The sequence below is a fragment of the Nipponia nippon genome, unplaced genomic scaffold, assembly GCF_047370975.1.
Source record: "Nipponia nippon isolate SJK-2023a ecotype South Korea unplaced genomic scaffold, ASM4737097v1 scaffold_5, whole genome shotgun sequence".
Classification (NCBI taxonomy): domain Eukaryota; kingdom Metazoa; phylum Chordata; class Aves; order Pelecaniformes; family Threskiornithidae; genus Nipponia; species Nipponia nippon.
This window is the reverse complement of record NW_028262369.1, coordinates 30,183,161-30,252,428: the sequence shown is the minus strand read 5'-3', so window position 1 is coordinate 30,252,428 and position 69,268 is coordinate 30,183,161. Positions and strand designations below refer to the sequence as shown.

The window sequence follows — 69,268 nt, the reverse complement described above, 5'->3', positions numbered from 1 at the left end:
CTTCACATTTTGCATAAAGGTTTGTCACAACATGGGTTGTTTATTCATGTGTAGGTTTCCAGTGAACAACATGTTGAAACCTTACTCTGGAAAGATTTGCAGAGCTGGCCTGAAAGGGATGAGAAAAGCAGGGGATTTTCCAGCAGTGGTAGGTATCTTTCTGCTGGTAAAACTACATAGACCAAACTGTTTTGATGAAACTTTACCCTGAGGTTGTAGCATCTGCCTGGGGTCTGACCAGCAGGGGCAAGGCTCTGTTACGTTGCCCCAAAGCAAGCTTCCCACTCCCACAAGTGGGAGACTTGAACAGAAAATCCCTGTCCAAAAGGTGCCAATTTGATGGAGTGGGGGCAGGCGGAGAAGACCATAAGCATGCAGTTGAGGATTGCCTCAGTGCAAGATATTCCCCGCTAGCAACATTTGTCCTCAATAAGAAGAGATGGTTCATGAGGCAGTTCCAAGGTCTTGTGCAAAATGCTGTGTCTTACAACAGTGGGGACATCTGTGTGCCGCTGCCCAGGCTGAACCGGGGAGAATGGGAGAGTTAAATGGAAAAAAGACTCGGTTCAGACTGGAGCTGCCAACTGTTGTTACCGGTTGGCAGTTTCTAGCTGCCAGCATTTAGGAAAAGTTGCAGTTTAGGGGATTATTTTTCTGCTTAGTTTGGAGTTCAAGATCAGTTTGGTCCCTGTTGTGATACAGATGTCTCTGAAAGCTATGATCTGTGACTACTCGGCTGGCCTTCTGCTCGGGGCAGGGGGGGTAAGACTTGGTCCCTTGGCACAATCAAGCCATTCCTTCAAGGCATGGTGCAGCAGGACTTGGAGACGGGGCACCTGGGGCTGTGCGCTTGCTACAGTCCAAAGATCCCAGGGTTAACAGCTAATAATGAAAACTGCAAGATGATGCAAAGAGGATTCAGCTAATCAGGTAATAAAGGAGACAGTAACAAAAATATTAAAGCTCATGGTTTTTACAGCAGCAGTTCTCACACTCTTTTGATCTGTAGGCATTTATAAATCTTCCAGTGGAGATAGGGGGGCATAGATGAATTTAATCTTGCTGCTTTCTGCTATTTTTCATGGATTGCTTAGTTTAAGATGGTGGTTTTCAGCCTGTGGTCTGTAGAGTATTTCTGTTGGTAACAATAGGCATCATTACTGAGTCTTCTAATCTGCTCAGCTGATGTATTCTCTATCCTCTTTGCTTTCTGCCTTCTCATGTCTTTTCCTTACCTTTCTGAATTGCAGATGCTCTTTGGGACACAAAAGGGGGTGCTCTTACCAATCTCTATGTGCCTTGCAAAAGAAACAAAATCTTCAAATACCTTCAGCTGGAGCAATCAGAACCTGTTTCTGCCAATGAACTTGGTGCATAATCTGTTACAAAACTGACATAAAGCACATTGTGCTTGTTTTTTCAACTACAGAAAATCTCAGTGTAGTACCTCTGCTCTTTTCTCCTGTATGAGTGAGATCAGATGTGTCTGTCTTGCTTCAGCACAGTGCTTAGCAGCAGTTGTGTGAAAAAAACTCCTCGGTCACTAGATGTTAAACTAGCAATGACCTGTTATGCTTCAATGGAAGCAAGTGAGATGATTGAGGAGGGGAGGAAAGAAGCTCAGTCAATTCTGCTTCACTAGTCAGACTTCAGGTTTAGATACAGATCAGTTCCGCATGGCAGCGATGCTTGTATTTAAGTCTAGCTATTTCATCATTATGCTGTATAGAAATTCATGCAAAAGCACTCTCTGCCTCGAAGTCGCCTGTCTCCCCTCATCGACTGTGCCACCTTGAATTCCAGGGGTTGTGGAAACAGTAATTTGTCTTCAGGGTAAAGCTGTAAAAGCTAAACTGGGCAGGATGAAGACAAATTGAGCTGTGCTTGTGAAGAGCAAGATGTACAGCTTATTTCACTGTGGGCAGCAATGCCAGGCTATTTTGTGATCCTGGTTTATAACTGCATTCAGACAGCAAAGCAGAAATTTTCTCTTCCCCCTCAAATGTTTGGCAGAAAGCTTGCTTTTGTCTAAAATGCTTCTTAAGCACTGTGCGAACCATGCAGTCCTAAACCAAATACCAGTTTGAGTTGTGCTTTTTCTTTCTAATTTACAAATAGGAGGGTTTGGTTTAGTTTCTTGTAATAGCTGCTGCAGTGGGACAAGTCTTGGAAAATACAAGGCGCTATCCCAAAAGATATTATCTGCTTTATTCTGGAGGGCTTTTTAGCACAGTGCAGTTTCTTCGTGGTAAGAAATGGCAAAGATATTGCTGTGCAACTATCAACATGTAATGATATGTGGATGGTATGTGGAAATGGTATCTTGTACAACTTTTGTGCTCAGCATGCACTGCTATTTAGTGCCATGAGATGTGAAAAGAGATTTTAGGATGGATTCTCAATTGGATCAAGTCTTAGGAGTGAAGCTTAATCTATCGTGGAGGTCTTCAGGGACTATCAGGATCTATCAAGATACTTGGAGGATGTAATATGTGGTGGTCCTCGTTCCTGACTGAGCATAGAGCTACCTCTCTCGGTTGCTGTTTGGGGCATTACTACTGTTGTCGTCTTAAACCAGAACCCGCTGAAGTCCCCAGCTGTGGTCACCAGGTATCCTGAGGTCCATGTTATGTTCTAGCCCAAATACCTCTGTCCTTCTCTGAATACCTCCTCTGCTTTCATTTGGATATGATGGAAATCATCAGTGCCTTTATTTCAGGGGGAGGACTGACACAGTCCTAAGTTAAGCTGCTGCCCCACCTCATACTCGGCACACAGAAATTTCTGCAAGAGGGAGGTGCTCTCTGGGAGCTGCAGTGGCTTCCTTACTTCCATTTTCCTTTCCAGGTGATGCATCCTGGACAGACAAGATTTCACAAGGCATAATAGTATCTCCCTACCCCAAGAGGGGAGATGGTAGCCAGACCATGGGCTAAGCCCTTGGGCATAGAAGACAACAATGGTGTGAAACATCCTGGATGCATTTTTCAAATGAAAGTATAATCAGCAGCCACATTTTTGCTGGGTAATCAAAATGTCCGTGGAAAATAGAAACAGGGATAATTTTACCATGTTCTTTCTAATTTAAAATTTTCTGCGGGCAGAAAGTGCATTTGACCGCTTCCTTGCGACAGAGCTCAGGATTCTAAGTGCTGGTCCTGAAGCAAGCATTGCATTTGGCTTACCATGTGTGACTTCTTGTAAAGCTTCCCTGGGCTCTTGGATGCTGTTCTTGCCAGCGAGAGCAGATTGCTTCCAGCAATAAACATCCCACAAAATTATGTATGTTCCTTAAGAAAAGTACCAAGATTTTCTGCTAATTGCAAAAATACATAATGGATGCCTTCAGCATCTGTTATTTATTCTCTAACCAGCTTTCATCCAAAAGTAACCTTTAAACAAACATTAAGATTGGGTAGTGTAGCAGTTCCAATGTGTCACACAGATCTACACCCTCTGGTTTAATGATGTTTGAAACACATGCTTACAGTTGACTTCTAGTGAGAGGGAGAAGTTGTTTGTATCTCTAGCTCGGAGACCTTCACAACCTGGAGAAGATGCTGCTCGGTGCCAGCGCTGAAAGCGTGTCTTGGGCATTTAGTTGTGCTCTTTTTGGAAGCCAAAGCCCAGCAGAGAGAGGATTTTGCTCGCACGACCATTGCTTCAATCTACCACAAGGAGGGGTGCAAGGCTCGCAGAGAGGAGGATGCAGCTTGAAAGTGTCATTCATAGGCTGTACAGTATTTCCCGTATATTGAAAGACCTGATTTTTAATTAAAAAAAAGCCTGCCTTTTTTTTAATGGTGTAACTTTAAAAAAAAAAATCCCCATGAAGAAACAGATATTTTTGGATGGATTTTTTGTTGCACTGAGATCTGCTATATTGGTAACTTGGCAACAGCGACTGTTGTGCTTTTTTTTGTCAGTTTATCTAATTGCATCTAATGAGAACAACTTGATGGGGCCAACAATTATTGTGGCTGTTCTATACCACTATACTTGTGATAGGTTTCTCATTCCCATCCTGAGCCAACTAGGCAACTTTCCGAGATTGGTTTGGGTGAGAGAGTCGGTGACATCTGGGTCTTGTGCCGCTTCACTGGCAGACAGCAGAGCAGCACTGTTGAGGACTGAGCACTAAGGACTTTGCAGCCCCTTTGCAGTAGATCTCCTATTCCTCTATGCTTAAATACGTTCCCATTTTCTAAGCAACCTGTATTACATAGCGGGAGATTAATGTTCAAAGAGACTCTGAAACTCAGCAGAAGCACAGCCCAAATGAGTGGCAAGAGGAGAAATAACCTTTGCTTGCAAAGACCAGCTGCTCAGATTTGACCAAACTGGCTCCTAACTCAGTGCAGTTAACAGGACAATGTCCCTTAGGAAGGACAGGCTTACTGTGGTTTAGGAGAATCCACTGCATCAGTTCAAGAAGTCGAGAGTCATTTACCCCCAAAGTTACTCCAGGTGTTTAGGTCAGGATGTTAAACAAGTTCTGCTGTTTGTCCATAGTATTGAGAGGAGGTATTTTTTTCAGGGAAATTCATCAGTGCAATTTTTTAGGGCACCTGCCCATGCTGGTAGAGAAGTGCCTTAAGAACAAGTTAACATAGTTGCGGGCAGAGTCTGAGAACCAAAACCAGTTTAGGAGTTCAGTCCTCCTTGAATGATGTGGCATCTCTCAGCAGTCGCGTCCAGCCTGCTAATGTCCATCTCCGCTGCAGAATAAAAGACTAGATAATTGTGCTTCAGATAACATGTGTTTTTAAAAGTTAAGAAGAACTTCAGTTAATTAAAATGATAAAGCACGAGTGACCTTAATAATAATAATAATAATAATAATAATAATAATAATAATAATAATAATAATAATAATAATAATAAGTGATAACCTTTATTTTGAAAATCAGTGAAAAAATGACTCATCCATTAACTGACACTGTGATAGGGATTACTCTGGAGAAGGAAGATTTTGAGTCCCTTTGGGAGAGCATGTAGTCTTCTGCTGTCCAAGTAGGCACAGGGTCACCACAGCACCTAAGGACAGTAGACAGGAGGCATATGAAGAGCCTTAATTAGTTTGGTTGTTATTCTTCCATCATGAGCAATTCATTAACTCCTGCCTTATCTACCCTGTTGTCCCTTCTCTGAACTGCATAGTCCCATAAAAATATGAGCTCTGGGGGAAAAGGATAAAAGCAGGGAGACAAGAGCCCCCCCAAACAGCCAAGGAGATGCTGAAGGGTGCAGCAATGGGTGAGGTGGCAAATACCCACATGTGACAGTCCTTGGTACAAATGCAGAGTAACCCTGATGTGTTGCTAATTGGTCTAATTGGTTCCAGCAGGGAGCCCAGCCCAGGCGGCTGAGGACAGGCACTTGCTAACTGGGCTCCTGCTGGTCCCCAGAAGTTAGTGCAGGACTGCCGACTGGAGCCCAGGACCTCATGCCCAGCCCCTGCTTTGGGATCCAGGGAAGGAGCAGAGGTGAGAGCTCTGCGTTTAGTTATTACTGCGTTGGTTTGCTTAGGGACAAAGTTGCTGGCTTCTTTGGACTGTCTGAGAGGGGCTGGGGGTGTTTTTGAGCAGTGCCAAGGACATATGGCTGAGTAGCTTTGTTTTTCATCGGGTGTTGCTGGAGGCAGAGTGGGGACTTGAGCACAAAACCTTGGGATCCCTTGGGCAGAGGTCTCCTGGTCTTTCTGGCGCTGCTGGTCCCTTTCCCCACCAGTAAATGCCCCAAAGCTTCCAAGTTGCTGAGGAGTTTGATGTTACTCCAGGGGACTTTGGTGCCCTAAAGCCTGCGTGACTGGAAAGCCTGCCAGGCACTCAGAGAGCATGAAATTCGGTTAGAAATCATCTAAAGCTTGGTTTTTTTTTTTCTTTGCTTTCTGATTTCCCTTTGTTTGGTTTATTTGTTTCTGTCCCATAACCACAAGGAGTAGGAAAGTTTGTTTTCCTTTTTAAAGCAGACTCAGACTTTAGTATCATCTCTTGGAGCTTCATTTAAAGGAAAAAAAAAAAAATCCTACCCAAGTCCCTCTAACTCCAGTATTGCAAGCCTTAAGGAAGCATTGCTAACAAAACTTAGACTGAGAAAATGAGCAAAGGATAAGAGGTGAAAGAGAAATGCTGAAGGTTAAATGAATTGCCAGACACCTGCAGCAAGTCAGTGAACCCCACTTGCTGGAGGAGCTGCCCTGGTTTATCAGGCTCAGCCCTGCTCCCATAGCAGCACATGTCCTGCTGAGGAGCTGAGATACTTGGTCTTTTTTTGGCTCAGTATTATGTCAGAGCAAGCTCGAAGTAATGGGCAAGTGAGCTGCAGGAGTAAACCCTGCCCCCTCCTCTACAGGGCACACACGATGGAGGTGAGACAGAAAGACCATGACCCCATATTGTCCCCTGCCTGCAGCAGCACCAGCCCTGCTCTCTGTCTTGTGTAGGTGATGCCATTATGGTTTTTTTGCCTCAAAAAGGTGTTTTTAACACCTGAGAGTGGTGACAAAAATGAGAACTCTTTGCCATGGTGCTGAGCTGCTGCTGTGGACCTGCTGGGTCCCTGCTCTGCTGCTGCTGTGCCCAACCATGGGGACAGACTGTCCATTCCCCAGCAAACTTACAATCCCAGGACTGATCCTTGGTACTTTTAAACCTGTGATGGTGTCAGCAGAGGAAATGGGCTGTTTGTGTGCTTAAAATTGGTTGTCCACGGGTACATGGAGGTGGAAAGGAGGGGTTGTGCTGCTGTGGGAGGAGAGGCTGCATCAGCCTGACCCCCCTGTAGGACATGTACACAGGGGACAGGATACCAGTGGGATGGCAGCACTGGGCTGTGTGTTGTAGGGGTGAGAGCCTGCCTGGGGGACGGGTTCATCAGGTGGGCATCCGTGGGGACGTGGGACCCTTGTCTGGGCTCTGCGCACCTGGATTTGCCCCCTCCCTGCATATCTAGACACTGGTGGCCCCCAAAACCTGCTCCTTTAGGGGTGACACTACCGACACCCCATAAGGTCTCTGGGAGTGAAGCCACTGCCAGCAGAGTGAAAAAGCCTTTCTGATGGTAAAGCTGTCTCATTATTTTAAAAGGAGCTGCCTCCCACATGTGACCTTGGGGTGCATGTTGATGAGTACCTGCCACAAGGGTTTAGTTTGAATCCAAATCCCCTTTCCTTCTGCCTTTCTCCCCTGAAATGGGAGCTGTCATCGTGCTGCTCAATCTTTTAAGTCGGCCTGAATGCTGGTTGTCTGTCTTCTTTAATAAAAACAAAAAGTCTCTGGGATGCTGCATGAGGTGGTTGCTCTGTTTTAAGGTGTGTTCTCGCTCACTTTTGAGTATTTGAATCATAGAATACCAGGTTGGAAGGGACCTCAAGGATCATCTGGTCCAACCTTTCTAGCACAATCTAGGTGAGATGGCCCAGCACCATGTCCAGCTGAGTCTTAAACATGTTCAGCGTAGCAGAGTCAACCACTTCCCTGGGGAGATTATTCCAATGGTTGACTGTTCTCATTGTGGAAAATTTACCTCTCGTGTCCAATCGGAATCTCCCTGGGAGTAACTTGTACCCGTTACCCCTTGTCCTCACCATGTGACTCCTTGTAAAAAGGGAGTCTCCATCTTCTTTGTAGCTCCCCTTTAAGTACTGGTACATGGTGATGAGACCACCTCTAAGCCTCCTTTTCTCAAGGCTGAACAAAGCCAGCTCTCTCAGCCTATCCTCATACGGCAGGCTTCCCAGACCCTTGATCATCTTGGTGGCCCTTCTCTGGACCCCCTCCAGCCTGTCCACATCTTTTTTGTATAATCGGGACCAGAACTGTACACAGTATTCCAGGTGTGGCCTGACAAGCGCCGAGTAGAGAGGGATAATGACTTCTTTATCTCTGCTGGTGATGCTCTTTTTGATGCAACCCAGCATCCTATTGGCCTTCTTGGCCGCAGCAGCACACTGTTCTCTCATGTTGAGCTTCCTGTCCACCAGGACCCCCAGGTCCCTTTCCATGGAGATGCTCTCTAGGCAGGTGGATCCCAGTCTGAGCTGCACTCCTGGATTATGTTTTCCCAGGTGCAAGACCTTACACTTGTCTTTGTTAAAGTTCATAAGGTTCTTGTTAGCCCACTCTTCCAGCCTATCCAGATCTTCCTGCAGGGTGGCTCTCCCTTCCAGAGTGTCTACTTCCCCACTCAATTTGGTGTCATCTGTGAACTTCATCAGGCTACACTTGATCCCGTTATCCAGATCGCTTATGAAGATATTGAATAGCATTGGGCCCAATATCCATCCCTGGGGGACCCCACTTGTGACGGGTTGCCAGTTTGAAAAAGAGCCATTTACCACCACCCTTTGGGCGTGGCCCGCCAGCCAATTCCTCACCCACTGCACAGACCGCTTGTCCAGGCCATAACGCATCAGTTTCTCCAGGAGGAGGCTGTGGGGAACCCTATCGAAGGCCTTGGAGAAGTCCAAGTAGACAACGTCGACCGCTTGCCCCATGTCAACCGAGCAGGTCACTTTATCATAGAAGGCCACCAGATTTGTCAGGCACGATCTGCCTTTTGTGAAGCCGTGTTGGCTTTTCCCAATCGCGTGCTTCATTTGACTTGTGATGGCCCCCAGGAGGATCCGTTCCATGACTTTCCCGGGGATTGAAGTAAGACTAATGGGCCTATAATTACCCGGATCCTCCCTTGAGCCCTTCTTGTAGATAGGGGTAACACTTGCCTTCCTCCAGTCCTCTGGGACATCCCCTGATCTCCATGACTTCTCGAAGATTACAGAGAGTGGCCCCGCAATGACATCAGCCAGCTCTCTCAACACCCTTGGGTGGATGGTGTCAGGGCCCATTGATTTGTAGGGGCCAAGCTCCTGTAATAATTCATATACTAACTCCTTCATCACTGATTTTCCTGGTCTCCTCTGCCTTGTGACTCGGGTGAAGGTGCGTTCCCCATGAAAGGTTTATTTTAGTGAAAGTGGGGGAGATGGCAGGGCCTGCAGGTCTGTGAGTAGCCCTGTTGTTGAGGCCGTTGTGGTCTCTCAAAAATGGCACCCATTGGTTCAGATGGGAGGAACAATGGGCTGCAGGTCCCCCTTGCTCTGCGAGCAAAAGAAGCCCCTGAGGTCACCCCTTGCCTCCTGGGTGAGAGCATGGCTGTGGGCTGGATGAGGGGTGAGGCAAGTGGAAATTGGGCTCTTGATGCTCTCTGATAGAAAACACAACCGTGAAACTGCTTGAAATACCCATCACAAGTAACACAAACCCACTGGCAGCTGCCAGCAAGATGTTGGGGATGGGTCAGCAGTGGAATGCTCACTGCTGAGCTCTGGCTAGAGAGCATTGGGCTGGTCTGATGGGCAGATGTATATCTCAGGTGAGACACAATCCCTCTGCCAGGGATGAAATAAGGTCTCACAGCAGGTACTTTTCCCTGCTGACCTGTGGTCTTCTCTCTTTTTGGCCCCAGACCATAGCCTACTTGATAGGGACATCTTTAACCAAGTCAATCGAAGGGCAGTAGTGGAGAAGGCAAACAGGACAGGCACAGTGGAAGGGCAAGTTTCAGAGGGACCTGATGCCAGGGTGGGGACGCGAATCGCTGGAGCGTGTGCGAAATGAATGGCTCCAGCAATGACATGGTCAGTCTTTCAGTGAACACGAGGAGGGGGGAACTGTCTGGCTCCAGGACAATACCTGGTGACTTGTGTAGAGGAAGAGCCCTGGCACCAACCGGTGCGTGAAGCTGATGAGAGGTGATCTGGGCAGGTCATTCAGAAAATCTGGTTTGCTGGCCCGGGGAGGACATAATCGCCTTGGCCTGATGTTATCTGGGAGGCTGTGTGTCAAGGCGGAGGCAGCGAAACAGGCAGGCAAGCAGAAGCCTCTGGCTCGGAATCAAGCCCTGGGGTCCCAAGAAGAGGTGGTGCCTGGTGGGAGAGGGGATGTGCTTCGCCGGTGCTGGAGAGGGATGTGAGGGGTCAGAGGAGGGCTAGCGCAAGGCTAAGCACTGGCTTGGCTGAGTCTGGTTTAAGCCAACTCAACTTTATCTATGTCCTCCCTGATGCTGAGTGCAATAGTTTTCAGACCTGTTTCTAAGCATGTTGTTTTAATGTGGTTGGTACTTGAGTCTCCCTCCCCAAGAATGAAATTTCAGCAAAATCTGTAATTTTTAAGAAAAGTTTCAGTTTTTATCCGTATGTGCACCTTTGAAACTAGAGGTTAACATGGCATGGATCCTGGCTGGGCGAGGGCTTCGGACATCACTGTACAATGAGGTGGTCCCAAATTCCCCAAGATCCCAAAATGTGCATCTCTGAGAGAGTTAGGCATTCAGCTCCTGATGAGTTGAGCTGAAGTGACTTTCTCAAGGGTTTCAGGGCACAAAAGATAGAGGACCCCAAATCTTCCAGACAATGTTAAACTACCAGAGCATCTTGTCTCTTCAGTCTACCTTAACAGGCAACAAACTCATGGTACCTATTAATGTAAAACCTTGTTCGTATTGGTTGGTTTAACACTGAAATTGGTGTATTTCTAGGGTAATCACAAAAATGCATTGGTTTATTATTTTCAATGACATTCTTATGTTCAGATGGCAACATCATGAATAGAAGGGACCTGCTGAATAAATGCCCATTGCCTTTCTTTGTGAAGAGATTATGTTTTGTTGTGCTTGCAGAAATGACTTCTGCTGCCATGCGGTGCCCTTTAAAAGCAAAAGAATAATAAATAAGCAAGAAAAAACTTCTCACTTAGATACAGTGCCTATTTGGAAGGGAAAATCAGGTTTGGTATCATGTGCGTCGTTCAATTTATTCTATATTAATTTGATCTTTTTTTTTTTTTTTTTTTTCAATGCAGCCTGATTAATTCCACATGTTTTCCCCCAAGGTTTGGACAGTAAAACTGCTTGTCTGAGTCATCAACTAGATAAATAATTGGCAACTTCAAGGGCCCATGTCCTAAATCATTCCACAGTTGCTTGTGTCCCTAACAGAGCTTAGTTGCTTGTGCGTTCAAGTCAGCTGTAAAGTCTAATCTGGGCTTTCACTGGCCCCAGGAGACCAACAAACTGCTGATTACAGAGCCTCACGTCGTCTTGTCTTGGCACATCTGCTGGAAGAACACAGTGAGCCACTGGGGAACGTGCGGTCTGGGTTGGTATTTATAGCTGGGGCAGAGGAGCCTTCCTGAAATGGGCACCCTGGGGTGCACACCTGGCACCCACATCACCCCTCCTGCAAGGAGCTGGTGTGATCCCCTGTGTGGAGGTCGTAGGACTTGTCCTTCCTGGGGGTCTCCTGAACCTTGGGAGGTGCTGACCTGCTGTGCAGGGTTGCCTGGGGATGCCACACTGGCCTCTGTGATTTAACAGGCTGATCCTGAAATGGGCCATCCCAGCATCTTTATCTTCTCCAAATGCAGGTATCGGTCCCAGGTCCAGCTGCCCTAAATGTAACCCCACTCATGGGTCCTGCAGAGTAGCCCATGTAGTGGAAAACGAGAAGCACAGCCACACAGGCTGCATGAATATGGCCCTGTACAGCCCCCTCCTTGCCAGGGTCCAGCCATGTGTGAGTATCAGGAGATTTAAGATGGGCGTGTACCTGCTTCTTCATACGTGGTGGTTGTCTGGTTTCTGAGAGAGACATGAGTCCCTCGACTTGAATAAGAGAGATGTTGGACTTCAGCTCTTCTGTCCCAGTGGGTTATTTCTGGCTTGGCTTATTTTTTAGGGGTGCCACTGGGGTCTTGTGGAAATCAGATCCAAAGTGTAACCCCACCATGGTTGGAGAAGTCGTACTGCTGTCCTGGGAAAGTAAGAGGAGCTGAACTGGATGCTCCCTTGCCTGGATATGGGTTTTGGGGGGGGGTGGGGTATGATTGCAGTTTAAAATGCAAGAAGGTGCCAAAAGCGGGATGAGAGACAGCTCAGCGGCGATCTCTGAGCTTAAGGAAAAATAGTGTAAATCTGGAACAGACCCGTCGTCTTCAGAGCCGGCTCCAGGCTTCTCAGCAAGAGAGGCACAGCTTCTGCTGGATTGGAAAAATAAAGCAGCTCAAATGCCTCTCGTGAGAGGTCCTGGCCCCTTGGCTTGTATCAGGCGTGTTTGTGGCAAGCCTGGTGCCTTGGGAGGGATGCCACTGAGCTCCAAGGAGGTTGCTGGACATGGTGGGCATGGGGGAAGCAGAGCCCTCCCCTCCTTCAGATGGCGTCAAGGAGTTAAAGGTAGGTGAAGTCGAAGGAGAATGAATGGATTATGCTTTGCTGGAAAAAAAGGTCACGTTAACGCACTGCAATGTGTGACGGTGACACCCGTGAATGTTAAATCAGCTCATTGAGTTAAAGCTGAGCAAATCGGTGTGCTTTTGTGTATGTGTTGCCATCACAATTTGAGCTACCTTGGCTTTTGTGGTGGCAATTTTGGAGACGGGCATCTGAAGCCCACTCAAGTCCTCATTTGACTGGTGCCTGGTTCAAATGCTGGGTGTAGATACTGCCGACAGCCTGGACACCAGCTCAGCTGGGGAGGTGACTGAGATCTTGTGGTGGTGCTAAGCAGGAACCATTGCGTAATCCTCCTGTATAATGCCTATATTATCCCAATTAATACAAAGATGAGAAACTCAATGGGCGCATTCCTGCAGGGACTAACCCCTGGTCTGCGATGGTCTGCCTTTGGTCGTCTCCGTGCTTCCTCTGTTTTCCCAGGGAGAGAATTGTTTGTGCAGCTGAGTGCTTTATTTTGGTAGGCCTTGCTCTCATTTTTCTTAACAAGATTTTGCTGCTTGAGGAATGGTTTCCAAAGAGAGCACGCTGTGTGTCCATGTACAGCGTGTGCCATGGGATGTCAGCACGAGGCCGGGGGGGACCTTCACCCCAATCCTGGGGGTGTCTGGGGGCTCCCAAGAGCTTATCAGCCATTCTGTGCACGGGGAAAGGAGCTGAGCCAGCCCTTTTGCTGATGGATATTTCCCATGCAAATGGTTAACTCCCCTGTCCAGCCAACTCGGAGGTAGCCACCAGGTCTCATTCTCTTCCCTAACCGTTCTCTTGTACTTAACAGAGGCTTTCTTCCCTTTCCCCGCCCTCTTAACATTTGAATTTGGGTCTAGGTCTAGCTTTTGCAGAGAACAGCTCTCTCCTCCATGGCTGCTCTGCCCCTTCTCCTCCTCCTCTTCCAGCCCAGGAAGGACTGGGCTGGTTCCTGATCCCCTTGTGGGGCTGGAGGGTCCCTCCATGTACAGTGAACATTTGGTGGCAGACAAGGGTCAAAAGAAGCAGAGGACTGGAAGAAGCGTTTTGGCAGTCAGTGCAACTGGCCGAGTTGAATTACGTCTTAAAGTTTGCCAGTTGTTGGTGTGTTGAGTATTTTGTACCATTATAAGATTGTAGGAGTCCCAATGCAGATTTTCTGTGTTTTGTTTGTTGAGATTTGTGTGTTTTTCTTGTAGAAAGAAAACTTGCCTGGCAATTTGCTGCATGCATTTATGCCTTTTTTTAATGTGAAGTGGAAACAAGCATCTGAAATCATTCTTCTCCTTCTGACAGCAACATCTGTAAAACCTTAATGCTAGAAGGAGGCAGGAGCCAAGAGATTTATACCCCCCCGCTGAAATATTGGAACGACCTTATTTCCCGGCAATTAGCTTTGCTCAAAACATTTTTGTTTCCTATTAGAAGCAATCTACTAACATTTGCATTGATGTGTTTAATAGTTGTTGGCCATCTCTGAATTCAAGCAAGCAAGGCAGGAGAGGGGAGGAACACACTTTGTAAACTGTGAGAGCATTTGTGTTGTGTCATGTGTTGTGTTTGTTGATAGTGGTGAAAACATCCATCATGCTATGCTCCAGAATGGGATATGACATCTTTTGGGAAAGGAAAGAGAACTGGTGTTTGGCCAAAGCTTCTCTACCACTGCAGTGTATCAGGACTAGCTCCAGTGCCTTTGCTGGAGAGTGGATCTTGATCCAGCTGAAACTCATGAAGAGTAGCACCTACACATAAGCTGCTGTAGGAATGAGTAAGGGCTCCGATGGTCAAGTGTTGATGAGTTAGGCTAAGGAGTGGGTGGCTGGGTGGATCATTCCCCTTTTTCAGTGGATGCAGCAATCTCCAGCAGAGCAAGGAGCTGGTGACAGCAGCTCCCGAGACCTCTCTGGGGCGGTCTGGGAGAGAGAATTTCTCACAGCCCTCAGCAAGAAGTGGATTTTTGGTTAGGTGGATGGGTTTGTTCATGTGATTTTTTTTTGGTTTTTTTTTGTTTGTTTTTTTTTTTTTTTTTTTAGGATGTTGAGAGCATGATGCAATGGGATGAAACTGAGCATCAGACATTTTAGGCTGAGTTGCAACGTGAAGAAAGCCTAATATCTGAATGCATTGATAGCCTAGGTTGGAAGTGGCAGCAAATGTTGTGACAGTATTGTCTTGTAGGAGCAGAAGAAAGAAATGCCTATTTGCTCCTTGGCTTTGAGATCAGGAAGATAAATATTGTATCTAGATAAGGTACTGAGTAGATCTGAAAAAGATTAATGGTTTAATTGTTGAAAAAACACAGTTCTAGGGATGTTGAAACAAAGTTGAACTTGAAATATTGGGGATGTTTAAGGACAGCGTCTCGTTTCTTTGTTTTGAAATTACTAACGTGCCTTGAAAATTGAAAGAACAAAAAAATGACAATTTTGGATATTGTTAACTGGTTGTGCGGTGTCCCTGTGATGGACAGCGTGGAGGAGAAGCTTGCTGGGGAAACACTGAAACCCTTGCCATTCTACAGGGTTTTGTTGTCTGTTTGTTTTCTGGAGGTCTCTTTCACCATGAGATATCATTTTGGAAATTTGCTCCAGGATGGGCAGCCGATGGTGTCAACTCAATATTGTTTAAGTCGTAGGCGATTCACTTACTTTGGCTGAAAATGAGCTTTTCCTGGCCCAAGTGCTCTTCCAGCTATGCCACAGTTCCCCATCCCCTAGGCTGTGCAGTTGTAACTGTTTTATAAGGCTGAGCAGTTAGCTGGACAACCAAATGGCCTGGGTTAAAAACTAATCCCTTTTGGAGGTGTGGCAGTGAACTGTAGCTGCAGGCACCAAGGATGGCAATTTCTTCAACTGGTTTTGTCTTGGGAGCCACGGCTTTCTATAGTTATATGTGAATATTCAGCCGCTCAGTTGATCTCTTCATAAATCACCCCAGTGGCTGAGATGCTTTCCTCAGTCATGTACGCAGTGAAATAGCCACTTACCAGCAAAACCTAGAGATGCCCTGCAGGTGAAGAGGGTCTTCTGACAACCTTGGAGAGCAAAGATGTGCCCCCCAAAGAGGCAATGGTTACCTGCCCTCTCTACCGCCCTGGGGACACTGGCTGGGTTCTCTGTGGAGTTTGGGGTATCTCTGCTGAATCCGCTTAGTGGAAGGGGCAGAGGTTGCTATATCTCTTTGAGGTATCACAGCAAAATCCACCTGATCCATTAGTCTCAGTAGATGGCTGGAGCATGACAATGCAAGCTGAGGACTGGGACATCAAGCCTCCACTGGTGTGTGGAGACACTGGAGGCTGAGATGAACACACTTCTCCTGCTCTTCGCCACAAGCTCACTGCAACACCTGCCATGGAGGGAGGGTGCTGTTGTCAGTCGTCAGCCTGTCTCACTCCCGGCATTCCTGGCACAAGTCTCTTCAGGTTCGCCTCTTTGTGCACAGTCTGGTAATTCCTCCTCCAAGGAGCTTATTTGTCTTTTTCTTTCTGAGGGGCCAGGGCAGCTCCCTTCTCCCCATCCTTCCCTCCTGAGACAGAGGCTGAAAAATTCCCCTCCTCTTCAGCTGCAGGAAGGGTCCCTGGCACATGCCTCAGGCTGCCCCGGATGGTCCCTGCCCAGCCAGCCCCCTGTACCAGCAGAAACACTACATCCAAGCACTGGCAGGAGCAACACTGTGGCTGAACACCAAGGGAGGGGAGGAGGAGGGCTGTTTAGGAATTATGCTGGTTCCCCCAAAAGGGGACAAACTGGACATGGATCAACTTATGGTGCTTTTAGCAGCAGGAGGAGAAGTGCTGAAGCCAGTCAACGTAGGAGCTGGTGGGAGGCAAAAGCTCAAGTGAGCTTTATGGTGGAGGTTGGTGCATTTCTGAAAGGGATGAGCTGCCCCAAGAGGCCCTTTAATATATCTCTCCGTGTGGACTTATTTCCACACTATCCACCCCAGACAGATGACCTCCCTGCTTAAACAGTGTTGTGGTTAGAGGAGCACCACGGAGGCCTTTTTCCTGAGGACCATGTCTGTATGTTTCCTTTCATCCCCCAGACTGTGAATGTTATCCCTGTGATGTGTCGTTGGTATCGCAAGGGCAGTGGGAGGACCAAGCCAAGGCTGGACTGGACTCTAGTGGGTTGTTTGGTTTGGTCCTTGTTCCCAGAGCATCATCTGGTCACAAGAGATGTGTAGCTGGGAGAAAGGATGCAGAGAGACAAACTGGTCCCTGCGCTTAAATAGCTGGTGGTATTTGGGGAAGACAATGCATTCGTTTCACACGTGGCGCCAAGGATTCACCTCATGCAAAGCTGTTTTGCTCACAGATGGACTGGGACAGCTTCCACATGTACCCCTTGATATGGAGGGTGCCCTGCCTCACTTCCCATCCACTGGGCAAAGAGGCTTTTCAGCAGTGGGTTATTCTGGTGGAGATATAATAATTCAAGTGTGTATTTTAACTGAAGGATGTCGCTCTGTGCTTTTGGGGGTTCTTTTTGTGCCAGAAACTGTCACACAGTGTGTGGGAACGTCCCTTTTCTGTTTTCTTGAAGGGCAGGTTTCTTTTCACCTCCCAGCTGCAGGTACACTCAGCACACAGATTTATTTGGGGCTGGGGATGTGTGTGTGCACGTGGGGGTTTTTTTGGTTGGTTGTTTTTTTTTTGGTTTTTTTTTGGAAGAACAATGTTGTGGCGGCCGACAGCTAATCCTAAATTTGGGATACCTGACATTGTAATGAGAAAACAAACCTTCCTGCACTTAAAATGAGTGACAGGCCAGGTTTGGCCCCAGCAACCTTCAGAACTGGTTTGACCTTGCAACCAGACCTCCTGGGCTGACTGACAGCTTTTTACAGCCGCATTAGAGCTGAACTGACCTTGTTTATCTGGGGATTCACCTGGGAGACAGCAGACATGTCCAGGGATATTAAGTCTCAAGCTGAAAATGTTTGCTCAGGTATTAGGGGGAGAGTTAATTTAGACTGAATACCTCCTATGTGGCACCAGCCACTGCTCCAAGGGACAATGTGCCCCTCGGCCGATGACAGTTGGTTTAGACTTTCTTTAGAAATTAGAGTCTCCTTTGAGTGGAGCCATGCAGAGCCCCTCAACTCACTCTGAATTTCCCGTCACATTTAATATTTTTTGGGTTTTGGTGAAAAAAAGACCAGATAAAGGTGCAGGTTAGTCTGCCTACAGAGGGGTCTTGCTGCTGGCACCAGGAGAAGCGTGTTGGATTGGGTGGATTCACTTTTATTTTATAAAATGTGACACACATGAGCCAACATCTGTCCCAAGCAGCGGTGTGGCTGGTGTCCTCTTTCCCTGATACCCACCGAGCCCTTCCTTCCTGCAGAGGGGGATGTGCTTCCCCTGCTGCAGTGACTCAGGAGAGGGCTGGGGACCAGCTGTTCTTCCCCTTCCCTTGTGTGGGCCCAGAATGAGAGGACCAAGCCCTGGAGCTGCCCTCCTCCTGCACTCCGAGGATGGACAAAAAAGGGCACCCAGCAGCCAGTGCTTGCCCTGTCTGCCCCTATCTACACAGCCGGGAGCATCCAAGGGATGCTGCCTGAAGCCTGATCCCCTCCGATATCACTCGGGGAACTAAGTCATCTCAGCAGAATAATTTCATCTGCTGTGCAGGTGGTTGCAACCTCTGAGTTACACCAGCGTGCACATGTTCTGGGCAGGTGGTACAGCTGTCCTGCAGCATCTCTGGGCTCTGGGGGAGACAATTCTCGATTCAGGGAGACCTTGGGGTTTTATTTATTTTTTTTTTAATTCTTTCTTTGGGCTTGCAGATAACTAACAGCCCTCCATGGTGTATGACCGCATGGGTGGTCCTGGCTGCATCCCATCCCCAGGCAGGACTGAGTATTGCTGTTCCCCAGGGTCAGGCAGGTACCTTCGCTGCTGCTCTTCCCCAGGTTTTCCGCAGCTGCTTTTTGTGTTGAATTTGTGCCAATCCATCCGAGAAGCTCCTTTTTCTCCACTGGGACCATAATCACTTTTCAGGAGTGAAGGTTTCATGTGTGGGGATCCCACACGCGGGTGTTTGGTCTCTGTTGGATGGGGCTGGGCTCACAGGAGAGAGGCAGAGGGTGACTTGGGGGAAACCTGGAGCAGATTCTTGGTCACAACACAGATGTCCATGGTGTGACATCCCTCACAGGTTGAAGCCCTTCCATGGTGTTGATGGCAAGATGGTATTTAATTAATTCCTTCCCATTTTCCCTACTGGTATTCCCTGCTTTCATCCTCTTCCTCTCATCTGCTCAGGTTTTGCTGCTGTGCTCCCTCTCCCCTCACATGTGCCCATTTGGAAATGTTGGGGTAATGGTTCACTCTCTGTATTGCTCACTTTCACCCTGGCAGTGGGTTTTTTGGGCCCCAGCCAAGGCAGGAAGTTGAAATGCCTGACTGGTGCAGAAAAGACAACCTTGTTAGGATCCTCACAGAAGCAGAAGTCAAAATGTCCAGGGAGGGAAGCCTGAAAGCAGCTTTCTCTGCAGTTTGTGGAGGCATGGCAAGAGATGCCCCAATCCGCTCTTCTTTTGCTTTCTCATACTTTCACAGAAATTTTGAGACCAGATGGGACAATTTGAAATCCCGCATTATAGGCTTGATGTAATGTCAGCCAGGCAATTCCATTCAAATATCACACGTTATGCTGAAAGATGAAGTTAGCTGCTGCTCTGCAAAGGGACGACCAGTAGCCAGCCACCGAGTGTCCTGCTGGGATGCGGCATGAGAGCTGTGTCCCCTTCCCCTGCGTCACTTCTGTCTAGCTTGGGGCCTGGGGTCCCTGAGGAGCCCCTCCTGGGATGTGCAAAGACCCTTTCCTGAGGTCTCCGATGCCCACATGGTCACAGACACTGCCCAGATGGAGGAGAGAGGAAGGCACAGATGAAGGGAGAAGATCCAGGGAGGAGGAGGTGATGCATCCCACAACTGGAGAAATAGCAAAAGGCTCATAGGGTTACACAAGTGCCCCGAATCCTGAATATTTGCTTCTCTTCCTGACCCTACCTTGCTTTGCTTTCCTCTGTGTTGGGGTCTGGAAGGTTTCTAAAGGCAGTAAGTTCCCAAAAGCAGGAAAAGCCCTTTGTACCAACCCAGGAAGGATGCCCATGCTATGTTTCTACACATCCCTTCTGGGAGCTGGTGGGAAACATAAGCTGAAAGTGCTCTCTGGACATGTGGCTCCTTAGCACAGCGTCAGCACCGCTGTCAGTCCCTCCTGAGCTGGCCCATCTTTGGTAATGAGCCCAGCACAGAGGGGAAGTGTTGAAGTGGTTTGGCCTGGAGGGCTGGAAATGTGGCTGCTGCAGCAGTGTGAAGCCTCCGTGTGCCGGGGGAGGCTGGGATTCTGCTGCTGAGCTATTTATTTAAGAAAAAAAATATTATCATTTCAGGCGTTGGCAGCGTGGAGTGTATCGGCCATTGTATCAAAGATGTGGTTTTAATGCACTTTCCTCTGCTTAAATGCTATTTGCCTTCTCCTTCAGGCAATTGAATTTAAGAAAACTCTGGTTGCTCAGGTTTTGTTGAACAAATTGGCCCCTCCGCACACAATTCCCAGGAGGAACCAGCTCTGCAGAAACTCTGGGAGCTGTCACTTCAGTGCATGGCTGGGATGAGCTGAACGGATTACCCAGCTCTGCATCGTCTGCTCTTTTATCTGTCTCAAAGCAATGGGAAGCCAGGAATAACCCCCCGGGGTTCCTCTGAGCCCGGCAGTTTCTGGAGCCCAGGGTCAGATGACTGTTATTGTAGCTAAAGGTGTTTAACCCCAATTGATTTTGACAAGCCCTATTAGCAGATCCCCCAGTTACTTATCGGGTTTTGAGAGGAACGTTGTCAATTTAAGGCTGGATGCTCTAACCCGAGTGCTGCTGACAGGACGCAATGGGTACTGAATCTGCTTCTGCAGGAGTCGATGGAAAAAACTCATCAATCTTCAGGGGCAAATTATGACCTTTCCCCAGGGCCCAGCAGGTCTTGAGGGTGTCAGAGTCAGCCCTGGAGAGCAACGGGCTGGCATGAGATGTAAAAAGCCTCCTACCCTGCAAAGCACCAAGCATCCTCAGAGCAGCCCTGGGTTGGGCGTAAAGCCCCAGTGGTTTGTTTGCAGGGCAGCTGCCTGCATTCTGACACTGGGCAATGGCGCAGGAGCGCCTGGTGCAAAGCACAGGAGAGTCCCTGGAAAACTGCCCAGAACAGACTGAGGGTTGTTCCTGCTCCCCTTCAAAACTGATCTGTCCCCTGGCTGGTTCCTAGCTGGTGGAGAAGGGAGACAAGGGGGTCTGCTACCAGTGGCTGCCAGTGGTGGCTGCAGGAGGAAAGGGAGATTGCTCTGCATCTTTGCATGCTCAAAACCAATGTTTATCACCCATGGGGTTGAATTCAGAGCCCCAAGGCCCTGCAGGCTGGAGCTGCTGCTGGGCAGGCAGAGAAACTGCATGGAGACTTGTGTCTGCAAGAAATATCGAGTGATGAGTTCTCTGAGGCTCGTATCCCAAAGACAGTTGAGATCATTTGGACATGAATGGGAGTGATGTGCCTAAGTAACCTCAGAGGATCTGAGCTTAACAGCATTGCTGAATTTTTTTTATAATGCAGCAACTGGGAAATAAAAGCATCATCTAAGGAAGGAAATCACTGCATTAATCTAATACTTTAACGAAGGGCTGTGCTGTACTGCTGTGAGGGTTGGATGTAGGTGTTTGGAGGTGGCAGGCAGCAGCCTGCTTGTCACCCGTCCTGGGGCAGGGAAATGTGGCCGTTACATGTGCAAATACAGTTTAGCCTGAAAATTGCTTTTGGGCAGCAAAACAAACAGCCTCTTGGAAGCCCTGCAAGTTTCACACTTGCTTTTGTGTCTTGGTTGCTTAGGGAGAGGAGTCACCCACTCAGGGAAAACAAATAGCCGGCATCGCCTGCTTGGCTGGGGGCTTGTGCGGGTTTTACTCAAGCCCAGCGAGTGACTGGAGCTGCTGTGAGACTGTGTTGAGTCCTCTGGGAGGTTTTGTAACAAACACCTTGTAAAATGCAAATATTTGAATAGTGACGTTCACAAGTAATGGGCCAGACCGAGGAACAACTGCTCACGTTTTTTGCTGGTTGTTTGAAACTTGAGGATGAACGTAAGGATTTTCCAGAGACAAAAACATTGAATACACTGTTTACAGCAAATGCACTCATCTCTCAGTTAGCGGACAGGTTTATGAGCCATTTATTTAAAAGAGAAGAGACCCTAGTTAATCAGCAGTCTCTTTATTGTTTCTTAATCATTTGACAGCTATTCATAACCGTGTCTTGTTTTCTATTATGGGCACAATTGCATTAAGTGTGCTTGTTCCCCATGTACTATCTCTGAAATTAATTTTCACTTTGAAAACTGCTCATATTCTTCCAAATAAAGGATCATATTTAAATGGAAAATATTTCTTTCAGATGATTGTTTTCAAAAGAGCCAGTTCCTTGCCCTGTTTTGGGTTATTAAAGCTTTTTTTGCTTTATTGCAGGCGTCTTTAGCTCAGCCTCCAGAAAGCTGGGCAATGGAGGAGGCTGCTGTAGGTGTTGGAAAGCGCTTGGGCGTGACTTTGGTGATTGATGTCCTGTGCAACCTTGGTCAAGTCACTGAATGCCTAACGGTAAGAAGGCCCTTTATGCTGATTTTTTGGGGGTTATTAGTTATCTGACAATGTGTCTCTGGTCTCTCTGCCTGCCTGTGGGGTGTGAATAAAGGCTGAAGGAGTTTTGTTGCTCCCAGCCCCACCAGCCTGCTCTGTGTTCTGGTGGGCTCCAAGCCTGACCAAAGGGACTGGACGGTTTCATTTCATTGACCTCCAGCACAGGAGATCTCATGCCCTGACCTGCTCAGCTTGCATCGTGCTTTTCACCTGGAGATCCCAAACCACTGAGGTGCTTGCATCCCTCCGCAGGTGTAGAAGTCGCTCATCCTTCTCCAGGCACTTGGCTGACCTCAGGACTCTTGATTTACAGTTGTGCGAGTGCAAGGAGAATGGGGCTTTGCCCACACCTGCTGCCAAGCAGGCAACAGAAAGATGAGGCAGCGGCGCTGTTGCGGAGCTGTTTATGGGGTTCTCAGTAACATCCCAGTGACTTCTTGGGGGCTCAGGCCATTAAAATGACCTGCAAAGCTTTGTTTTAAGTGTTATCTCTTCCACCAACTGCAATATTCAGGGGAATGCTGATATCGATGAGAAAACTCCTGATGATGGCTGGGGCAGAAACAAATTATTTTCCCAGTAGGGAAAGATCATCTGCGAAATTTCATGGACAGTCCACCCATTTGCTAAACACCCCCTTCTCTGGCTTTTTTTTTTTTAATTTTATTATTATTATTTTTTTGTGTGTGTAATTGCGTGTCAGACCAAGTGCACTCAGAATGTGAGCAGGGTCTGATACAAGGAGGGTGAAATGAGATAATCCATGTTTTCATCATCCATAGGCCTCTCTTTTCACGGGCCGTGGGCCGTACTTTATTAGGCTGAGCAGCTCTGGGCCTGCAAGAAAGAGGAGCCCTTTCTCATCCCGATGAGAATAGTGCAGTGAATGGATTCCAAGTGTTTACTCAGCATTTGTCTCGTGGTTTATCAAAGGAATGAGGAGGAGGTGCCGACAGACCTTTTGTCCCGCTGATGTGTTATGACAATGTTCCATGAATATGCAGAATGGCAGAAGGGATTAGAGCCAGTACAATTCCCCTCCGGCGCTTTTTTCTTTTTTTGCCTTTTTTTTTTTTTTTTTTTTTGCCTGGGATGTTCAGGGGTTTAAGAGTGACCTGCTCACAGTCAGGGCACTAAACATCAGATTTTCCTGCAGATAGGGGTGTAAAAATCCCACACTTGTCCAAAGCTGTTAGCATCTGACTTGAAGGTTGGGCTGTCTTAGTCACTAGCTGCTCTTTATGAAATTTCAGCTGGCAGGAACTGCCTGGCTGAAAGCTTTGTGTTTTGGGAGACGTGGAGATATTGGGGCATAATTAAGACTTGAGTCAATCAGTGACACGTGAAGCCCAGGCCAGTGGTGATGTGACCGCTGCTCTCTCGTCTGCCGCTGTTGGTTTAGGCTGGCAGTGGTACCTTGCCATGTTTTTTCTGTTGCTTCCCAGACTCCTGGTCCAGGAGTTTAGGTGTGATTCAGTAAACGATGCTGACATCAGGCATGGATGCTTTTCATGCTCTGTGTGCCATTTTGGATGGACAGGTTAATGAGTTAACCCTTGCAACACACCTCTGAGGCAGATGATGAACATTATCTCTGTTTTCAATATGGTGAGACTGCAGTAGGATGGTGAGAGCAGGCACATCGCTCCACACCACCAGAGCACCGGGCGTAAATCCAGCCTTTCCTCTTCTGTTTCTGACCTTTTTGTCTCCAAGTAACTCTGCTGAGCAATGGTCAGCAGCTATCAACCCAGTATCAAGGCTGGTAATGCATTTCTTCTATGTAGTTGAGCAAAGATGTCCCACCTGAGAAATTACCCTCCATTGGTTTCCTACATCCCAAGAATCTTTTCCGTCCTGCTCCCCAAATGGTCTGTGAGGATGCTCCCCGGATACATAAGGGGAATGATGCTGTTGTGTCCTTTCTGGGTCTCACCGTGGGAAGAAGGGTGTCGGACATGCTCAGCACTGGTCTGATTCTGTTCCCGTCCGAGTCAACAGATCAAAGCGCTGCTGAGAGCTGTTAAATCTGCCTGAAATCTCCCCCACTGCAACCAGAAAGGTGAAACTAGCCTGTTCCACCCATGCTGCATACGGGTAAACTGTTTGTCTAGGGCCTTTCCAGCATGTCCTGCCTTTCTGTTTGGGATTTTGGTTGCTCTGTGGGGGATCCAGAGGGCATTTGGTCTGGGTCAGATGAGAGGTGGGACATAGGCTGCTCTCATCAAGCTTGGGGGAATCATCCTGGTTGTGATGACCACAGCATCTGCTGCGAGGACATCCAGTGAAGGCAGCCCCCAGAGGAGGGAAATTGTCATCAGCTCCTCCTTTGCAGGGACATTTGTGTAGCAGTACTCTGAAGGTGGCCAAGGACACCAGGTTGCACGGAGCTGCTCTGCTCCTGCCCCCATGGCATACATGGTGTGTAGGGCTCTGGTCTGAATCCTGCATAGAGCATTCCATGGCAGGCTTAGCCTGGGGCCGCCGTTGCCACTGTTTTTACCCAGAATGGGTAGGAATGGGGGGATCTTCACAAGCATCAGCCTGAATGAGGCCTGTGAGCCCCTCTGGGGCATCAAGTCTCTGTTTGCAGAACGAGGTACTTGCTGAGCGTGGGGTTTCCAAGTTTGTAATTTGAGCGTATGTAGGGGAAATAGTGAAGAAAGAGGCAGACCCTCCTTGCAAGTCCTGGCACTGGCTGTGTGGAGGTACCACCTGCTACTGTGGCATGCTGCTTCTGTTTGCTGAAGCCCTGCTCCACCCACCTGGGGACACAAGCAATAATTAGGTTAATGAATTTTGGTACAGTTATCCCAAGCCCAGCTCTTGGCTGGTGGCCCCATGAGAGTAGTTGGCAATGGCTCCTGCTGACAGAGGGCACATACTGTGATTTGCTCTCCGAGGAGGTTCTCAGTTGGTCTTGGCTGTGGTGGAGAAGTGACTTCCTGTCTCCAGAGGCCAAGGACCATTGCCCAGCTGGTGCTGACAACCCCTCCATGGGGTCTGCTCAGCACTGGGATGTGTTCCTGGCAGCTGATGATGGGGGACCCAAAGCACCTCGGGCTTGGTGTTCAGGCCAGCCAAATTTTTGAGACTGGCTTAAACAGAAAAAGAGCATGTTTCCCCGTCTGCGTGTTTTCACCACCATCAGCAACACTGGATCTTTCTTTGCCCTCTGGGGGTGTGCATGAAGGATCACAGTTTTCACGTTGCCCTTTGTAATTGGGACTCCTCAGCTGTGGTGTAAGGAAAAAAAACCAATTAAATGTGAATAAATCTTTCCCACTCTGAGAAAGCTGTGATGAAAGCACAAGGGTTGGCAGGCCTGGGAAGGAGGCTAACCTTGGTCCCACAGGATGCTTACAACACAGACACCTGACTTGAAAATGCCTTCCATTCTCCTTTGCTCATCTCTTATCCTCCGGGATCTTGTTGGCTGCTGAAGGTTGTGTCTGGCCCCCTTTTCCTTAGGGGGAGACTAAGCAGTGGAAGAACAAGCCCATGGGAGCTGCCAGCCTCTGGATTTTGTGGCTCTACAAGGCAAAGCCATTAGGACCTGTTTGCAACCAGCTAATTCTGTGGTGGAAGCTGCTGAACTCTGCGGTGGGTGCTGGCATGCTGCTGGCTGCTCGCCAGGGCTCCTCTTAACCCCTTCAGCCCTGCAGTTAAGTACATATCTCAAATATCTTGGTGTCAATGTGCTGTTCATCTGGGCCTCGAGACAGTTCTTTTGGCTTCCACTCTGCCTGAACATGTTTGTGCCTCTTAGGACTGCTTTTTGTTGCTGTTGATTTTTTTTTTTTTTTAAACTTTATGGTAGGATGCAAATGCCCAGTTCTCATTGGTTTGGATGGGAGCTGGGTTCCTAAATTGCTCTTACAAACCTCTCCCAGATTCTTTATGCTGGAAAAATGATGACCAGATCCTGACTTTTTTCTTTTTTGACCCACTGCCAGGCTTGCTCCAGTTTTCCTGTGTGCCTCCCCCTGCCTCAGCTTCCCTCCCTGTGTGGTGGGGGACAAGCTGCCCAGTTTTCACCTTTTAGGTCTTTGAGGATATGCCATGCCTACTGAGAGAGATACTGCTAGGCAGGAAAATTTGTGCAAAGTTTGTGCACTCCAAGTTTAGTGAAAAGAAAATGGATAATATTCAATCATCTGAGCATCCTGCAAAGAAGGATGTAGTACAGCAAACTGACTGAGAAAGGGGAAGGGAGTAGTTGATGCTCAGTTCTGTCTTCTGACTTCTGTGCCTGCAGAAATCCGTATCAGGCCTGCCCCTGTTACCTCCTGGAGACCTTCAACTTCTGTTTTCTAGTTGATGATTTCATGCCATTTTGAAGGGGGTTTCTTCCCATATCTTCCCATATCTTCCCAAGCTCTGCTGAAATATTTCATTCAACATTTCTGCAAGAACAAAACATCCTCTTGGTCATTCCTGGGAGAGAAACCCTTCCTTTCCCCTGGCACCTCAGCATCTTGTGTCTCAGCTGGCCTGCCATGCTTCACAGACAGCCTTTTTGCTGCTAACCCCTCTCCTCTCAAGCCCATTAGATGGAGCAGGCAGGGGAAAAGTAGGTGCGACAAATACTGAAGCTCTGGCTGCAGTGGAAAAAGAAGGATCATGTGCTATTTCAGGAAACTCCACCACAGAGTCCATTATTTGCCCATTCCTATTCAAAAGCTAAATTATGAATGTTCAGAGGAAACTTAACCTGTATGTTAAGCCATCAGCTCCATCCTACAGAGTCATGGTAAAAATGTGTTTCATGCAAACAAAAACTAAACACATGCAATACATGCAGTGTAACTCAAACAACACAATGTATGGGGGCAAAGCTTCCAGAGACACTAATTAGATGTGTCTGCAAAGTCAACAGGAGTATGTTTCTTGGTTCCATCAGAGAGTATTTAAACTCTGGTCCTGATTATGCCACTGGCTTGCTGCTTTACTCCAGATGAGTCAATCCTTTATGTTCTGCTTTCTATCCCCATTTAGAAATGGGGAAAATAATTTCTGACCGTTTCCCAAAGGCATATTGTATTGGATGTTTTTAAAGAAGGATGTTTGAGGTTGACATCGTGTGGTCTGATCCATGCTCATGGGCCCTCCTTGATGCTGAGACATGGTGCAGGCTGAGCTCTCTTCCATGCTTAGCTGGTGAGGGAGGTCAATGTCCTGTTTTGCACCTACCCTGTTGGGTAACCAGGATCCAAGCCAGGTTTCAAGTCCAAATCCATGTCCCTCATTGTTTATACTCAAGGTGACACTACCAGATGGAGTAGGCCTTATCGCCAACCTTCTAGATGAATTCTGAGACCTCTTCAGCCTGCTATGTTATCAAAAGCTGCAGTTTCTCTTGAGCATTGTATTGACCCTTCTGGTCCGGGCTACGATATGGCTTCGAGCTGGCAACATGAACAGAGAAGGGGCAGGACAGGGAGTAGGGGTGCTTTCGACCTCCTCAAGTCCACACCTGTGTGGACCAGTGGGGTTTCCTGCCACAAGATGGGCAAATCAGTGACCAGCCTGGTGTGAGGACTGTGAGCAGGGAAAGTGAGTTGCAGGGCAGCCCTGGGAGCTGCAGACATGAAGACAAAAAGCCAACAGAAGGTGGTGTGAGAAGGCCTTGGAGACCCAGCAGAGAGGCCAGGGTCCCCATAGCTCACACTGCTTGGAGATGCAAGTGCTGCTTTTGTGGCAACCAGCCTCCCTAGGTCATAGAGCTGGCCCAAATATACTGCTGACTGGCATCAACTGTTTCTCATCCAAACAGAAGCAATTCAGCAAAGCCCACATCTTGACTAGCCAGGATGCAGCTGGGGTACCACTGCAGAAATGGAAGTGATGTGATGTGGTCCTCTAGGATAGCAACTCCAAATGGTCTCTGCAGGCACTCAGCTCTGACAGAAACCACCCAGGACCTGGATGCCAGTGCCAGCTGCCTACCTGCATCAAACACTGTGTTGTGATGTGGAGATTCCCGTCTCAGCTGAAGGACCCCAGTGTCCACAGGGTCCACCTCAGAAGTGGCAGAGGGAAATTAATTAACTGAATCTCTGTGGATCCCCAAAATAAAGAAATGTCTGGGTTGATTCTCCCAGCCCCAAGTAGCACCAGGCAGGAATGGTTTTGGCTAGGAGGAATGTGAGACTAACACTGTGATTCATACTTGTCCAGTCTGATTTGAGTCTGAATCATTTCTCTCACGAGGAAATGATGTAATGAACACTGGCCTGTCATGGCTGGAGACCCTTTTCCTGCACCATATGCACTTTGAAGTTATTGCATGAAATTTTAGTTATTGGTCATTTGTGGAGTGGTCTCAAAGGCAGATGAGGTCTTCACAACCTTAGCCAAGTTTTCTCCCCTTCAGGCAGCCAGCTTCTCCACCAACACAGACATGTGGCAAGATGTCCCCATTTGGGGCAGAAGGGCTGGGCAGTGGCCAGGCCACCCCCTCTGTGCCTGGGGAACATGAAGGTAGATGTCTTGCTCCGGGACTTACCTCTTCTCTTGCCAGGCTTTAGGATGCCCAGCAGAGGCATTGTGCTTGGCTGCCAGCCCCTGGCTCCCCATTGGTGCTGTGGGCCTTGGAGACCCCTCTCCAGGCTAGTAAGTGAGCATGTGGGCTGGGTGGGAGGATCTCTGCTCTTCTTCCCCCCCAGATCACCACCATCATCTCATGGCTTCACCTCTGCACCCTGGCTGGGATGCTCTCCCCACTCCCAGCCCTGCTCCGTCCCCACCATCTCGGGACACCCAGTGTCCTACCCAGCCTCCATCCACCTGGTCCCACCAGCTCATCAGGCACCCCGTACCTCCTGTGCTCTGCCTGCGATCCCAGGAGGGGATTGACAGAGGTGCCTGGCTAGCCTGGGGGGATTAAAGAGCCTTTGTTTCAAAAGCACTTTAAGTGGTGAGAAAAAAAACAACCTGCCAGCCCAGCTGCAGGCAGATCAGACTGAAGGTACAAGACTGCGGGAAATTTTCCATGACAGAGGTGTGCTCCTGGCCTAAGGGGAGGGAAAAGGCTATTACAGTTGGAGTTAATGGAATCACTGCTGGCAGGAGCATTAAACAGAGGAAAAAGAGGGCGGGTAGTGAGCTAGCAAGGTGGGATTTTAACCACGTACCTGGGCTTGCAGCTAATTGGTCTGGTAGTTGTAGGAGAGCAACAAATGGACAATGAAAACGGAAAATTTTGCAATGAAGTCCTTGCCTGGGAGCCCTGGTGTGCAGCATCTGGGGAACATGGGCAACAGTTCCTTGATTTCATTGAAAAATGCAAGCCTCGGCAGGTCTGGGAGGCTAGCTGGAGCTGTGGTGTAGACTGGATCTGTGCCATTTCTGTACCAGAAATGCCTCTCGTATGGCAGCTCGCAAGCACTGAGACAGAGGCAGGGCTTCCCAGCATGGGGAGGGCTCAGGCTACCATGTGGGGTTAGGGAGAGGGAAATAGTGTGGGCAGTGCACAAAACACTCCTGCTTCAGTGCCCAAGTCCAGGCCGTTCTCCTGCCTATTCCTGTCCTGTTCCCGTGATCCTCAAATAGATTTGCAGAGGCTTCTCCCATGGACCTGACTGCCTATTTATACAGTGAAAGCATCAAAATTTCTGAGGAGGGGCCATGAAGGAGCCTTGTAGAACAACTCTGCAGGTCACTGAGCTTTAACCACCTACCTTGCATCCTCTGAACAAAATCTGGGAAACCTGGTCAGTGTGCATCAGTGTTTTATTGGGAAGGGACAATTTTTAAGGAGAATTGGAGGTAGGTGTAAAGCAGGAGACCAAGGTTGCTTGTGAAGGTTTGCTCTTGCAGGGGTTGTCCTCAGTAATCTTGTGTGATGGTTTCTTCTGTCTGCTGCGTAGCCTGAATCCTTCCAGGATAGAAGGATGGTCAGAGGACAAAGCTGTGTCCTGCTCAGAGCAGCATGTTAGTTGGGCATACTGATCAAGAGATGTGTTTTGGACCTGTGCTGTGGTTGTATTACAATGATCGTAACAGTCCCTTTGGGTTTCTGGAATATTTAATATTGCTTTATAAAAACAAATATTTAAATGTTCCTTACTGATCCCAGGCATGACCCATGCTTTGCTCTTCTCAGTGTGTTGAAGCCACCAGGCAGGACAGCTAAGCCACCAGGGAGAGGGATCAGCTCAGCCTGGCCCTTGTGTTTGGCCTTTTCACAGGGTTGGGTTTTGGCCATGAGGTACAGACCTGGGGCAGGAATTTGGGATTTTTTTTTGTTCCAGGAAAAGGGAAAAATAAATATTTGTTCACCCCAAATATTGAGGTTTAGTCTTGAACAAAAAAGCACCAAAGTTTATAGAAGCCAAGTCTCCAAAACTCCAAACCAAATCTTGCCCCTTGAGTCATGGTTTTCAATAGTTCAAGTCCCTTAGAATCTTCTTTTGTTTTCTTTCAAGTTTAAACAAATAGATGCTTCTGTTAAGAATATTATTTTTGGTAAACAGACAACAAAAAAGATTTTTTTCTCCCATCCCCTTTATTTCCATAGGAATAAAAGAAAACTTCACAATTTTTATATCAAAATTAATTTGAGGAAGAAAATCTTGACTGGTTGTAGTGGGAAAAAAAAAACTTCCCTACAAAGGTGTAAAATAGTTTGCAAGTTTCTTTCTCTAGGAATTTTTCCCTGATGTTCCCCAGTTTGGTAAATGCTTTACCTATACTTTTTGTGAAGAAATTATTTTGCCTGGACCTTGCTGCATACTTTCCTACAAATACATTAGTGACTCAAAGACTTAGGTCTCGGGAAGAATTTATTTGGTTATCCATTTCCTGCGTCTTGAAGAAATGGAATAACTCAGGAAGGGTGTTCAGTTGTGGCTCCTTTGACTCCAGGCCGTCATTGCCTGGTGTCCTGGGCTGGTTTTTGCATGGCTGATGATCCTGTAGCCAAGCAGCATGTGCCCCAACTCCTGCACGTGTGCTAGTTGTGGTTACAAGCCACAGAGTCGACCCTCTGGGTCTCCTGTTTTGCTCTCGTTGCTGTTCTCTATCACATGTTCCTCGTCTGAGAGGTGGCATCCCATGAGGGAAATCTCCCAGGAGGAAAGGATTTCCCTCCCCTCCCCCTAGCCGTCCTCATCCTAATGTACCGAGCTCTTATGTGATTCACCTTCTGGTGGCAAAGCATTCCTATCACACAGGGTAGCTTTGGTGGGAGGGTCTGTCAAGCTGCTTCTGAGGGTCTCCATCTGGGAGATTGGAGCATGCATGGTTTCAGACAGGGATGTGCTGAGGGTGGGAATGGGCCCGACCACTGTTATTTCAAGGCAGCGGTACTCATGCAGCTTTCAGCCAAGGAAGTCCCTGAATGTCTGGTTGTTAGTAAGTGATGGGGTATTTCGGCGCCATGCTAAGAGCACCGTCAGCAAGTCATGTATCATTGAAGCATCCCCCAGAGCCCACCGCTGGCTCTGAGGCTGGAGAATGCTTTGGATGGCTCACTGCGTCCATCCCTGGGAGAGGAACCAGAGACGTCCTCACTCCCAGGGCTCCCACCCCCGCTTCTTCCTTGCACATCCCAGGGGTGGCTGAGATACGGATGACTCTGCTTTGTGACTAAGGGGACGGCTCTGCAAACAGGGGTGCTCCAAACACAGCTCTGCCCAGTACAAATATCTAGGCTACTGTTTCACTTAAGATAGGGAAAAACCACTGGTTTCTCAGCATGGCCACATATCCTGCCAGTTACCCCCATACTGCATGCGGTTTAGCAGAAGATTGCTTTGGGGGGGGCAAGCAAATGCATGTTTTTCTAATCCACGTCGTCGCAAAGAGCAGCTTGGAGATGTGGCCTGGGTACTGCTGATGCAATACCTGCCTGGGCATGCAGGGTGCTTGAAACAGCAGCTCTCTGAGGTGTAACAGCAGACCTGTTCCCCTGCGGTGAAGCAAGTTCACCCATGCTGTAAAGTGATTGTGCATGCAACATTTGTAAAGGAGGCTGCAGCTCTAGTGCAAAATGGTTTGGGGGCTGGAGGTAAAAGAGCAGTTGAAATTGCTCTGCGTACTCAGTTAGGATGAACTGATGCAGAAGGCAGCAGATGCTGGCAAAATTTACACACAGTAAACGTGATTTATTCACTCCTCATCGCCTCATTTTAAAGAGAGATCCAGATTGCATTTATTTGGTAGCCATCTTTATTATTGTCTTCCACCTTTTTATAAAAGATCTGGGCCAGGAGGAGCACCCTGAGCGATAAAGTACATGTGGGAATCAGAGTCTTTGACTTTCCTTGTTCGATGGTAAACCACAATTTGTTTCCTGCCTGCTTGCTCCTGCCTGCCTCTGTCCTGCTGTTTTATCCGTCTGCCAAATCTAGTTTGACAGCTGGGTCCTAACCTGGTGAAGTTAAGAGCAATTTGAATGGTCCCATCAGCTTTAAAGTAACTACTCACCAGCTGGAGTCTCAGCCAGCCTGCCACCCGAGACGGGCCCAGGGCTTCTCCCACTGCCTGTAAAATGATGTGAGATCAGGGCCTTGGAGTATAAACACTTCACGCAGTTGGGTCTTCATGTCCCATTGACCAGATGAGACGTCTCTTCCTTTGCTAGATGTGATCTCAGGTGCAGGCAGCTCCAGACCCAGCCATACTGTTGGGTTTTCATTTCCAACTCCTTTCTGATGGTTAGACTAATAAAAAAAGGAGAAATTGAGTGATAAGCAAGTTTGGTATGATTGAATGAGAAAAGCTGTTCTTCCTGTGCATCCCATAACCCTTTTCCCTCCCAAACCCATTCTTGCTAGATCAGAATACATTAAAATCCTTGCATCGACATGAAAATCTCACCAGCTGATGTCTGCAGAGCTGAAGGTTTCCATCTCCTGTAAGGGGGTATTTTTCTTTGTGCATCCTGGAGCGATCTTTAGTGACTCCTTCTTGGGCATCTGTCCTGTTGCCCTCTCCAGCTACTGGAAAAGTCAGGTCCTCTGACTGAAATGAACTGACTGCATTCAGATACCCACTTGATTTAAATGCACGCTCCAGGAGAAACATGAATCTTCCATCCTTTTCCCCCCCAGCTCTCCCAAGGTGAATGAATGGTCCCTGCCATGCCCTTGATTTGCTTTCCTCCCTGAAGATCCGTGACTTCTGTGGAGAAAGGCACCTTTCTCTAAGGCTGCATTTCACACTTTCTCACCTCCTCCAGCCAGCACCTACACTCCTGTTGTTATCCCCATGTGGCAGAAGGGAAACTGAGGCAGTTTACCCCAACACCAGCTTGTCTAAGGCAGATCAGGACTGGACCCGACATTGCTCTGTCAGACCCATGCTTCCCCGCCTGAGCCCTGAAGTGAGGGGAAGAAGAGCCACACATGTCTGCAGGAAAAATAAAGCAAGAATAAAAACACATACAGACACAAACAGGGCAATGAGAAACGGTGGGAAATAACCTGGTTGGTGAATTTTTACTAGGACTGTAGAATAAAACCACTAGGAAATGTTTAAAGGAAAGGGCTGAAGAATCTTTTTCCAAAAGGCTGGGTGGCTTTTAAGTTTAAAAAGGAAAGGAGGAGGAGGATATGACCTGGTCTAGACCACCTCCTTGCCTCTGTTGAAAAAGGCTTTCATCCTGCTCTGCTATTGGAAATACTTTCAACCAAGTTACAAAGTTGAAGGCTGTGATCTTTACTCTGCTCTGGGATATGTGGAGGTATCTGCCACTGCGTTAATGATGTAGACATTTCTACCTGTATTCTCAGGACATGGACACCTAGCTACATACAAAGCTGTGATCTGGCTATAAAAAGTCCCTCTGGCTTGTCTAGCCCACCCTGCTGCAGCGGCTCCCTTACCTGCTCTGGGCCAGGCTCTCCACGGGTGGGCATCTGGCTTAGAGGTGATGCTCAGCAGCAATGGGTGAGGACGGTGTGAAAGCCCATGGCTTTTTCTGTGCTGATAAAGCAGCCAGCAGCCCCCCCAGCTCCAATATTGGTATATGCCGTGGATGGGGGACTGTGGTTCTGCTCAGCTGGCTCTGGAACGCAGGATGAGACCTGAAGAGGTTTTCCCCGAAGCCCAGGAGGGCTTTCCGAGTCCGGTGTCTTCCTTCAGCTTCAGCCGTGGGCTCAGCGCCTCTGCAGTGGCAGAGAGACCCCACTTCCCCCATCCGCCCCCAAAATGTCATCCCTGTCCCGCATCCCTTGTACCTGCGGGCAGCCCCGAGCTCTAAGGACCATTTTCCTCCCTCCCAGGGAAAAAGAAAAAAAACTTTTCCCAGGATTTCCTTACCCAGGAGGTCTCACTAGGCTGCAAAGTAACTAAACCGAGGGGCTTGGTTTCAAGGAGAAACCCCCGGCTGTTGCCGCCGCTGCGTCCCGGAGCCGCCCCTGAGAGTTTTTCCCAGGAAAAAAAAGGACGACAACGAAATCCAAGTGGTGCGGGGGTCCCGGCGGGAGGTTACCTGCTCTGCTGCTGGGGGCTGGCTGCGGCACCAAACTCGCCCTGGTCTGGTGGTCGGGACTTGTTTGGTTTAGTTTTTCTCCTGGGAGGAAACATCGGTTAAAAAGAAAGCAAAGCGCCACGGAGGATGGCCCGGCTGGCTCGGCAGCGGAGCCGGCCGCCGCGCTGGCACCCGGGACCCCCGGGGGAGGGACGGCTCGGGGGCATGGCTGCGAAATAAAACCCTGGGGAGAGGCTGGGGGATTTAGCCGTGGGAGTCAGGACCCCTCCCCAGGGGCCTCCTCCTTCTCCACCTCCCGCCGGGGGAGAGGGGCCGGGGCGGGCCGGGCACCGCACGCCCCTCCGGGGGGGCGGCCGCCCTATATATTGCAAAGCGGCTGGGGACCGACCTCCCCATCGCCGGGAGCTGCCGCGGCGCCTGCCCCTCCTCCCCCTCCCCTCCCTCTCCCCCTTCCCCCCCCTCGGGGGGGCTCTTTCTCCCGCCGCCGCCCCCCCCATCCTCCAGGAGGAGGAAGGCGAGGGCCGTATATGAACGCGGCCGGCTTCCCCTGCCTGCGAGGCATGTGCACGCTGCCGGCGCCCAGCCCCGCCGCCGCGGCCAGCCCCGGCTCCCCCGGGCCGCCCCGGGCGTCTCCCTCCGCCGGCCAGGCGCCGCCGGTGAAGCCGGAGCCGCGGGGCGGTGGGGGCAGCCCCCCCCTCCCGCCGCCGCCCCCCGAGGAGCCGCCGCCCCCCGCCGGGGGCCGCCGGAGGAAGCGGCCGGTGCAGCGGGGCAAACCCCCCTACTCCTACATCGCCCTCATCGCCATGGCCATCGCCAACGCCGCTGAGAGGAAGCTCACTTTGGGGGGCATCTACAAGTTCATCACCGAGCGATTCCCCTTCTACCGGGAGAACCCCAAGAAGTGGCAGAACAGCATCCGCCACAACCTCACCCTCAACGACTGCTTCGTCAAGATCCCCCGGGAACCCGGCCATCCTGGCAAGGGCAACTACTGGACGCTGGACCCGGCCGCTGAGGACATGTTCGATAATGGGAGCTTCCTGCGCCGGAGGAAGCGTTTCAAGCGCACCGACATCACCACCTACCCTGGCTACATGCAAAACTCCAGCGCCTTCACACCTCCACCCGCCGGCCGCTCCGCAGCACAAGCAGCACCCTACCCCAATGCCCTCTGCTCGCCCGGCTATGGCCCCCAGCTCTCCGGCACTGTCTTCCACCCCTATGCAGCTGGGGCAGCACCACTGGCGCAGCATCCCAGGATGTTCAGCATCGACAGCCTCATCAGCGGGCAGCAGGCCTTGCAGCCCTCACCACCTGCCGAGCTGGGCCACCCGTCGCTGGGCTTGCCTGGAGCTGAGCTGGCTCCCGCCTGCTCTGCTGGCAGCTCCGAGCCTTCCTGCTTCCAGGCGCAGCCTGTCAGCCCTGGCTTGTTGGGCCGGGCCGGCCCCAACACCCTGGCTTACCCATATGCTGCCTCACCCCCCCACCTGCCTGTGGCACAGGGCAGCTATTCGCCTGGCAGCCCGCAGCTCTACGGGGCTCCCAACAGACTGGCCCTGCCGGCCATGCGGCCCCCGGCCTGCACGGAGCACAGCGAGCAGCTCCTGGGGCTCTCTGCGTCGCCCCTCAGCCAGTTCAGCTCCAACAACGCCTACGTGAGGCAGCCCAATTTCCCCGCCGGCTTGGAGCGGTACATGTGATGGGATCGGGGGGGGCTTGGCTGGACATCCCCAGGCTCCCATGAGCATCTCTGGATGTGCGGACTTCTCCCCACTGTGGGGATCGGCTGGGGTGGGGTCGGGGGTCCCCGGCCTCTGGCTGTGTGCAGACACACACCTGCGGGGGGACCTAACTCCTTTCTTTCTCAGCTTATTTTTAACTGGAGGCAAGGTGATCTATTTTTCTGCCCCATTTCCACTTGGAAAAGATGGTCTCTGGCTACATCTGCCAGGCAGGGCTCCCCACACCCCTGGGGTGTCCCTTCTGCACACCCCGACCCTGGGGATGCCGTCTGCGGCAGGGCACCCTGAGCACCCCGGGGCACCCCTAGGGTGAGGAGGAGCACACCCAGGAGGTGGGTGCCTGGTGTAATGTGCAGAAACCCAGAGAGCAGGAAACGTCCTGCAAACGGGCTTTCTCTTCTTTTTCCTGGGTGCCTCTTCTGTAACTGGAATGAGAGTTACCAAAAAAAAAAAAAACAGCTAAACCAATTCACTGGATTTTAAATGAATATTTAAGATGTTTATCATTTCCTTCCTCTGTAGGAAAAAACCCCAACACCTTGACTACTTCTTTTTACTATTTTTAAAAAAAACTTCTATTGTTAGAAAGGACTTTTTTAAAATAAAGCTTTTTCTTCCAACATGTCCAGTGCTGCTATTCCTCAGGCTCCGGCCCGACCTTGGTGAGAGGAAATTATCAGTCGTGTAGCTTGTGGGAAACAGACTCATGCTGCTTTGGTGACACTGCTGCGTCTTATATTTTTAGTGACACTTTTTAAAGCTGTCTATTTTATTACGATTTTTTAAAAAGCAAATGGTAACTAACACTGCCGAGCCATGCAAAGGCTGCAATAAGCTCTCTATCACCTGCAAGGTTTACCCACACAGCTCTTACTGGACTCGATGGTTTCCATTTGCGTAGCAGGGAACGCATCTTCCCTCCAAGGAATCCCTTGCAGGTGAAATTCTGATTTAGCACATCAAATTAGGAGATCATAGCTTTCCTTCCAAGCAACAAAGTCGATTAACATTCCAACCTGTTCACTGGCCAGGCTGCTGCTTTTTATTTACAGGACTGCCAGCCAGACCATCTTGCCAGGTTTGAAGGCAGAATTCCCCATCCCCGGATTTAGCTTTTTTTAATTTAAACATCCTCCAGGTAAAAGTGACAAGCTAGGATTTCTCTCCTGTTTTTCAAGGGTGTCCTCTGAAGCAGAGCAGTTTCTCATAGTCCCTATTGCACTTTCTTCCTGCTTAAGGAGGAGTTGGATGTCAGCTGAGCATTGGTGTAAAACTGAGCATCTCCTTCCCCAGCTGCTGGTCATGACCGAAAGCTGGGTGTACAGGCGGGTACCCAAGGAGTCAGCTTTTGCCCACAACTTGGAGATTGTGGCTTTTCATTCTTTTGTCCCATGTGCTCTGTAGAAACTGAGTGGGGTTAGTATGAGAGGGGAGGGAAGAAAATGCTTTTTTTCTCTTGGCCTCCTTAAAAATGGGGCTTCATCTGTTTCTAAAAACTGCCCTAGCTCTGGTCTGCTGCCTTTGGCTGAGCTGATGGGCTCTTGGTCTCCTCTCTGGTCCCTCCAGCTTCACTTTTCAGCTTTCACACTGGTCCCATCAGCAGCTTCTGTGCTTTTCCCTTAGTGAGAGCCCTGCTTGGAAAGGACCTTGTGAAAAAATGTATCCCTTAAAATACTTTGGGTCTCTACAGAAAATATCTATAGACAGAGATCTACCTAATGAAAGTTTGCAAAGTGCCATTCCTGTCCATAACATACTGTCTGTATAGATGGACTAGGGGGGGGATGCTGAAATTATTGCCTGCAAGGGCAGTCAGTAGAAAGGACACTTGTCATAGCTCACATTTGTTACCAGGGCCTGATCCTGCCATGTTTTGCAAACAGAAGCACTTCTGAAGTCTTGCCTAAGTATCCAGGGGTCAGAGCCAGACATGTGCCTGAAGCACTGGCTCTGTCGGCTTCCCTCCAGCATTGCCGGGTGCTGGGCTGGCACTCTGCTGGGTTTGCACTGCGAGCAGGAGGGTTGCTGAGGTAGGGGAGGACCAAGTACCGACATGAAAGAAAAACAGTGTTGGGGTGGGCAGGAGATGCTGTGGTTCTGCCTGGGTGGGATGCACCAGGAAGAGGTGGCTGAGCCGGGACATCTCAGACCAGGCTGAGCTTGCTCCTCCCCAGTCACCCTGGAGCCCTGCAGGAGCAGGGAGCCGGTGTCAGAAAGGGCTTTCCAAGTTCCTGGCATCTCTGGGTGTTAACTCAAGTGCTGATGGAGCCAGGGGTGCTCAGGGTGACTGAAGGGTTGGGCTGTGGCTTGCTTGTGTCCCCCAGCTGCCTGCGCTCTCCTGCCACGGGGCTCTCTGGAGAGCAGCACCCAGCTCCAGATCTTGGGTGGGTCTGCAGGAGACCCGTCCCACTCCTGTGCCTGTGCAAGAGGGGTCTCTTCAGCCAAGGGGGCTCTGGCATGAAGCAAGAGTCACTGTAGTGGACTGGATCCCCAAAAACCTGGCTCAGAGAGAGCGGATGGCCTTGTTCCTGATGTGTTGGGACAAACCCTGGCATGCAGCATTGGGTTGCATGTCTTCCCAGGGCCCCGTATCTCCCTGTCTGCTAGACAGCCCCAGCCCAGAGCCCCCTGCAAGCAGCAATAAGCTACCCTCACCGTGGGCCTTACACTGCCAAACAAGCTGGAAAGCATGGGGAACAGACCCCTTTTCTTCTTTTTTCTGTAGATATTAATCCTCACACACACAAACCTCTGGCAATTTGTATTGTGATTGTCATTAAATGAATGCCTTAAGAGTGTTGTCCTGGTTAACTTAATGTATCCTGACCAGGCTTTTAAGCTTTCATTTCAAAGCTTTGTTTACAGTTAGGGTGAATCTAGCAAATGAGTAGGATTAAAGTGTCATGTAAAGCATGAGCCTTGCTGGGACAGAGTAGTTTTAAGCTTTGTAAAGTTTATACCGGAGCCCTTCATCTGTTTTAGTGTCTTTTCGATGTCCCTGTTTAGTGAATAAGAGGGATTTGAATGAAACAGGAGTAATTATCGCCCAGATTTTAGTTCTGAAATCAAGTCTCCTGTGAAATCCTCCCTTCTTTATTTAGGGAGTTTAGGGAATATTAAGTAATGACAGTCATAACTATCTTGATCTTGCTCACACAAAAGCCAGAGGCAAAAATTTCTTTGCTCTCTGAGATTGTGGAATGAACGTCATCCTTCAGGGTGATGTCAAGAGGTCCTCTGGACATCCCACTGTGGGGAGAGCCCTGTCTTGAGCCCACGAGATGCAGAGGCGGGGTTGGAGTTGATCCCAAGCACCGAAGAGATTTGGGTGGCGATCTGGGCTGTCGTCAAGACAGCCTGACTTCTCAGGGAACGGCCCTTTGAAAGTCAGGCTGAATTCAGATCTCTCAAGCTGCGCGTTCAGAAACAAATAACCAAAATGAGCTGCCACTTTGAAAAAGATGCTTGTTTTCCTCTGGGAAATACTGGCTGCCCAGGGAGGACCAACCGAGCTGCCATGTCTGTCTGTCTGCGTACAACAGAGTTCTGTGTGTTTCATGCTTGTACCACCTTCCTACAGCTTCCCCACAGATTAAAACAAGCAATAAGAAATGCTCTTTCTAGCTGATATTCCCAAGCTATAAATAGTGTTTTCCATCTGGTGTAAACAAATACAGCATTAACTGAAATTTTAGTCGAAGCACATTTCCTGAAGAACTTGTCGGTCCCTCTGGTAGTGTTAGATTTTTGTCTGTATGCTGCCAGCTGTCCACTGGCAGTCCCAGTGTTGGAAATTTTATACCATAACTAACTTTTATTCTATGCAATGCTTTGCCCTTTGCAAATACATGGCTTGAAGACAGGCAGTGGCGTCTCTTTGAGGTCAAGATTGAGTCGGTAAAGTCAGGTGCTGATGGGGAGATGGGCAGTGGGTGCAGTGGGACCGGCTGAGATTGACTTTGCCAGCTGATAATGAGTTTTTAACAAATTAGCATCCAGGAGTCAGCACTGCCCGAGCACTGAGCTATATCTTGGGGTATCGGGGGTCTGTCACCACCTTTGCTATGTAATATTTGGGTCCTTTGTGTTTGGGTCCTTCATATTCGGGCAGGAGCGGGTGATGCAGCCACTGTGTTTGAATAGGGCCAGAGCAACACTGCCCTGCCCTCCGCCGCTTTGCCCCACGGGTGTAACGCCCCGGCGTGGGGGGGGGGTGACAGGGGGAGGTGGCCCGGGGGGTGCCAGCCGCCGTGCTCAGGCCAACACTGACCTCCAGTGGAAAGCCCTGGGAAGCCGCTCCCGGCCCCCGCCACGGGCCCAGGGACCAGGGAGGGGGGGCTCAGCATGTACCGGCAGCATCCCGGCCTTTGGGGTCTGTCCCCTTGACGGCTGCGTGGGGAAGGGTAGGACATCGTGGAGGTTTGGGGTACGGTCAGGATGAGAATGGGGTGAGGCTCGTTCAGGGAGGGTCGTTACTAAACACAGTGGGCTGGATGCAACCTCCAGGCTGGGAAATCCCTGAAACACTAATTACTGACTCTGGGAAGATTTCAGAGAAGAAGGATTTCTCTGGCTATACCCTCTTTTACCCTTTTCCTAAGCATCCACTGCAGGTCATCGCTGGGGACAAAATACAGGGCTGTCCCCCTGCAGCTCTTCTCCCTAGAGTGAAAATAGGGAAAGAAGTGGAAGCACAGAGAGAATCTGGGCCCTTGATCGAAGGTGAGGGGGCAGTGATGAAGGCGCACTGGTCTGCAGCAGCCAGCCTCCCTGGCAGCCTGACTTTGTGTTTGAAATGTGCAATGTGGTGTATGTGAATGGCAGAGCTGGGGGCTGGCCTGACTCTTACAGCAACCGCGAAGCAAGGCTGCAGTTAGGCAGCAAAGCGGCAGAGCCCAAGCACTGGCAGCATAATACCTACAAGTTCTTGGGAGAGCATCCAAGGTCCATTCATTCTGCAGTCTTTGTACTGGGACTGCTGAAGTGGTTACACTGCAATAGTTGGTTTTATGCATGTATTGAATCAACTGGGCCATCCCAACGCCAACAAGCAGCCCTGGCTCCTGGAACCTCGGGGTGCTGCATGGAGGAAGGATGCACCTGAGCCAGTTACGCACACGCCTGGGAAAAGTTCATTTTCCATTTGTTGGCTCTGCTGAGTCCAAGGAAGCAGTGTACGATGTCTGCAGAGAATGGGCCCAACTGTCTCAGACATTGTGGGTGCTTTCCATCTGCACCACAGACATCTCTACTCGTTTTTAAAACTCCTTCTGCTAACCGGGTGTTGGAAACCAAACCCAGCCTGTAGATCCATTTTCAGGAGGCTTCAAGCGGCCTAACCTTGCTGGAGAAAATGGATCTCAAAAAGCACAAAATTGTCCAAGCACACTGTCAGTGGCCATCCTGGCTCTTTGCTCAGAGCAGGCCATGGGTTTCAGCTGAGGAATTAATTCACTAGTGCAGGTCAGGCCAACCCAGGTCTTGGCTATATCCTTTTCAGATGTTTCCTGCTTGAAAGACAAGAGACTGAGTAATGCTTAGGGGACTCTGCTGTGCCATTTAATTTTCAGTTTCAAGAAGATGCTTCACATGAAGCTGTAACTCCTTTGAGCATCCCATCCAGCACTTGTCCACAACAGAGATGTGTTTGCCGGTGGGAAAACAGGAGGCTGCTGAACCAGTCTCATTGTTAGGAGTCTTTATCCTCAAGAAATCACAAGTTTTGCCATCCCAAAGACACGACTAGGGAACATTTTCCTGCCAGACCCCAAATGCATCCCAGCACAGCTACGAGTTCCCTACATTGTATGGAGATGGCAAAACTGGCCATTTGGCCAGGGTGCTTCCTTCAAGTCACCATGGAAGTGTTGGAAGTGGAGTATGGTTTTGCCTCCTGCACCGTACCCAGCACCCACAAGGTGGCAGCTAGGTGACAGCCTGTCCAGGACCCTGCAGCCCACCCTCAGCTCTCCTGCCTAGACCCCACCAGCCGCAGACCCTCTCCAAGCAACATTTACTCCTTGCTGGTTACTTATTGTTAGGTTTTCTGCAGTGTTGGTTTAAGCGCGTATCCATCTTCCCCCGGCTCGAAGCCCTTTCTTTCCAGGCTGTCTGCTGCTTGAATTCTCCCCGAGCTGATGCTCACCCTCTAAGTATAATTGCAATACAAAGTAGTTTCAGAATAGCGTGCAATAGTGGCTAATTATTTGGAACAATTATACATAACAAAGACAGAGCCAAGCAGCAAGAGGGCTTAATTGTCTGGCCAAGCATGAAATAGCACAGGATTATCGCTAACAGGGGGAGGGGAGGCAATGGAGGAGAATTGCCCCATAGAATAGGCAAGAATCCAGGCTGTTCGGGAAGGCAAAGTTTATTGAAGAACTTGAAAATTCCCCTTTGAAGCATCTTCTGAGATGCCAGAGAAGACATGAAAAGGATAATGAACCAGAATATGGGCTTAAGGCACAAATCCCCGCACTGACAGACTCCAGGCCTACAGACGCTTAAGCACATGCTTAAATTTTAAGCACATGAATAGTCCCCTTTGACGGCTCACGTGCTTAGAGTTAAGCTCAGGCATAAGTGTTTGTAGGATCAGAGCCCGGATTTTTATTACAACTAGGCTCTTCTCAGTAATGACAGGAAATAAGAGACCTATAAAGCGCACAAGCTCCTAGGGCGATGTCGCGAAGCCCTTTGCTCCACGTGAGCAGCAAGCACCTGTGATGAGCCATGGGGACATCCATGCCTTCCCTCCCTGGCATGGAGCAGGGAGAAACAACAACCGTGCGGGTGGTGAGAGCAGCATCTCTAAGACGTGGGTTAGGAGTTGGGCCTAAGAGCCCACAGCTGTGGGGGAGAAAAAGGTGAGGAGGGTGCAAAAAGGAAACAGGACGGCTGTTAAAAGCAAAAAGGTGCTGTGGCTGTTGCTGGGGTTCAGCTTTGCTTGGGACCACGAGAGAGCAGCATCTTGGGGAGCTTCTGAGATGGTGGGAAAAGCAGGAATAATCTTCATTAAAAAAAAGTGAAGAAAACATAAAAAAAATCCTGCAGAATATGAGCAAATCAATGCAATAGCAGCTCCTCTTCAAATATTCTTCACTTAAGCATGCACCTGCTTTTTCTGCAGAATAAGGTTTCTCTCATGTGACATCTTCCCTGCTCTTTCTCAATCCCTGAAGGGTTTTTTTGCAAGTTTTCCCATTTTTACAAGACAGCTACCTGCTGGGCAGTAGCACTTGTCCCTTTGCTTGGATCTAGATCGCTGTTTTTCAGTTATCTTTAGGGCTGGAAGGATTTGTTTTTATTAGTGGTACAATAGCCTTGTGCTGTTGACTGCAGATGGTAGTGGTACAAAGAGAAAAAGTGGAAGGTGTGCAATACGGATGCTGTGGGCTTCAGTGGGCACATTAGTGCACCTGGGCCTTCACCTATGGCTCAGGAATTGGCACCCATAGGTTCAGGACTGCTGCTAGCAGCCACTGGAGGGCATTATATGATATGTACAGCCTTCTTATCCTGCGATGTGTGCAGCCTCCTTACCCTTCTCGGAGGCAGACATGGTAAAGAGCATGTGCTATGGAAAAACTCGCATTGCCTTCTCCTCCTTTACATCCAAGCGCCCATAACAAGGGGGCTGGACAGCTGACATTGCCTATGGGGAAGGGACCAGCCAACGCATGCCACTGTGGGCTGGGATGGCCCTCAAGCGCTAGGGACCTTCCCGAGCCACCCTGATGCCTCAGCGCATCGCCAGCCCACCATGATGTGCCTGTGCAGCAGCCTGGAGCAGCAGGGCACGGATGGAGGATTTTCTCTGAAGCCAGAGGTTAATTATGCTTTATTGGATAATTTCCAGCTGCCAGTCCTGGCAATAAAGGGGATTTCCTCTAGATGGCACGCTTATCTCTGCGCTGGAGGGGAAGCCCCGCCAGCCTGCTTCCTCCCGCAGGACCCCAGCGATGTATTTTCAGGGAACAGATAACTTATCCCAATGCTTCATGCCCTCTTACAACGCGATTTTAACACTCAGCATCTAAACTATGCAAAAGCCTGGAAAAAGGTAATAAAAAAAAGGCATTTCAAAATGAGCGTTGGTGGGATCTGGTTAGCTGGGCGATGCCGAGTATCCATCCTGCAGAAATCGGGTCTTTCCAAGTAACGTAAAGCCAGATGTGAAACATCAGCTTTTCCTTCAGCAGCCCTCAGTGTCGTTTCTTCCATCTGAGTGATGCAGCTTCCTCTTCCCAGCAAGAATAAGCGGAGGCTCACCTGCAGTAAGTGAAAGAAGGGGGGATGTGTGTGTACATGAAGCTTCAACACCCCCAGAGTGGCTGGATTAATTTTAATCTGTGTGTTGACAGACTTTCCCTCTCTTGGGCAGCTCAGGGCAGCAGTTTCTTCTGGTGGTTTGATGAAAGGGGCAGGAGAAGTTCACACTGGTCTGGAGATGCTGGGGATGGGTTTCTTTGATGGAACTGTCCCTTGCAGCCACACTGATGCTGCCACAAAATCAGCCTGGGATGTGCCAGGGCTGTGTCCCCCAGTGCGCAAAGCAGGGATTAGCTTCGGGTCCTGGACCTGAAGGAAGGAGCTGCTGGGGTGTGGAAGTGCTGGAGCTGGGCTGTGGAGTGAAGCTGTGACCTGGTGGAGATGCAGTGGAGGAATCGGCATCTGCAGCCGTGTGCTGGCGGGGCAATGGACCTGAGATTCACCCTTCTGTGGAGATTCAGCCCCAGACTGTTACAGTGATGCCTGGTTTGATATTTTTTCTACCTGGCTGTCCTTCACTAGATAAGAGGACAGGGTTAAGGGGTTTGGCTCTGCCTCTGCTTCTCTGCATGGGTGAGATACTTCGCCTTCCTCCCCATACTTTAGGTTGCAAACTTTTTCCCACTGTTTATTCAGCTCCTTCCCAAGATGGGAACAGAGAAAAGGAGCCCTGTGCTACACTCCTGTGCAGTAGCAACATCACAGCTTCCAGCTGACTGAAGCATAGTCTTATTTGAGGTCAAGAGGAAAAATATATCTACGGACCTGTTTGCAAGGCAGATCTGTAGATATCACCATGCATGTGCAGGGCTGATGTTTTACAAGGATACAGAGGATTCACCCCAACCTGATCCCCAGCTGGAGATTGCTGGATGCTTCCAGGTGCAACCACTCCTATCCCTAGCCATTTACTACATGCAGAAAAATATAAAAAGGAGTCAAACACTTTTTGTCCCAATCAAGCTATATTCCAGTAATTTTCCACCTTCTCTGTAATTTCTTCCTTTGAAGGCTCTCTCTCTCTGTATTGCTCCTGGCCACCAAGCTGAGGGTCCTCAGCTGGTGTTTCTGGCAGAAGTGGACATTTGCAAGCTCAGTGGGTGAGGTGGGCACTTGGGCTGCTGAACCGCTGAATGCAGAGAACTCAGCAGCAGGGATTTCCTGGGCACGTTTGGCATGCTCAGATGCTAACATGGAAAACCTGGACTCGTAAACCTCACCACGAGTTTCTAAATCCTTGTGAATCTGGCCATTTGTTTAGGTTCTTGCACTGGTGCACCCACTTTTGGAAAATCTGATTCCCTCCCACATATATCGCCCCCCCCCCCCCAAATCCTCTCTTTTATTTTCAGGGGATTCAGGGAAGCATGAAGTGATTTAGCAGGCTTGTTTTCACAGGGATATTTTTCCTTGTGTGGTAGGCACAGTTACCAGGCTGTTCTATACATATTGCCATGTGCCAGAGCATAATTGCCTTCCACATGCATCAGCTTTTGGCTAATGTGTTTTTTATGGCAACCAGGAGAGCGGGCTTTGGTGAGTCTCAAAAGTACACCTGGTGGTTTATGGCTTGAAATCACTGTGTTCCTCTGAGTCATATAAGTGTGTGTGTGTATCCATCTCTTTTCATGTCAGATTGCTGAAGAACAGTACAAAAAAAAAGCTTATACCAATCCAGTGTTAATCAGTTGAGTGTTAAGCTGCATACGAGCTTGCCTGGTGGGCTCCAAATCCATGTGGGATGGGATCAGTTATGAATACAGAGCAGCAAAGTTTTTGAACTGCAAGTCCAAACCCAAGGTCTTAAAGTCAGATGACAGCACCCAAATAAATGTGTGTGTATGGGGGAGAGGATATTCCCACTCATCTGAAGAGCAGGAAAGACAGGGAGACTTGTTCTCCAGAGGTTCATGGGGGTTCAGCCCTGCACATGGGGTGCCTGGGAAAAGCCTCCCTTGAACTCCAGGCCCTTTTTGGTGTGGATTTTGGGACACCTGCATTTGAAAATGCAAGTCAACAAAACCGAGATGTCTGACATCTGAGTGCTGCAGGGATGGATATAGGCATTTGGCTCCAGTGGTTTCCAAATTGGAAATTTCACGCATCTTGCACTATCCGGCACCACCATTCCCACTTACCTCCCTGCGCTGGGAGCTCTTGGTGTGCAGGCTGCAAACTGATCTTTGCAAGCTGGGAGCTGGCAGTACAGGGCTGGAAAAAAGGTTGAACTGCAGGGAGCACTGAAGGTCTGAGCCTTGGATATGGAAAGAAGAGAAATAATATCAAAGGAAATCACATAAGTGGAAAAAGAGCCCCCTGGGGCAGCCCAGGCAGCAGCAGGTCTGTCTTGTTCATGTTTTCAGAGAAGTTAGAGGTCAGCCAAGCTTGATAACGAGGTAATACAGAAAAATCCATCACTGAGCCTTGGGGGACTTGTAGATGCAGTTCTCATCAGCATAAACGAATTTAGATGCTGCTCGGTAGAGGAAACCAGAACGATTATGTGTTGCAAAACCAACAGATCATCTGGAAGGATCTGGGAGCAGCGTCGGCTGGGCTGGAGCTAAACTCCCCGCACTGCCCAAGGCAGCGCACGGGAGCGCTGCAGGGCCCGATGCTGCCCTTCCCCGGGCACGGCGGGGCAGGATCAGGGCTTTGCCCCCCGGTAAACCCCAGCGCCGGGGGATGCTCCGGCCAGGACCGGCTCCTCAGGCGAGGGCATGGCTAGTGCCGGGGCAGGAGCAGCGATCGCACCCCGCGGTGCGCCGGGGTTGTTCTCCCTGCCCTCCCCTACACCCTCCGGGCAAATAGCCGTCTCGGCGGACAGGCAGGGAACCAACTTTTCCCCGTGGAAAAAAGAAAAAAAAAAAAAAAAGTGCCTGGTCGTTGTTGCCGTTTTGCAGCTTGCAGGGGCTCCAACCCGCTCCCGCGGAGCTGCCCGAGTCGGGGCACCGGGTGCCCCGGGGGGAATCCTCGGCCGGGGGATCCACCTGCTAAAGAGGTCTGCAGGGCATCAAAACGCCGACCCAGCGCCTCATTAAGACAGGCGAGACAGACAGTGAAAGTCAATTTAAAGGAGAGAAAAAAATCCTGATGGACTGATGGCCACTTTTTTTTCTTTTTTTTTTTTTTTCTTTTTTTTTCCGCATCGTTGACACTTTTTGGAGACCCTCCCCACCCCGCCAGCTCTCAGCCCCACTCACGTTTGATACAGCAATTTAACGGGAAATGTAAAGCAGAGTCGGGTTAAAACGGAAGATGGGAAGGGAGGCTGGAATGAAATACTTCAGAGAGGAAAGCAGAAAAATTTAAAATCTGCCCAAGGAAAAATGCTTCCCTCCCAGCCCTGCACGCCTGGGAACAGTGGGATGATGACAAGGCAATCTTTTCGGGTAGATCGATAGGGTTTCTCTTTAGGGAGACCGCATCATTTCTTACCCGGCGTGCAAACCCGTGATTAAAACTCACCCCTCGCTCCGCGTGTGGGTGCGTGGCTGGAGTGTGTGTGTGTGTGTGTGTGTGTGTGTACGTGTCTGGGATCCGACCATCTGGTTTGCTTCACTCCCGGGTTTCCCTTTTCTAAACCTTTTCGGGACGGGTGTAGTTTCGGTACTTTTTCTCGTTTTGATTCGTTTCTGCAGCCGATCCTGCGTGGCAAAACCGAGGCTAATACGGACTCGGCGGACAGGAGCCGCTCGCAGATGGAGGGACCGGGACTCATTCACTGTCGTTTCCTTTTGGGTCGTTCCCGACTTTAACGGGGACGATATTTTGCCTTGAAACAGGCAGGAATAGTGTCGATGGTGGCTGATGGGGACATGGTAGTTCTCGAGCTGCGGCGGCTCTGGATGCGCGATACTGAAGGGGGGGGTCCGGGCGGGAGCGGGACAAGGCACCGGCCGTATCCCATCAACAGCCGCCTCGGATCGACCCTTCTCGCCTCCCCCCCCACATTTTCGGGCTCATCGTCGTCCCGATGCCCCCGAGTACAGCGGCAAACGGCTCCATCCGAGCCCCCCGTTGCTCCCCCCCGCGGGCTGCCCGGCGCTGCCCGTCCTTCCAGGCAGGGGGAGAGCCGGCAGCCGGGGCAGGGCGGGGGGGTCCGGGCAGCAGACACCCCCATCTGTTTCACTTCGGGCCGTGCGGGACCAGCCTCCAGGCAGGGCGATGGGGAGGCGGCCGCCCTGCGACCGGACGCCGCGGAGGAGGGGCGGCGGGGCATCCCCCGGGCGGTGCCCGCTGCCCCCGGCCGCTCGCAGCTTGTCATTTTGCTGGTTCCCCCCTGCCCTCCCCTTCGCCGCCCTGCAGAGGCACAAGGCGCAGCTCCCGGCGGTTCCTCGCTGCCATGAAATGCACCAAGTGGAAATTCAATCGCCCCGTTGTGTGTGTGGTCGAAATCTCTGGCAGCTGCTTCGGAATTTTTTATGACACTTTCGTTTATGTAGGGGAGGCATAACTATTATTTTACTTAATAAAAATGGAAAGCGGCTCGGGTCTTTTCCCTCCCCGCTCTCTTCCATTTGTTCTTCCCATCGCCCTTCCGCGGGGCTGATGAGCGGAGAGTTTAAACAAAGTCGGTAGGAAAGATGCGGCGTCTCCGAAGCATTTCTCCGTGTTAGCTAATCATATACATAAGAAAAAAAAAAGAAAAAATATATATGAATATAAATATATGTAGCTGAATATATATATACACATACGAGAGGGAGATGTATGCGCATGTGTTGCAAACGCAGGTTATCAGCATCGGAGGAGTATAAAAGTGAAAGAGCTCAGGAAAGCTTCCCCAGCCCTGACACACGCCCGCGGGACAGACTTCCCACCTTCCTGAGCAGCTCTCAGCACAGTTATTCATCTATTTTCCCCTCCGGTCGAGAAATCCTCCCCGATCGCAGCGTTGGCGGCGAGGGAGGAGGATGCGACAGAGTCCGCGCAGAGGCTCCGGCTCTGTAATAGCTGCTTCAGCTGGAGATGTGCGGGAGAAGCGCCGTCCGCTCCTGCCCGCTCCTGCCCGCTCCTCGGGGTCCCCCCGAGCTCGGCGAGCCTGTGCACCGAGTCGTTAGGGTTTGAGTAATTGTGACCGGCATTTGGAAGCGGGGCCGCGCAGCTGTTTGGCCCGGCTCCCCGGTATTAGTGCTGGAGATTTTATCACCAAATGCTCGCACCTGTTAACGGCAGCGACGGGCAATTCATCACCGCGGATTCTCACACTGCTGAACGCGGCCCTGGGGTGGGGGGAGATCTCCCCCTGGCACCCCCTTGGAGGAAACCATCCCCTTCCTCCCTCCCCAGGCTTTCTCCCCCCCGGGAAAGCGGCTGCGTGTTTGCAGAGCCTCTAAGGGAAAAAAAAAAAAAACACCCTTGCGAGCGTGGCTCGGTGAGTCCGCGGCAGAGACAAGGACAGCGGGCTGCTACAGCCACCCACGGGGCGTGGGGTGGGCGGCTGCAGCCGTGTCCGTGTCCCCCGCCCTGCGCCGGGGTGGCCGCCCCGGCCTTGCCCTGGGAAAGGGCGGCCGCAGGCGGGGGAGCGGGGCTCTGCCACCCGCGGGGACACCGCGGGGGCTCCGGGTGGGCCTGGGGCCCCTTTGGTTACAGGGAAATCCTCCCGCTTGGGCTGCAGCCCGCGGCAAGGTGGGTGTCCGCTGCCCACCGCCTCCTCCCTGCCAGCCGTCGGGGGATGCTGCGCCTCGGGGGGAGCGATGGCGGGGGAGCGGCGGGCAGGAGGTCCCGAGGCTGAGGAGGTTCCCCGGCCCGGAGGGTGCCCGGGGCCTGGCCGGGCTGCGGGTGGGCCACCTCGGAAAGCGGTACCCGGCCGGGCCAGCCCCGTCGGACGTTGATGCGGGACTCGAGAGCACCCCGCGGACACGCACGGCCTTTCCTTCGGTTATTTCTCGCGTGGGTGGGAGGCTTGACTGAGCTTTGCTCCTTGCCTTCCGCCCCGCACCTGCCGGGCGGCAGCATCCCTTCCGCGAGTGCGGGCCCGTGGGGGCCCTCGGGGAAGGCAGGTTTCCAGGCAGGGTGCTCCGGCCTCGGTGACGTGTCGGTGACGTGAGCGTGTTCAGAAGGGGAGCGGGGATCCCCAAATTCACACACACAGACACCCGAGGGCTCGGCCCTGGCGGAGAGAGGGTCCCCGCCGGCGAGGCTGCTGGGTGGGCAGCCCTCGAGGGGAGAAGGGACCCTCCGCGGCCCCCGGGCGGCGGGAGGCGGCCGTGGCATCCCGCAGGAACGGGCCCTGCGAGCCCCCAGCACCGCGGGGTGCTCGGGGCGGGGGGGATGGCTTTTTCCAGCGCCGGCCCCCCGCTCCCGCCCCAGCCGGCTCCAGGCGCAGCCGGGGGCACCCGAGGGCCGGGGGAGCGGGCAGCGCCTTTCCTCGAAAGCATCCCCGCCGGGGGCGGCGGCCGCGCTCCCCGGGGACGCGGGCCGGGCCGGGCAGCCCCTCGCCGTGCCCCGGGGGGGCTGCGGCGGGCGGCGGGCGGCACGTGATGCCGGGGCGGCCGTATAAAGGCCTGGGGAGCGCTGGCAGGAGGCGCAGAGTGGGAGCGTTTCCACCGGGTCCCAGCTCGGGAGGGGTGGGGAGGGGGGAGCCGCCTTCCCAACTTCTGCCCTCCCCCCTCCCTCTTCCCCCGCCCCTCCCTCCCTCCCCCTCTCTCTCCCCCCAGCCCTGCCAAGGAGCCTCTGCACCCCCCGCTTTTTTTTTTTTTTTCCCCTCCTTCCTCCTTTTTTCCCTCTCTCTTTCTCTCTCTCTCTCTCCTTTTATTATCATTATTACTATTATTTATTATCGCTGCTTCCAAGCTCCCTGCCCAGCCTGCGGGCGCCCCGTCCCTCCGCCCCCGCCCCGCGCCCCCTCCGCCGCCCCTCCCTCCGCAGCCACCACCCCGCAGCCCTGCCGCGGCCCCGCCAGCAGCGGCGCGGCGAACGGGGCGCGGAGCGGCGGCGCCGGGACGCGGAGTCCCAGCGGCGGCCGCAGCCCTCCGGCACGGCCCCGGGCCCATCCCGGGAGCCGCCGCTAGGTGGGGGGGGGAGCCCGGCCCCGGCCGCCCCGGCCGCACAACAATGACTTTGGGCAGCAGCGGCGGCGGCGGCTGCGGGATCATGTCCGAGCGCTCCCCGGAGGAAGAGCCGCTCTCCGAGGTGGAGGACGCGGATATCGACGTGGTGGGCCCGCCCCAGGATGGGGGCAAGTACAGCGAGGACGAGGAGGAGGAGGAGGAGGAGGACGAGGAGGAGGAGGACGAGGAGGACGGCGGCGATCCGCTGGGGCTCGCCCTGCCGCGGAGCGGGGCCGCCAAGGCGCGCATGGGGGGGTCCCCGGAGCGGCTTTCCCCCGCCGGCGGCTCGGAGCCGGCCTGCGCCCGCGGCGCCGCGCCCGGGGACAAGGCGCCCGCGGGCGGCGGCGGCGGCGCGGCGGGGAAGAACCCGCTGGTGAAGCCGCCCTACTCCTACATCGCCCTCATCACCATGGCCATCCTGCAGAGCCCCAAGAAGCGGCTGACGCTGAGCGAGATCTGCGAGTTCATCAGCGGGCGCTTCCCCTACTACCGGGAGAAGTTCCCCGCCTGGCAGAACAGCATCCGCCACAACCTCTCCCTCAACGACTGCTTCGTCAAGATCCCCCGGGAGCCCGGCAACCCGGGCAAGGGCAACTACTGGACGCTGGACCCCGAGTCCGCCGACATGTTCGACAACGGGAGCTTCCTGCGCCGGAGGAAGCGCTTCAAGCGGCAGCAGCAGCTGCACCCGCCGCACCCCGAGCTGCTGCTGCGGGCCGGGGCCGCCGACCCCGCCGCCTTCCTGCCCGGCTTCGCCTACGGACCCTACGGCTACAACTACGGCCTGCAGCTCCAGGGCTACCCCCACCACCACCACCACCACCCCGGCGGCGGAGGCGGCGGCGCCGCGGGCGCCTTCCCCTTCCCGGCGCCGCACTGCCCGTTACCGGCTCCGCCGCCTCCCGCCGCCGCCTCCGTCTTCTCCGCCGCCTCGGGGCTGCCCTCCTTCCTGGGCGGCGAGCTGAACTGCAGGAAATCCTTCTACCACCCCCAGCTGAGCCCCACCGCCCTGCCCGCCGCCCTCCTCCAGACCCTCAAGCCGGACCCCACGCCCGCCGGCGGCGGTGGCAGCGGCGGCGGCGGCACCAACCACCCCTCCCGGCCCTCTTTTTCCATAGACAACATCATCGGGGGGGCCGTGCCCCCGCCGCCCAGCACCAACCCCAGCGCCGCGCCCGCCGCGCCCTACCCCGCCGGCCAGGCGGGCCCCCCGGCGCAGGTCCTGGCCGTGCTCAGCCCCGCCTTGGCCCCGGCACAGCCCCAGGTCAGCCTGGCACACGAGCCGCTCCTGCAGCCGGCCCAGAACTTTTCCAGTAAAATCACATCCCTGAGCAGCTGTCATTTTTAAAGCGTGCTGGGGAAGGGGGGGGGGGGGGGAGAGTCGCGAAGCAAACGGCCCCTTCCCAGCTCTCCCCCCTCCTCCGAAACTGCTCCCCTTCCCTCTCCCCGTCCCCCCCCATCTCCTCCTGTTGTGTTTTAAGGTAGGAAATATTTCCTCTTTTTTTTTTTTTTTTAATTTTTACTTTATTTCTAGGCTCTGTGGCATCCAGATCTGTTTGTGTCTCTTTGCTCGGGGAAAAAAAAAATTAAATAAATCGGGATGGCGGGAGGGAGGAAAGAATAACACGAGTTCGTCCCGCAAGCGCCAAAGCGTATTTATAAAGTGGCCGTAACATAAGCTGGGACCTGGGCTGGTTGAACACGCAACGTCTTGCGGGGGATGAAGGGGGGATGTTAAGAAAGAAACGGTCTCAGGGTGGGAAATGTTTCCTTTGAGAGGTGCGGGTTTTCCGCGGGGGTCCCCCAAATCGCCTGGGAAAGTGGCCAGGGGAGCTGCAGCCGCCCCCGGGCGCAGCCAGCCCGTTTTCATTCCTGCGAGTCTCTCCCGGGCGGTTTTGCCATGTGTGTCTGTCTCTCCCCTGCTCTCAAAGAAAACGTTTTAATGGCTCGATCTTATTTTTAGTTTCTTTGAAGCTTCGGGTTTGGTTTTAAAAGGCACTGTTTAGGGTTTCTTTATTTTTAAGAAGAAGAAAAGTCGGTGAAACTCAGGACTGCGGTTTATTTTTTTTTTTTCCCAATGAAACATTCAAATGCACGTTTAAAAGAAAATCCGATCCGTCAGGAAGTTTGGAGAATTCCCATACTGTTTTTTTTTTTTTTGATCCCCCGTTTTCCCACCCCCTCCGTGCGTGGGTTTTTTGGTGTATTGGTAATTATTTGTATATAGATTATTCGGGAGCTAATGAGCGGAGTCCAGTTAACTCTTCACTGGTTGTGCATCCGTCATATCTATTTTATTGAGAGAATCTGTGAATAATTTGATGTGGAAAAGGCAACAGAATTTTGTCCACCGTTGGTGTAAATTAATAAATGTTTGTGACCTGGTTAAAAAAAAAAAATAATAATCCCAATCGTTCTTTGCGATGTCCTTTGTCACGCTGAGAGCCGAGAGCCCCGCTCGGGCCTCGGGGAAGCGAGTGGCTCCCACTCCTCGGGCCGGCCGCGGAGTTTCGCTGCCCGAGGCCGGCGGGGCTGAGCCCTCCCCTCCGCGGCCGGGCGCGCAGCTTGCGCGGGGCTGCTCCGCGCCGCCTCCCTCCCCACCGCTGCGGGCTGCCTCACCGGCGGTGCCTTCCCCGGCCCCTTCCCCGGGGGGGTCCCCGCTCTGGGTCCACGGGCCGGCAAGGGAAAGGACCTCCCGGATTTTTTTTTTGTTTGTTAATTTTATTTTTTATTTCTTTGTTTGCTTTTTGGTGTCGCCCCCCAAAAAACAACCCTCTGTCTCTTTCCAGGGGGAGGGAGGTGGGGGCCGGGAGAAAGGTTATCCCTTCTCTCCCCCCTCCGCCTCCCTTTATTTTGTTTGGAAAAGTTGACACATGAGAAAATAAGTTGGAGGGTTTCCCCCCCGCACACACGTCCCCCTTGGGCCTGCAGCATTTGAATGACCGAATGAAACTTGATCTCCGTCTAAATTTTGCAACAACTTACAAAGTAAATAAACATCTTTAAGAGCTCCCTTCTCCTCCAAACCTCCCCCCCCCCCATTTATTTTTTTCAGGGACCAAACGTGGCTCTTCGGTTTGTTTGTTGGCAGGGACCCTGATCTAAAGACTCGAGGCCTTTCTGCCCGTGCAGCCAGCTTGAAGGAGAAGGAGAAAAACAGAAAAGCTGAGACGTACGAGGCAGGGAACGGGGGACGGAGCCGGTCCCCGGGCGAGCGGGGCTTTGTGCGGGGCCCGCCGGGGCGCGGGCAGGAGCCGGGCGGTGTGCGCCGGGGGTGGTGGTGGTGGGGTCGGCCTTTCTGTTCTCTTCTTCCCCCCTCTTTTTTATCCCCCCCCCCTCCTCTGCCCCTGTCTGTGCCACCTCGAACCTCCGCGCAGTTTGTTGATGTTGTTCCTGAACGTGCCGCCTCCCCGCAGCGAGCGGTCTCACATCTCGCCTTCACACACATTTGCTTTTGAAAAGCGATCTTCGTGTCCGGCACTTGGTTGTCTCCCTTTCATGTCCAGCTCCTACAAAAGGGGCTACAAGACTCGACATAGGAGAAAAGAGGAGGCCAATGAATCTATTTTCCAGATTGCCAAGCACATGGTTGGAAATTGAAGGGGCTTTTGTAGCATTTCCCCTTCCTCCCTCCCTCCCAGCTCCTTTTCTTTTGCTTGTGTGCAAATCGTTCAATTGCTCTGGCAGGGGTGTTCCTGACAAGCTCATTACTAGAAGGTGCCAGACCCCTCCTCTCCCTCTCCCCCGAAGTCTTTGATGAAGTTAAAATGCGCTGATAGCTGCTCTCGGGGCTATCTTTGTTCAGCCTCCTTTAATAACCGAGCCTGCTTTGAGGAGACGGGATCCGAGGGAAGAAAGCGATGTGCAGCGAGGCTGGGTGGTGGTTGTGTGTCTGGAAGGGGGGGGGGGGCGGGTTATTTTAATATAAAGTAGCGATTTTTAATATTTTTTTTTTGGCTTGTTTGTTTGCGAAGTGCGGGAGGAAAAAGAGCCAAGGGTGCCAGGAACGGCTGAGAAACAGCAGCCGGTGCCCGTGGGGATGAGGGAGTGCGTCTCGCTGGGTGCAGGGGGTTCTCCAAGTTGGTGGTCTCAGGGTTTGGAGGGATGGAGGGGGGTCCTCTCTGCAGGGAAGCGGTGTTTCCCCGGAGAGACCCCTTCCCCCACACGCACAGGGGAGGGGGCTCGGGGCTTTCGAGGGCTGGGACACCTTTCCCCGGCTCCCTTCCCCTTCTTTTGCCTTGCGGAGTCATTGCGGGGTTTTAAGCCGCGGTCGCCGGCCGGGATTGAAGCTGAGCTGACTTTGGAGCGGGGGGATTTTCCCCCCGTAACCGGGAGCCGCGGTGCCCCCCGCGGGAAGGGCCGGGCGGGCTGCCCGCTACCGGAGCTGCCGGCCGGGCCGGGCTCGGCTCTCCCGGGCCTGCGGGGGTCTGTGAGCGTCGGCGCCGTTGTGGTTTGTTTTTTTTTTTTTTTTTCTGGGGGGGTGTGAAGATCCCCAAGCGGCTCTAACTTCAGATTTTTCCCGTCCCCTAAATTTCCCTCAAGCACCCGAGCTCTTTCCGTGCCCCGGTCAAACTCACGCCGCCTGCAAATATCTGCGCCGCTCGGGAAATCCAGGGGGGATCGGCGGAGACCCCCCGGGAACCGGCTGCTCCCAGCCGCCGGGGCGGGGGGCGGCGGGGAAGGGACCGGGGGGTTCCTCTGGGACCGGGAGCCCCTGGCCGGGCTCGGCTCGGGGGGTTAGCGCTAAATCTTGGTTCGGCGAGGCAGGGCGGGTGATGGCTCCTAATTACGGGGCTGGCTGGCTCCGCAGCCCCGATCTTCACGGGACATTATTTTTAAGCGTTCAACGAGGATCATTTTTCACGCCTCGCTGCCTAAAGGAGGGTTTTATTTATTTATTGGGGGGGAGGCGGGGAGGACACCAGCAATAACCGAGCACTGAAAGGAAAATAATTAGCCGTTGCAGTCGCTGCTTGGGAGTCCCTGGCCAAAAAGGCGACCCGGCATTTCCCTTCCCTCTCGTCCGTAGGCAAATCCGCGCCGTTCTCCGTGTTGCTTTCAGTGGTTGTTTTGCCATCGTTAAACCCCGGGCAAAGCCGGGCCGGTGGCGACCCCGCTCCGGCCGTGGGGCCCGATCCTTTGCCGCAGGTTTGGTTTTTTTTTTTCCCTTCTCCCTTTCGCGCCGGGGCTGGGCTCGGCGGCGGTTCCCAAGCGGGGCCCGGGGGATGCGGCTTTCCCCGCCTTGCTTTGGCTTTGGTCAGACATCTGTAGAGCTGATTTTTTTTTTTTTTTTAATGTGCCCTCACTCCTCTCCTTTCTATATGTCAGATGAAGGGGTTGTAACAAAACCGCGATGCTCTCTGTGTATTTACTTCGCGGCGGTTTTCCGTGTGTGCGCAGCCCGGACGAGGCGGAAAACGGGGTTTTCTCCTCGGGTTTATCGGGGTGGGGTAAAACGATCCTGCCCCGGAATACCACCGTCGGGACCGCAGTGGCGGGGTGTGTGTGTGTGCAATTTCTTTCTCTGCTTTCGCTTAACTAAGCCCGTGTTAAGCAGAGCGGGTCCCGAGGAGGGAAGCGAGTGGCCCGTCCCTCGCCAGCCGGGCTCCGACCCGCCGGCTGCGGGCTGCGGGACCCCGGCTCGACCGGCCCCGCCGCACCGCCCGCTCGGCCCTCGCCTCCTGCCTCCTCCCCTGGCACCTTCTGCTTTCCATTACTGCCGATTTGGAGAATTAGGAAAGGTCAAGATCTTATTCCTTTCTCCGGTAGCTTTTTGGTTTTCTCTTTCTAGTTCCTCGCAGCCCCGAACAAAAATAAATCAACCTGGATTATAGAAACCACCTTTAGACATCAAGAGCATCTTTTCCAATAGCTCGGCCCTTCCTCCGGGCCTGCCCTGGCCCTTCCCTGTGACTGCGCAGAAACTCCCGTTTTCACGGTGGGTTTAGGATTTAATAATAACGCCCAGTCTCCCTGTGCCCCAGTGCCCGACCTGAAAACATTTTCCTGCCTCGTAACTTTGGAAAATAACCACCCTCCAGCATCTTCTTTCCCTTCCCATTTCCCTTTCGTTTCTTTCCTTTCCCGGCACAGAAAGTAGAGAAACGAGGGTTTAAAAAAAAAACATTTTCCGATCTGGGGAGGGCGGGAGGAGCTGTCGCAGCCGACTCAGCCGCAGGAAAATTATCTTGGAAATTAAGTTGGTGCTTTCGAAATCCTCCTCGAGATGTTCGCGGTAGGTCAGGGCCCTGCACTCGCCCCTCTCTCTGTTGGGCGAGGAGAGGGGCCGGGGCTCCACGCTCTCCCCTTGCCTCCCGGACCACGGCTCGTCTTTCCTTCCTCCTCTTCCTCGCCTTTTCTCTTTCTCGCCTTTTCTCTTTCTCACTTTTTTTTTTATTTTTTTACTTTTTTTCTTTTTTCTTTCTCTTTTCTCACTCTCCCTCCTTCTTTCTATGTCTTCCTCTCTCTTTCTCTCATTCTCTTTTTTCTCTCTTTCTCTTTTTTCTCTCTTTTGCTGTTCTGTTTCCCTGTTTCTTTTTCCCTTTCTCCCTCTTTTTCTCTTTATCTCTTTTTCTCTCTCCCCTCTCATCTTTCTGTCTCTATTTTGCCATTCCTCTCTTTCTCCCTCTTTCCCGCGGTTTTTCCTCTCTCTTTTGTTTTTCCTCTTTCTCTCTTATTCTCTTTTTTCTCTCTCTTTCTCTTTGTCTCTCCCCCTCTTTCCCTTGGTCTTTTCTCTCTCTTTTGTTTTTTTCCTCTCTTTCTGCCTCTTTTCCTCGTTCCTTTCGCACTCTCGCTCCTTTTATCTTTCTCCCTCTTTTCATCTTCCTTTTTTCCTCCCTCTTTCTCTCGCTGTCGGTCTCTCCAGTCTCACCCGCTTCATCTCTGCTTCATCGAGGGCCTCTTTCCCTCTCTCTCCAGGAGGTTTCCAGCTCTGTCCACCCCCGGGAATCACTCGCCGGGCCGCAGCGTGGGGGGTCTCCCCTCCTTTGAACCAGGGGAGACACTGGCGGCGCCCCCCCCGGGCTCGGCGGTTCCCCTGCCTGTGCCCGGTGGGCTGCGGGGCAGCTCAGGGCGCGTTTCCCGGAGCCCAGCACCCCGGCCCCGGGAGCACATCCCCGTACACCCCCCTTTTCACCGGCCCGCCGGTGCCGTTACCGGGGGGTCCGTGCGGCAGGCAGCATCCCCGGCCCAGGCGGGGTTGCAGGGGCGAGCCTGTGCCGGTCCCCGCTTCCCCCGGGCTCGGACGGGGCCCGGTGCCCGTGCGGAACCAGTTCGCATTTTATTATTTTATTAAATAAGATGCAGCTTGGCGCCCCAAACCCGTGGCAGCAACAGGTGACGCTGCGATCCGGGACGGGAGAAAAAAACACTGGCAGCAGGGTCTGATCGCGCGTTTCCAACCCTTCCTGGTCATTCAAATGCTAATGATCTCCTCGGGTGGACAGTACCGGGATGCGCCCGCCCGCCGCCCGGGAACCGGCTCGTCCGCCCGCCCCGGTGCCGCTGGGCAGCCGGTACCGAGCAGCTCGGAGCCCGGTGCCCGGCGGCCTTTCCCAGCCGCGGGCAGGCGGGATGCCTGGCTTCCTAACCGCCCTGCCTGCCCGCATCCCTCCCCTCGGGATGCGGATAAATTAGATATATGGAGTGAATTGTACTCGTTCGTCTCTCCGTGTGCCAAAGCGGGTCTCGTAAACCCGAATGAAAACCTGCGAGGCAGATCATCTCCCCGCTGCGAGGTCGGGCGGGAGCCCGGAGGGGTGTAATGAGTTTGTGTCTCCGTTCCTACAGGGGAGGCTTCGCGTCGGTGCCTCGGGGTCTTCCTAATTACAGATTTGGTGGAGTTTCGCCCACCCCCTGATCCTTTCTGGGGAAGGAGGGTCGGGCTCCGTGTCGCAGGGTGGTAGAGAAGCGCTTTTCGGGGCCGTCCCTGTCCGTTTCGATCAGATTTCGATTTCCCCGCGCTAACCCGCCTTTTAAGTGAAATTACATTCCTCTTTCCTTAATACCGGGGTTTTGAAACGGGTTAAACCAACACCGGCGATTCCTTTCACTCTCGCAAAAATCCCCAGATGCTCCACTTTTCCCTGCCGACGGAGGCGAGCGGAGAGTCCTCGGCAAGTCCGTGTAACCTGAATGACCCCCACTCCCCCCCCCAAATCACTCCTCAGCAGTGAGAGCCGTCTGCGGCGCGCACGATCGCCTTTAATTCCAGCCGGACTCCCTGCAAAATCCGTGGGAATTTTTTCCCCCAACCCGGACGAGATTACCTGGGTGTCCCCCATGGTGCCTCCCCATCGGCCCTGGGCAGAGGGAAAGCGGGGGAGAGACACAGGACAAGACCCCGGGTGTAGGAAACCCTACAGCCGAGTGGGAGCAGAGCTGTGACAGGGGCTGAGCCGCGGCGGGCCGGACCCCCGGCGGGCCGGGGACGGAGGGGCCGCCGCTGTCGCTTTAAATTTAAACAAAGTAAGTGGAGAAGGAAAAAAACTTCCTTCGTCTGGGTATGGGGCCAAAAAATACCAGGATCCAGCCAGACGGACCCCCCTCGCCCCGGGCCGCGGCAGGTCCCGGCAGGGTGCGTGGGGCGAGGGGAGGGGGATGCGGGGCGGCTGGCGGGGCAGCGCTGGCCGCCCCCTCCCGCCTGCAGCGCTCCTGTGATCTCCCCTTCCCCCGAGAGAGAGACGTGGCCGCAAAATAGAGGCAACAAAAGGAGCGGGCAGGGCTCGGCCGAGAGCCGGAGCCGAGAACCGGGGCCAGGCGGGAGGGAGGGCTCCTTCTGAGCCGGAGCGGGGTGCAGCGCCGAGCACCCACCGCCGGCCCGGGGGTGATGAGGGGGGCGACCCCTTCCCTAGGCGAGCAGGGTCTCCCAGCGACGCTTTCCTGGATCTATGCCCCCCAAACACACGCCCCGAAATTTTACTGGGGTTATTTCTGAAATACCCTTTCTCCCCCCTCCCCCGCCCTTTTTTTTTTCTTTTTTCTTTTTTCTTTTTTGTTTTTTCTTTTTCCTATTTAATTACTTCTCTTGCAAAACCCGAGGCCGCTGCCACCTAACCCGGGTCCCGGCACTGAAATCCACGTCTCCTCTGTGATTTACAACCCAAATCCCAGTCCCATGACCTTTCTCTTCCCCTCCAGCCCCGGGTCCCCCACCCTCGGTCATGTGGGACACGAGTAAATTTATCCACCCTGGTGGAAAGGCCTCCCTTCTGCAGTTGCTCCGGAGAAGCCCGACACGTTTCACAAGGAGGAAAATTTCGTTTTCCCACCTTTCTCTCTCTCTTTCCCTCTTTTGAATTCGGTTTTGATTTCATTTTCTCCCCTGCCCCACAACGCTCCCATGTCTTCTCGGGCATGCTCCTACTCTGCGTATCTCTTTCAATAAGCCCCTGCCAAGAGGATCACTTCAGAGAGACGTTTCTGACGGCTCTTGAGCTCAGGAGATTGTCGAAAAGGGCATTTCTGGCCTCCCGAGCGCTGCGGCGAACTGAGCCCCGGCTGCGTCCCCGGCAGCCTCCCCTCGCCCCGGGGCTCCCCTCCCGCCGCACCGCGGAGGGTCCCACACCCACTGCGCTCTTGTCCCAAGGAGCTGGAGTTGTGGCTGGGGGCCGGGACCCCCCCTTAACCCTGCGGGAGGGGAGACCCACCCGCGGCCGCCTCTCCGTCTCTCCCGCGGCTCCGGCCGGTCCTTCCCCCCATCCCGGCCGCTCTTCCCCGCCTCAGCTCCTGGGGGGAGACCGCACCCTCGGATCCCCTTGGGGAACTGCGGCTGGAGAAACCGCCCACCCCGGGTGCCCCCCAGCCCAAGTGCGCTTTCCAGCTGCAGCCGGAGGTGGGGAACCTGTGGCCAGGCTGCGGGGGGGGGTGTCCCCGTGTCCTCTCCTCCCCATCTCTGCTGAGAGGTGGGTGGCATTAAGAATAGGGTGCGCCCCCCGCCCCAGGGGCAGCACGGCGTCTGCCGAGGTTTTGTGCGAGGGAGGCAGCTCCGGAGCCGCAGCCCCTCAGGGGGGCCGGGGCCAAGCGGTGCCCCCCAGACCCTGCAGCCCGGGAGCCCGCCGTCCCTGTCGCAGCGCTCCTCGGCCCCTTCCCCGCCCGCCACGGGCGCCCCGATTGGGGTGCCCGGAGCACCCCCGCGTCTGGCCCGGGGCGCTTGGCGTGGGCGGCCCTGTGCCGGAGCCGGAGCCGATGCCGCCAACTCCGCCGTCGGGGCCGGCTGGAGGAAGCCGCTCCGCCGCCGCAAACCGCGTGTGAACCGGCTGCGGGCGGCTCCGGTTCGGGTTGCGCCGAATCCCCCCCCCTTTTTTTTTGGCGCTGCCAGCCGTGGGCACGCTCCGGGTTCTGCCCGGAGTGGGGATTTACCCCAACCACAGGCAGGTGTCGGGCTCGCTGTGGCGGAGGAAATAAAACCGCGGCTCTGAGCGGAGCCGTCTGGTCTTTCCCCTCCGTTCTTGCCCGCTAAACTCCTGCCCACGGGCGCCCGTGGAAAAAAAAATTGAGAGAATTGATAGAAACGACTCGTTTCCCAGTTGCGTTCAGAGATCGGGAAAGATATTCGGGAAAGCGCCGCTGAAATCCCGGAGAGCCCGATTTCAGGCGCTGCTATCGGCTGCAGGCGACGAGAGACGGGCAGTACATTCTCCCATATGGAAAACACACATATTGGAGCTCCCCGCCAGATCCAGTTGATATATTATAGTCGGTATTCCCAGAATTTTCCTTTTGCTTTTGCACAGTATTCCTTGGTCGCGCTTTTTCATGTGCCTGGGACAGAACAGATGGGAAATATTAATCGAGAGGGAAGGGTGGCTCGTGATAACAGGAATCACGGGTCCTTTTTTTAAACACCTTTTCTCCCCTCAAATTTCGAGGGGAAAAATAAAAATGCGGGAAAGCAGCGTACCAGCGCCGATGAGAAATAATAAAGTAAAATCAATCGGAAACAAACGTTTCCCCGAAAACCAAGTGGCGAAAAGTGGATTTCCAGCGCGGGTCCGGGCCGAGGGAGAGGCTCCCACCGCCCATCCCGCAGGTGCCTTGGCGGGGGCTTTATAACCCACAGGTTTGGCCCATTTTCCCCGCTCCGGGCAGGGATCGACCCTCTCGCTCCTTCCCGCTCCCAAATCCCGGCCGCCTGCGCCCCTTTCCCGCGGGCGGGAAAGCGCTCCGCTCCCCGCGTCCAGGCTGGAAACTGACCAGAATTGGTCAATTTCACCTTCCGCGGGAGCCGGGGGCGGCTCCGCGCCTTTCGGTTGTTTTCCCTCGGCCGCTTTCCCGGGCAAGGTTTAAATAAACCACCCCCACCCCCCCCAAACCACCCCCCCAACTTTGTTTCCATCTGGGACTGGTGTTATTCCCCGGGCTGCCCCGACGGGAAAGGTGCGGGGTTTTGCTGGGGGTTTTGCTGGGCTGCTGCCGGTTTTTAAGGAGGGAGAGACACGGAGGGAGGGATGTGCCCGGGAGTGGGGGGGCGGTGGCTGCTGCCTCTATTTTAATGTCATTAATAGTTGCCGTGGCAACCCATTGGATCAGTCCTCCTGGAATGAACCTTGTGACAATGGTTGGTTTGAGAGAAATCGGTAAATGTGCAACCGAGGGACACAGCTACATTACCGCGAACAACAGCGAGGGTTTAACATGTGACCCTTCCAATTACACTGATGGTACCTCGGTGCAGCTGCCTCCGCCGCGCTGCGAAGACGGGGCTGTTTGGGGGGGTTTGGGGAGGGGTCCCGGGGCTGTTTGGGGGCACAGCTTGGTGGGGATGGGGCCGCAGCCCGCACGCCTCTGCCCTCCCGGGGAGCCCTAAGAGGGGAACGGCATCTCTGCACCGGGATGGCGAATGTGGTCCCAACATCTCCAAAAAAAGAAGAAAGGAAGAAAAAGCTTCTCCGGGTGAACTTGGAGGGAGCTGAACGTGCGGAGGAGCTGTGGCTGCGGGGCTGGGAAATATGGACATGCCTGGGGGGTGGGCAGGGGCCCCCCCGCCCCGGCCCGCCGCCCCCGGAGCACACAGTACCGGCGGCACATCTGTGGCACGGCTGCAGGGAGGAACGAACAAAATCCGCCCCCTCCCTGCAAAAAAAAAAAAAAAAAAAAAATAGTTTGAAGCCTTAAAATATGGTTCAGAGAATTACAAGTAATCAGAGCTGCGGGGGTCAGCAGTGCAAACTTTTTAAGACTAATGTTTATTTAGAAAAGTGAGTGGTGTCTGCGTTGCTTTTCTAGTGCCCCAGCACAAAAGTCCTAATGGCTTTTGCAGACTTTCCATCACAAACTCCTGCACAGGGCGCGGGGACCACCGGCCGAAAGCAACCCCGAGCCGCCCCCTTTCACAGGCAGCATTGGCACAGGGTTTTAAACCACCCCCCCCCCCGCCCCCCCGCCATTCCATGAATCGGTGACAATATTTTCTGCATCCCCTCTCCAATTTTGCCCCGCTTTCGCGTTTGTTTGATGTAACCCGAACCCTCGATAACACTGGGGAGGAGAAATCGGGGGATGGGGACGGCGATTCCCCCCCCAGCCCCGTTCAGTCCCGGACGGCTGCGGTCCTGAAAGCAACGCGGGGGTCCAGCCGAGCTGGAAACCTCGTTAAGAGGAACCCGGGGGCAGAGGCAGGAACCGGCGCGGGGCGGGCTGGCCGGTGTCCATCGGGGAGGCATCGCTGGCAAATCCATCCCCCCTTCTCTCAGCCCCGTTGCCCCCCTCCAGCCGCTCTCCGGGGAGCCCGGCCACCCACCAGTCCCTGTGCAGTTTTGGGGGTCTCTGCTGATCCCACTCCAAAATTCAGGGGATTTGACTGCCCTTGCAGAGACTCAAGTCTCCATCTCGGGATGCTCCTTTTGTTCCCAGGACTGGAGGAATAAATCCAGCAACCCCCCAAAACCTCGCACGCCTTTTGGGGCAGCCCCCCCCTCCACTCCTCGACTTTAAACAGGAGGTGAAGCCAGGGGAAACCCAGACCTGGGATCCCATTGGAAACCAGCGGCACCAGTGCTAGGTACCTCGTAGCAGGGCTGGGGGAACTCAGCTGGGTTTAATTCCTCCCGACGTCACCCCCCTGCCCTTGACAGGTGGCAGGAGCTGGGAGGGCTGAGCAGTGCAGGGGACTCAGCTCCCTTTCCAGCAAAGCACAGCAATTGCAGCCTGGATGTGGACTGCAACTAACAGCAAACCCATCTCCTTCCCAGGGGCCCCAAGGGGAGGGCGGAGGTATTGGGGCTGCTCAGCAAAATGCCTGTGCTTACCCCTTTCCCCAATCTGTGAGACAAACAGCCCTAGGAGCTTTCTGTTTACTCTCTTTCTAAACACAGCCATGAGCCCAGCCGGCAGAAGGTGGTGTGCTGCTAAAATCCTCCTGTTCCTGGCAAAGGTGAGACAAGATCTAGCTCACCCCCTAATCTGTGGGGGCTCACCGGCCACCCTGGGACACCCCAGCCCCTTTCCCATCCTCTGCAGGTTTGAGCGTGCCACAGCAGAGGGACAGGGTTAGCTTGGTCATGCTGGGTGAGCAGGTCTGTGGGGGATCCCGCTCAGCAGAGCATCAGCTGGGAAAGGGCTGGGTGGTGGAGCTATGGGGAGTGGAGACCTGGAGAGAGCCCCATCTCTGGACTGGGGGATATGAGGCTAGTGACCCCTGCTCTGTGTGTTGGGTCCCTTCTGTGTGTATGGATGCACTGGGGATACCCCGACGTGGCTGGGATCAGCCCTGGGGTCTGACGCCGTTGTACCCTCTCCCATCATTAGGGTTCACATCTCATCTTCTGGGTGCCTGGGGAGGCTCTGCAGCAGGACAGTGCTCTCAGCAGTGGGATGTGCAGGAGAGAAATAGGGTGGGGGAGAGGAATGGGGTAGAAGGGGGAAAGAAAGGGGCTGGATCCTGCTCCCTTTCCACCCAAGTGACTGCCTTGTCCTGTTCCCGGAAAGGGGAGCTCGCTTTAACTCCTTCTTTGGTCTGTGTAGGGAAAAAAATGTAGCTCAAACCCAAGAAGGTTGAACCAAGCAACGGCAGCTGAAGGTGCCTCTGGAAACACACCCCCCCGCCCCTGAAGCCTGATCCTGCCTTCCCCTGGCCAAGTCAAGCTCAGGTGCTCAGCTCCATCAGGACCAGGCTGAGGACGCAGCCGGTGGTGTCAGGCTGAATGTGGTGTAGGGACGACATCAGTATTAATAAACTGCTGAAATATGCCTGACACTTGAGGGAAGATCCTCTCCGCTCCCTCAAGGGCTTTCGTTTGAAGGGCTTGACTCTGCCCTCCAAGAAGTTGATAAGACCTTCTGACTCCCATTATCTCCCTGAGGGCCTTGTGTCTCCCTCCTTGCCATGTGCTGAAGCACTCAGATCACATCGCTGTAATTGCTTGGGGAATGGAGGGCCCCCGGGCAGGACCGGGCGCCTCTCTTCAGGGTTTGGCCTCCTGGTGCAAAGCCAGGCTGAGGGAAGGGGCTGGGTGGTACCAGCCCTTTGCTGTTCTGCATCCCTCTATCCCACTTACAAAGCACAAATCCTGGGAACGCCATTCAGCCCCAAACTGGGAACATTTGGGCTGAAATCTTTTGAATGCATTTGAAAAGGGAAGGGAGGGTGGGGAGAGAGACACAGGAAGGGGAAAGAGCTACAGCCTTGCTCGCAAGAAGTTGATTTGTCTGGATCCTATCCCTTTGTGGCTGTCATCCATCACCGTACCCAGGAGATGCTGCAAACCATGTGCAGATGAGGCTCAGCCATGCGAGAAGCATTCCCACATTGGGTATCATGACTCTGCACCCACCTCGCTTTGCCCCCCAATTTAAATCAAAGCTGTACTTCTCCCTGGCAAGGAAGGGGTGGGAATTTCAACCAGCTCCTCCTGTACCTGTGTCCTGCTCCCCAGGACCTTGCTGGGGCAGAGAGGTGTGTGTGACAGTGTGGGTGACAGTGGGTGAAGGTGAGAGTGCCAATGGGTGGCCCAGGGAGGCCAGGGGCCAGTGGAGCAAAGCGCCTCCATCCCCAGTCCTGGGCCAGCCTGATGCTCCAGTGAGGCTTTTCATCTGCCTCCGCAATGTCAGCAGAGCATAAAGGCAGGGGAGAGGTGAACCCCTCTGTTAATACACGTGTTTTAAATAACTGGTATTTTTATTTCTTCCCTTCGGTGCGGTGGGCTTGGCATGCATCTTTGTTTGCACAATTGTCCTGCCCATATCTTCTGTTGCCCAAGTAAGGAGAAAAAGATCCTGTGTGTGATCTGGAGGTGAGCTTTGCTGGTTCTGACATGTAAATATTAATCAAGAAACAACACCAAAGAGACAAAAAAAATCCCCTACCCTTGAACCCCTTCGGATCCTTTTATTGTCCTGGCAGTTGTTGCACTTGGACTGGCTTATTGCTTTCTCCTCTCAGAGTGGCTGGCTCCAGCAACGGTCCCCAGATTCCTCAGCTACGTCCTACTGAGGGAAAACATTTATTGAAGTTTTGAGATTATTGGGGAAATACATATTTCTGCTTCTTTTCCAAACTCCACCAACATCTTTTCTAAGCCAGCCCCGCGTGTCAGCGTGGGGGCAGGAGAGACATCCTTTTTCTCTCCTCTTGAAACTGCTGCCTTCCGTGTGAACTTTGAGTACCCAGAAATGCCACGGAGAGGGATTCCTACCATCACTGTGTGCTTCATTAGTGGGCAATGGCGGTGAGTATGTGTGTAGTTTATTTTCCTCCATAAAGCTAAGCTTCAGCTCACTCGCACCTCTGAAGAAACAGGAGGTATGGACATACACACCCAGCTCCTCACATAACCACATTTCAGATGACCTTTGCCGAGGCAACATCAGTGCCTTGGTGCTGTGCAAGAGGAAGCAGAAGAGCAGGGCTATGGAAAGCAAGGAGGTCAGAGAAGGAGAAAAGGTCTGCCGTAAAGCTCCCCTCACCTTGTTGGCACACACGACTGTGACTGAACTGTGCGTCCACAGGTGGGGTTGGGTCATGTCCTTGACTGGAGCATCTCTCATCATTCCTCCCACACGATCATGTGAGCCGGCAGGACCCGCTGTCTGGTGTTGCCTGTGAGCACCGTATGTGCCCAGCGCTCACCTCCTGCCTCCCAGCACCCCAAACCAGGGTCAAGGTGCTCAGCACCCCCAGGGAGGCATCCTTGTCAGCACAGAGTGCGGTGTTTTAAAACAGCAGCAGGTTGCTTGCTCCAGTCATTCCTACTGCAGGCTCTGCTCTGTGTGTGCACTTGTGTGTATGTGTGCATGTGTGCAGGTGTGTGCATGCAGGTTTGTCTATGTGCATGTGTGCAGGTGTGTATGTGCTTGTGTGTGCAGGTGTGTACGTGCGTATGTGCAGGTGTCTATGTGCGTATGTGCAGGTGTCTGCGCGCAGGTTTGTGTATGTGCATGTGTGCAGGTGTGTGTATGTGCACGTGTGCGTGTGTGCACGGGTGCGCGTGCATGTGTGTGCGCAGGTGCGTATACACGCATGTGCATGTGCGGGGCTCTTCCTTGGCAGCACAACGGAACAGCAAAGTGTAAAATGCTCCCGTTCTGGCTCAGTGGATAAATTGTCTACGAAGGGCTCTTCAACCTGAACGCACACCGCAAAGGCACATGGCACTTCTCTGGGTGAACAATGGCTGGGGCTGAGTCACAGCACTGCTGAGAAGCATCCCATCGCTGCCTGTCAGGGGAAGAGGTCTTGTGTTTTACCTCTGAGACAGCTTTTATTAACGAATTCTGGAAATCATTGTGGTATCGGGGACACAGGAAAGAAGAGGAAAGGAAGAACAGGGACGAAATGCTCAGGCTCTGCATCTGTGGGTAAGAAGCAATGCTCACAGGAATAAGCAGATCTACAAGTGATGCTGGTCCCTTTCCATTTTCCATCCCAAGGGCTGGGGCTGGGACCAGGGGGAGAGGGCACAGCCAGGTGCCTGGTGAAAGGACCAGGCAGCCTGTTTCACATGAAGAAGAAGAAATACCTTATGGCACCCTGTAAAACTCACTCTGCTGTGGCTCTCACTCTGCTGGCAGCTTCTCAGTTGGTAACCACTAAGCGCTTGATTTTGCATGTGGCTTTTAGCTTCAGATGTCCTTGAAGCTTCAGCTGCTAGAGGTTGGCAGGGTGCAGTGGGGAAAGGATCGCTCTGTGCTCACTGTTTCTGGTATTTTTCTAAGCATCCATCCCCAGCCACTGCTGGAGAGGAGATACTGGAACTTTGGATGAAATCCCACAAATTTTCATGGAAGCAGAACGGCAGGAAGGCAAACAGGAAAGCAGAGGAATAATATACTATCCTCGGGGGCACTGGTTGCATTTCTCTGCTTGCTTTACTGTGTTGTTTCCTTTTCCTCCAGCCACATACTACAGGATTATGGCAAATGAATTAAGGGATTAAATCATAAGGGAGAATTAGGATCCTGCTGATTTAGAAGCAGAAGTCCAGATGGGCTTATTGAACTCTAGATGATGCAAGAGCATCTTGGGTAGTGCTGTGGATGTAGGTCACAGGATAATTTAGGTTGCAAGGAACCTCTGAAGGTCTCTGGTCCAACAGCCCTCAAAGCAGAGCCAACTTAGAATAGGTTGCCCAGGGCTTTGTCCAGCCAAGATTTGAATGTCTCCAAGGATGGAGATTCCCCCACCTCTCTGGTCCCCTGTGTTTAACCATCCTCGGGGTGAATTTTTCCTCTAATATCTAATCAAAGCTTTCCCTTCTTCAACGTGTGTTCATTGCCTCTCCTTCTATCACTGTGCACCTTGGGTGAATGTCCAGGTGCATCAGGGACCTATTCAGGCCCTGTTGTACCTGCCTTGTAAGCCAGACTGTTGG

General features: G+C 52.4%; 2 protein-coding genes across 2 annotated transcripts; both read left to right on the top strand.

Annotated features, from left to right (window-relative positions):
• The first annotated feature begins 34,917 nt into the window (after positions 1–34,917).
• On the top strand, positions 34,918–36,090 carry FOXE3 (forkhead box E3). Its single transcript, XM_009468299.2, has one exon. The coding sequence runs from the start codon at positions 34,918–34,920 to the stop codon at positions 36,088–36,090; it is 1,173 nt and encodes a 390-aa protein (XP_009466574.2).
• A 15,375-nt stretch (positions 36,091–51,465) lies between these two features.
• Positions 51,466–52,809, top strand: FOXD2 (forkhead box D2). The gene is given in 3 exon segments (XM_087733215.1): positions 51,466–52,258; positions 52,261–52,310; positions 52,312–52,809. Coding segments are annotated over 3 exon segments (1,341 nt in total).
• The last annotated feature ends 16,459 nt before the right edge of the window (positions 52,810–69,268 follow it).

Bases quoted from the DNA above. Each gene is read 5' to 3' on its own strand.
- FOXE3 (XM_009468299.2), top strand. From the start codon at position 34,918: ATGAACGCGGCCGGCTTCCCCTGCCTGCGAGGCATGTGCACGCTGCCG.